This window comes from Chamaea fasciata, unplaced genomic scaffold (assembly GCF_029207755.1).
Source record: "Chamaea fasciata isolate MVZ Bird 193981 ecotype frontalis unplaced genomic scaffold, bChaFas1.0.hap1 SCAF_14, whole genome shotgun sequence".
NCBI classification, from domain to species: domain Eukaryota; kingdom Metazoa; phylum Chordata; class Aves; order Passeriformes; family Sylviidae; genus Chamaea; species Chamaea fasciata.
In genome coordinates this window covers 3,491,577-3,554,107 of record NW_027094099.1, presented here as the reverse complement: position 1 = coordinate 3,554,107, position 62,531 = coordinate 3,491,577, and the positions used below count along the sequence as shown (strand labels likewise).

Here is a 62,531-nt window from a genome sequence, read left to right as displayed (position 1 = left end):
TGTTTTATTTCAGTTTTACGCTCCTTTTTTTAAAGGTGAAACTGGGCAGTTCCAGCAAGGGCAGTGAGACTGGAGACTTTGGAAATGGATGGAGATCTTTGTGTCACCACACGATGGGGATTTGCTTGTAAAGTATGTGGGTGTTGAAAGGTCTGGTTTATAAAGGGGAAAAAAATCTGGCAGGGCTGATTGTTCCTGTCTCTGTTGTGGTTGGTTACAGCCAAACAGGGCAGGTTTTCTGGTAGCAATTCCAGTGCTTAATTATAGTTCAGTCACATCCGCAGTCCAGGGCACGGACTCCTTCACGGGCAGGAGCTGTTTCATGTAGCAAAGGCATGCTGGGCTGTGTCTGATGGCTGCTGGAATTCTGGTGGGTGATTTTCTTTTTGTATCAAAGCTAAATAAGCATAAGGAAGACCATGATGGGTGGGAAGTGAGCTGTGAGGGGTGATGTGCTGCGAGCTGGAGCTCTGTGAGACACAGACTGTTTTTGTGTATTTATGATGCTTTAATGCACAGTCGTTGATTGAACAGCAGTGAGCATCACGGTGGTTCATCCAGATCTGTTGCTGCTTATTGCTTTGCAGGGGTTCACAGGGCTCAGGTTTTGTCAGATGGTCAGTTCCCCACTGTCTTTAATAAGATTGGGTAATTTCATGGTGATTTTCATGCCCTTAAAATCAGAACAGATCAACGGTATTTTTTTCAAAGGAGCATCTTCAAGATGAAACGCGGTCCATGCATAAAGACCACTCTGCTGGAGAAATGCACAATGCAAACAAAGCGTGCAGCTCCCAGGACGGCCCAAAAGTTGGCCAGGAGAAGAAGAGGAAACAGAGAAAGAGAAAAGGAAGAGAGGAGGTTCTTGTGCCAGTGCAGGGGCAGTGTAAAGCAGCTGTTTGTATGACCCACACGGTGCCAGTGACTCTGTGGCTGAATCAGATGAGGAATGTCCTGGTTCCATCCTCCAGAAAGGTGCACTGGGGTGATGCCAGAAGGGCCCAGCCTGTGCCGTTCCCACAGTGTCAGCAGCTCAGGGTGGGAGTTGATGTGTGGTGTGTGACTGATCTGAGTGTCTCATCCCTGGGAGAAGAGAAACAGCACCCACACTGTGCTTTGAGCCAGTTGAACATCCTCCTGCCCCTTTTACCTCTCCCTAACCTCGTAACACTTCTGCCCCTTTGTCATCTTCACCCAGATTCTCACCTGTCAGGAGCCACAGGTCTCTGCTGGAGGAGATCCACCAGCCCGAGCATGTTGGATTCTTACGGAGCACAGGGGCTTTCCTGAGAAATCTGCCTTGGTGGCTCTATTTTGCCCTAATTGGGTGGCTTTGCTGTGGGTTCCTAGTCTGCCCAGCTGTGGGAGTCCCTCTTCACATTTGCTCATCCCTGCTTATCCCTCACTTTCTGTAAAAACCCACTAGCTCCATCACACACAGTCCTGCTTCCCCATGTAGCAGGACCTGCCTCTATGTTGGTGGCCTGCTGATTGAGCACACTGTCTGTTAAACCTACTCCAGCTCATGGGGAAGTTCATACACTTGTTCAGTTCTAGCTAGTCTTGTCAATGCCTGACCTAGCAGGGTTCCCTAAACCTCAGGGGAAATAAACATCTTCACAGAGAAGAACAGTCTAAGTAGGGATGGATTAGAAATTCACCCTTTGTGATTCAGAACCTCTGTGATCCAGGATGGAGCAGATGCTCTCAGTCTCTTGCTCCTTCTGCCCAGCTCCTCATCTTCTATTTGTGCTCCTGTTTAACAATTCCAAAAACCCTTCCTGCATCTCTCTTCACTGAACATCTTGGTATCACCTTTGTTTTCCAACCTCCCCTTTCCCTATAGAAACAGACCTGAAGGAAGAATAATATGGAGGAAATGAACTTCTCTGAGCCTTGATTCACTCAAACTGGGATGTCGGATTTCTGCTGTATAATTCTGGCTGGGACACTTCTGAGCTGGGCCTGGATTTGCCTGGAAGAAAACACGATTTTCTTGTCTAAGTCTTCTTGCAGAGCAGTTATTTGTATATGTCCAGCAGTGTGGAGTGAAAGGGAGACCTCAGGGAAAACCACAACTCATTTACAGCTTAAATGAAAATTGAAAATGAGTTGAAAACAAGATGTGCAAGACTTCAAATTTTATCTTTTATAAACAACAGTTATTGCCTATGGACGAATGGATGTAACAGAGGGATTTAATCTTTGTAAACAAGAGAAAAATGCATCAAAATAGACCCTCAGGCATGTGGCAGGACCTGGCTTGGGAAAAATGGTGAAGAAGAGGCTGAAACAACCTAACTGCTACTAAGAGTTTTATTGGCACCAGGAGCTCTATGAGGGAGACAGATAGGGGCATTTGAGGCCTTTGCTCTTTGTATTTGTTTTTTATTAGAGCCATCAGTTTAAGCACATATTTGCCTGCCCAGGTGGATATTTGCAGGGCCTGAGAAGCCTGAACTCCACAGCATGGAGTCTCCCTCGTCAGCCTGGCCACCTCTCTCGGGGCTGCAGAGTCAGTGCCAAAGGTACTAAAGCATGGAATCTCAGAATGATTTGGGCTGGAAAGGACCCTTAAAGCCCAGCCAGGCCCACTTCCTGCTGTGGGCAGGGACACCTTCCACTAGCCCAGGTTGCTCCAAGCCATGTCCAACCTGGCCTTGGACATTTCCTGGGACAGGACAGCCACAGCTGCCCTGGACAACCTGTGCCAGGGCCTAACCAACCTCACAGGGAAGAGTATCTTCCCAATACCCCATCTAACCCCGTGCTCTGGCAGTGGGAAGTTATTTCCCCTTGTCTTGTCACTCCAGGCCTTTGTCCCAAGTCCCTCTCCAGCTCTCCTGGAGCCCCTTCAGGCCCTGCCAGGGGCTCTGAGGTCTCCCTGGAGCCTTCTCCGCTCCAGGTGAGCACCCCCAGCTCTCCCAGCCTGGCTCCAGAGCAGAGGGGCTCCAGCCCTCAGAGCATCTCTGTGGCCATATCTGGACTTGTTCCAACTGGTCCATGTCTTTCTTGTGCTGAGGACTCCAGACCTGGATGAAAGGAGAGAATAAATAAAATGGACCTTGCTTTAAAGCCTTTGAACCAGGGTATTTTCAGGTTGGTCTGTTACATTTGTTAGCAAGGCTGTTTTGGCTGTGCAGTTTTTGCATCCATTTATTTTACTTAGTTGTGTTTTCCTTTCTTTACTGGGTGAAATCCTTCTTCATCTTCAGGTGCATTTAGAGGATTTCCTACTAGTGCCTGTTTCACAGGTCTTTTATTGCTCGTCTTATCCCTACTTGGACAGGAGTTTGGTAACGAACAGAACACCCCAAGAGTAGACTTGGAACTTGTTGAAGGAATTCAGAGGCTTATGGGCAAGGTGAACCCACAGGGATCATACACCTGTATTTCCCAAGGGTATTTGGCAAGGTCCCTCCCTCAGCAAGGGTTCCTGAAGGAAGGAGCAGCCCTGGAACAGGTGGTGAGATCCTTACAGGGGATATTGTTTGCTAAAAGGTAAAGAACAAAAGGGAGAGGGAAGAGACTGGGTAATAAAAAACATGAAATTTAAATGTACATAAATATAAATTGGTGCACAGAGAGAAAAACCAATTTTAACTCTATTTATAAAACAACGGGTTCCAAGTTAAGTGTTACTGTCTGAAACGTTGGGGTTGTTACAGATTGTGCTGTGAAAATGTCAGTTCTGTGGTCAGCAGCCATCCAGAGTAAACTGTGTGTGTCAATTGCTGGGGGAAAACGGAACAAAACAACCCCTGCTCCCTCCGACTGCGGGCATCTGGGGAAGCTGAAGATCCCTGGAACTTTGAGGTGTTTTGGGTGGGAAGGAACATTCCTGGAAGGTGTGGGTCTGTGCAAGGCTGCTGTCACACAGCCCCGGAGAGTAAATCTTACAGAGAGGGGAGGGGGAGCTCTGTGCAGACCCACCTCTGCCTCGAGGACATAACCATTGTCAGCCTGCCATTTTCCAAGGGGTCACCTCTAGGGCTGCCAACAGCCCCATCTCCTGCATAACCTGTGAAAGTCGGTGTGCTGACCTCTGCCAGCAAAACTGATTTATAAAGTAGAATTTCTACAGCTTTTTTTGATATGTAAGCTGGGAAGATTCCCTTGGAGGCTGGTAGCTGTTGGGAAGGTGAATATCTGCTGAGCTGGAACGAGCAAGTGGTGGAGAAGCACTGCAGTGTCATTTCCTACCTGGAATGCTGGAAGTCCCAGTGGGCTCCTGGCTGGGTGCCTTGCTCTGACCCACCAAAGTGGGACAAAGGGAGAGGCAGAAAACCCACCACAAACCCCACCAGGCTGGTGACCAGGTTCTGGAACTCAGGTCCTGGTGCAATCCCCAGGGAGGTCCTGGGTGCCAGTTATTTTCCCTAAAATTAGGAACAACTTCTTTGTGAACACTGGAAAATCCAGGAAAAATCTGGTCTCTCTGTTGGTGTCTGGGGCTGGTATTTACCAAGACTGCTGTGGAGGAAGGAATTGCTGTTCCTGGAGCCCTGCCTGGATCACAGCACTGGTGCTGCTGCTGCTCAGTGAGTGCTGAGCTCAGGTGCTTTCACCAGTTGTTTTCCAAGAAAGCCCCACTGGCTGTCCTGAACTGTGCTCCCAATTCCAGCCTCCAGCACATCTCTGAGTAGCTGTTCTGGTGCTCTTTCCAGACTTGAAATCAGGGTTATGGGTTCACATCTCCCACACACACATCATGAGGTCAAGCCTTAGTACTCAGCAATTAATCTGACATCCTCTCAGTTTTTGAGGTTTCACGGTGGCACTGCAAAAGGGCAGGAGCTCCCTGATTGCCTTTTCCCAGCCTTTCCCAAGCTTGCTTAGCAGTGCCACTGGGATGAAAAATACCTGTTCCTCTGCTCACACCTTGGCTGAGGTAACACCAGCTGAAAAAGAAGGAAGATCTGAGTGCATTTGGCTGTGCATTTAATTAGAGCACTGCAAAAGCCTTCATCCTGTTTGAAACCCTGCAGCTTCCCACTGCTCATCCCTTGTTCCCTGGGGCTGCCTGTGAGGAGCACCGAAGGAGTGGGACTTAACCCTGTCACGCTTCAGTTGGTGCCATAATTGCCCAGGGCTGTTTCATCTGCCCTCTGTAATTGGGATCACTTTATCCCTGGCTTCATCCTCCCTAATCCTACAGGTAACCCTTCAGCCTGCTGTTCCCCACAGTGGAGGATTGATGCTCAGCTTTTCAAAAAACACCGCTTCCCCAGGTTAAGGAGAGGCCAGACTAAGCTGTGCCAGTACCGGGCAGCACCAGGATCAGATCTTCCTTCACATCCAACACCTTCTCTGGACCTCACATGCTCCTCCTCCTCCTCCTCCTCCTCCTCCTCCTCCTCCTGCCTTTCCTACATCCCCACCCTTCTCCAGACATTCCATATTTCCATCACTTTGGCCATCATGAGTGAATTTGAAACTGTTTTGAAGAAAAGCCTTGGGAAGAAATTTGAAGAAATGTCCATCCATTTCGAGCTGTATTTTGTCAGTGCAATGGCAGTGCAGGCCACTGGGGGAGGGACGTGGGCTGAGAGAGGAAATAGAGAATGGATGGAGGTGTTTCTGTCTGTCCAGATGCAGCACTGGCATGTGGGCACTGAGAGGGGACACCAGAGCCCAAGCAGTGGTCGCAGCCACCAGCACTACTGGGACCAGGGGCCTCCGGTCTCCTCTCTGCTGACTCAGTGGGGGAGATGAGGCTGCCATGATGTGAATGTGAGAGTTGGGGCTGCGATGCTGCAAATGCTGCCTCTGGGGTGAGCACTGTATTTGTGCTCCCTGTGCCCCCTTAAAGGGTCACCTCCTCGAGTGGCAAGCCCAGCACTGCCTGCTCGGCCATTCTCCTGCCGAACACAGGGAAGGAGCATGGTGAGAGAGTGAAGTGAGGTCTCCTTTTTGAGCCCAGGACCTCCAGCACTACTGGACACAAGGCTGGCAGAGGTGTCACACCTGATGGGTGAGGGAGGAGAAGGCCCTGCCCATCCCCATGGCACTTCTCTGGAACAGGGAGCCCATGTTGATCTGGCCACCCAAGGGGACAATCACACAGTTTGGGAGGATGCCTGGTAACACTTTAGGATTTTTTTTTTTTTTTCTTCCTGTAAGCTTAGAGCTGAGTTTGCAGTTTGAATTCTGACCCCCTGCTGCTGAAGGGGAACATGTCACCTCCAGTCCTGAAGGGCACTGCTAATGAATTCCCTCTGCCATTTCCCAGCAGAACTGGGTCATCTCATCCCCACCAACCAGCACCTTCTCGCAAAGTTGTGGAACTGTAAATCCAGCAGAAGCTGTCAGGGCCTTTAGGACACTAATTAGCTTTCATGGGTCTCTCCTGGGACTTCCCTCTATGCACATGGACCCAGGAACCACTTGAGCTCAGCCCTGGGCCTGTGGTCTGTCATTGATCTGTGTTGTGGGAGCTCAGCAGTGCCTGAGTGACTGGCTTGACCTGGCCCCAGGCAGGCTCTCCTTCTCACTATGGACCTGCCAGGACCATGTCTGACCCTGGTTACCCCCACCAGACCTCACCCCAACCTACTATGGTTCAGAACCTGAGAGTATCCCTGTGTAGATATGGAACTTGGAGGAATCCCTGTTGGCTGCAGGCAAATGACAAGAAGAAACAGAGCACAACCTGTGTCTTGGAGCCCTCTGATCAAATGCTTCCAGTTTCACCTGGAATTCACTTCACTTCAACCCTGGGCACACAGTTTGTGTCCCAGGCTCCCACTATCTCCATCCCATTAATGGATAAGGAGGAACTCATGGGGAACATGATTATCCATGGAAGGTTTGGGTGTAGTAATCAGGAAATAGTGGTCTGCAGAATCTCAAAGGGAGTGGAAAAGGTGAGGAGCGATACACAGGCTCTCCTGCTCATGCTCTGCACTAAGTGGGATCCTCTGGGAGGCCGCTCTGGAAAGTGAAGGAGCTGGGCAGAGCTGGCCGGTCCTCGAGGCCAGGATCCTCGGATTATCCACCCCATTAATCAGGCGCTCAGGTACACGTATTGGGAGATGGGTTTGAGCTAAACTGGAAATGAAGCTCCTGGCTGAGCTCCAGTGCAAAAAGAGCATGGAGAAGGTGGAAGCATGGACAAGCCACGACGGAGAGATTTGGGAATGGGACTCAGCGGTGGGTCTGTCACGTCCCCCGCGCCGCCGGAGCGCTGGGATGACACACGGCGGGCGCAAGCGGAGGGCCGGAGCGTGTCAGCCCGGGGCGGGGCCGGGCCGGGCGGGCTGCGGCGAGGTCCCGCCCCCGCGGGTATAACCGGGAGGCGGCGGCGGCGGGCGCGGGTCCCGCGGCGGCGATGGCGCTGCCGTGCCTGCTGCTGCTGCTCTGCGGAGCCGCGCTGGGACCCGCCGTGCACCTCGACTTCGCCGAGCACCGCAGCCAGGCCGCCAAGATCAAGGTCAACCCCCGCGGCAACCTCTGGGCCACAGGTACCGGGCGGGAGGGGGGGACACAAGGACACGCGGGATGTGCGGGGCACGGCGACCTCCCGCACTGTCCTGTGGCTGCCTGTGCGGAGCCCCCTGCTCCCACGAGGGGAGGGGAATGCTGGCAGTGCCACGATGGGCAGGGGGAGGCCAGGGCAGGTGTGAAGTCACCTCCACCTGCATCCCTGGGCAGCTGGTCCAACAGCCCCAGCAGACTGACCAGTCCGGCATCCCTGGATATGAGGTTCAGCATCCCTGGGTGGCACCTCTGTAACCCCAGAGATCTTGTCAGGAGGAACAGAGAGGGAAGTTTCCCAAAAATCCCATGTGGAGTGAGGACCTGGGATTTCTGGGTTTCTCTTGACTCAGCTGGTTGAGGCATTAGGTCACTGGGTGCTCCTTGTTGTTTGGTGCCGGTGCAGGGTGGCCGGTGAGAGCTCAGCTGGAGCCCTGCGTCCCCCCAGACACACCGTGTGTGGTGTTGCAGGTCACTTCATGGGGAAGAAGAGTGTTACAGGCTCTCCACACCTGGAGACTCCGGAGGAGCCTGCTGTGCCAATGGTCTTCGGTCCCTCTCTACGAGCCTTGCTGGAGGACATGATGGAACTGCTGACCCGGGAGCTCCTGAAAATCCTCTTGCAAGAAAGGCTATTGGATGAGAACCAAGGGAAATATGACCTCACTGACCAGGTGAATATTGACTTAGGTGGAGGGAAATGCTCGGAGCAGAAAGATGGAGGAGCTGTGCTGGAGATGGGAGCACCTGCACAGCTGCTAGAGGTGCAGTCCTCTCTTTCCCCTCTTTTTAACCCTCCTTAAAGCACTTCTAAGGACCAATCATAAAGGGAGAGAGGAGAAGTGTCCTGAGGATTGTGTCTAGCTGGGCAGTGACAGATAGTCCCAGGGGCTTGGGAAAGGTGTGAAGATGAGCAAGTAACACTGTGATGGAGCTGTGACAGTGGTGGTCTCCAGGGGTTGTTAATAAGCATCTGAGTCTTCGTCAGCCAAATGCAGAAGAGGATGGTGTCCTCTTTTCCAAGCACAGGGAAATCCTTTCTCCCTCTTACTTCCACAGTGGGAGACCAAGAGGGATTCAATATGTGCAGGGAAAGGCATCTGGCAAGCAAAAAGCTGTGGCTCTGTGTCACTGTGGTTGGGATCCCTCAATGCTGAGGGCACAAAGCCTTGCAGAGGGTAGGTGTGCATTGGTCCTGCTGCTGCAGAGCAGGCTTTTGGGAGCAGAGAGAGGGCAGAAGCTCCACTGGTCCCACTGTGTATCAGCAGATCCTCAGCCTAACTGACTTTTACCTTGGAGCTCATTCAGCTCCTATTGGAAAACCTGCCCCTGGGAACAATGCACAGGCACAGATCCTCAGGCAGGATGTAGAGATCAAATTGCTCAGTCCAGGGATGGAATTTCTGCATCCATAGATGGAATTAATCTGTGTGGCTCTGCTTGTCTGTTGCCTCCTGCACAGTTCCCTGGTGTCTCACCATTTCAAGTCACTGCAGGAAGTATCTGGGAGTCTAAAAAGGATGAAATCCTCTTAAGTCAGTCCTGCCTGTGCTGTCCCACTGAGCCAGATGCCTGAGGAGCTATCCAGTAAGCACTGCATGCAGGTAAAGCTATTTCTGCTATGCAGGGTTAGGCAGGACTTGCTCCTCTCTGGCACAGGTGGAGCAGAGTTGCAGGACTGGTCAAGCCCCTTTTGGACTCACTTTCAGCAGATTAAGGTAAACTGATACATCCCAGAGAGCTGTTCCCATTGGGCAGAGGGCTTTCCACAGTGAAGACAGAGCTGGGCATGGCTGAAGGCACCAGCCCACCTTCCCTGTATAGTGTGCTGGGCTGGGTTACTGTAGTCTTTGCTTCTTGTATGCAGCTGGGAAGATGAGGGCTGTGGAGGTTCTGGACCCTTGTCCATCCCCTTCAAGGAACCTTTAAGCAGGAGGGCACTTGTTGGGAGGGTGGGAGAGCTGGTAGATGTGCTGCCTTGCCTTGCTTCTGAGCGTGTGGTGTGAATATGGTAAAGGTGCTCCCTGGGGCTCTCCGCTGTGTAGATCGCTGCTCACGATGCAGATGTGCCTGTGCACACGCTGCCCTGAGTGCTGGTGCTGTGCCACAGGTTCCAGGTGCGTGCCAGAACCCTACCAGCCCTGCCAGTGCTCATTCCCAGTGCTCAGGGGCGAGTGCTGGCCAGGTGTGACACTGGGAGCCAAAGCTCTGCTGCTTGAGGTGATTTATCTGTGGCCATGCAGGAGCTGGCCAGTGCCTGCCTCGGTGCCCAGTGCCTCTCTAGGGCAAGGTGGGATGCCATGCCCACGTGTGGCATCACAGCTGAGCTGCTTGATGTGCACCTGGCTCCTGCCCCTCACTTTCTCTTCCCAAAGCCTGAAGCCTCTCCTTGGCCAGTGACCTGGTCCTCTTGGTCACCTTGCTGGGTGCCGTTTCTGGTTTTGCTCCTTGGGCACCTCTGAGCACCTCACTTCTCCGAGTCCTGCCCTCCTGCTCCTTTCTCCCACCCATCCCCGGAGCACCCTCACATCTGTGCTGTTGTGGATATTACAGAACTGCTTCTCCCTAGTGCCTCTAAGTGCTGTCCACTTTATACTGTTCTGTGTGACCTTATTTTTTCTTGCTCTTGTGGTTGTCACAGTGCCAGTCCAAATTCCTGCCACCCTCTGACAGCTTTCCCTCTCAGCATGACTGTTGTTGGACACCAGGTGTCAGCACCCAGCCTGAGCTGATCTGTGCCATGTTCTCACTTTCCTCACAGGCTTTTTCATAGCTCTGCCCTGTGAAACTCTCAGCCCATGCCATGCTCAGGACCTGTCACTTCCATCTCGACTTTCCAGCCATGTGTGGCAGACAGGGCTTGGCTCTCAGCATGCTGGGGCTTCACAGTGCTGCCATGTTGCTCTGTGTGACAAAGATTGGGCTGGCAGATGAGGATCCTTCCCATCCTTTGTCATCTCCTTGGGTGTGTGGCATTGATTCCCCAGGATGCAGACACCATGTGCGTGGGATGGAACAGCTCCAGGGGTATGGGAAGAGCCCTTCTGCCTGAAGGCAGGTGCTGCCCTGCATAGCTCTGGGACCTGTGATCAGTGCCAATCCCACAAACCCCTCTGTGACTCTTCCATGCTGTGTTTGCTGTCTCTTTTTGCCTTCTCACATTCTCTGCTGAATGAGGCCCTCTCCTGAAGTTCATCCCAGTGCTGCTGCCTCACTGGGATGAAGTTTCCCTGTGACATTGGAGTCGTGGTTCAGCTGTTGGAGCACAGATGGGAGGCTTCTGGCTCTGTCCTTCTCATGTGCCATGCCAAGCCACCCCTGAAAGTGCTGTCATGCTCCAGCACGGGATGTTTGTCTGACCTGCCCCATGGTACCCAGCATAGGTGGTGATGGTGGTGGTTGTTTGCATGCCCCCGTGTCTCACTGTTGTGTCTTGTTTTGCAGGAGACAGGGCTTTTAACGAAGGTCCTGGAGAAGTACTTTTCAAACTGAAGAGGTGCAGCTGTGGAGGATGAGGTCTGCAAGGTCGGCTGTGCGTGGTGAAGAGAGGGGAGCATCGTCCTTGTGGGTTTCTATAGCTACATCACTTTTATTTATTCTCTCTGAAATATTGTTAATAGTGATGGTGTGTGTGAAAAGAGGAGCCTTCTGCTCCACCCTGCCCAATCCTGTATAGTTCCTCTATGTTTTGTGTTTTCTTGACGTCTGATGTGCCTGTGTGAATAAAACTGGCTCTTTGCACAGACTCTTCTGTGGGGGTAGGGAGGCAGACCCCCAGGGCTCATACAGGGGGAAAGGGGAGTGGGATCACCTTGGGGCAGGGTGATGGGAAGCTCCTGGCTCTCAGCAGCTCGGGGGGGTTGGATTCAGTCCCTGCAGCCTCTGCTCACTGAAGGACACCCTGACATGGTAAAACAGCACACTTGGGTGAGCTGATGACACCACTCACCACTGGAGCATCTTCGTGACCCTCTTTACTGGGAATATTACCAGCAAAGCAGCTGTGGGATTTCTGGCTTAGTCTGAGTCCTGGCCTTGTGGCACTTAGGGTTAACTGCAGGCTCATTGGCCTTGGCCATCAAACCCTCAGTCTGATTATGAGGCTGCTTCGTGATGCTGGCTTGGTGCACCCTCACCTCGTGCATGCAGTTAAACACTCACAGGGGCAGAGGTACAACCCCAGGGCCCTCTGTTGTGCAGGATGGCTGGAGAAGGGAGCTGGGACCTGGCTGAAAGGGGTGATGGAACAGTCCCATGAGAAGACTCTGGTTCTATATCCTCTGAAAATGCTGCTCACGGATGAACCCTATGGCTGCCAGGCACTTGTGGGGGTCATGGGATCGTAGGATGGGTTTGGTTGGAAGGCACACCTTGTGGCCGTATTCCAGGGGCAGAGACACCTTCTACTATCCCAACTTGCTCCGAGCCCTGTCCAGTCTGGCCTTGGACATTTCCTGGGATGGGGCAGCTACAGCTGCTCTGGGCACCCTGTGCCAGGGCCTCACCACCCTCTCAGGGACCAATTTCTTCCCAATATCCCATCTAAGCCTGCCCTCTGGCAGTGGAAAGCCATTTCCCTTTGTCCTGTCATTCCAGGCCCTTGTGCCAAGTCCTTTTCTAGCTCTCTTAGAGCCCCTTTAGGCACTGGAAAGGGCTCTGAGGTATGTCCTGAGCCTTCTCTCCTCCCAGCTGAGCAATTGCTGCTGTGTCAGCCTTGGAGCATCTCCATGGCCCTGGGGATTTCCCCAGGAAGAGCAAAACCTGGCAGCAGAGCCCAGAGTGATGCCATAAATGAAACCATAAACTTTCACACTCTGCTCCCCACAATTCTGGTGATAAATTTAACCTGATCCTTTGATCTCACAGGAGGAGAGCCCTTAGCCTGAGAACAGGAACCTCAGAGCCACGTCACACCACGCCAAGGGATGATCCAGCATCTGAAGATGCTGATAACTAGTAGAGGGATCAAAGCAATGGTAGGAGACCTTCCTAGCATGCTCCCTGTCCCTTCAAGGATAGTTCAGATCCTGTGTAGCCTCCTCTTCCTCACTGGAGCAGTTGCTTGGCTGCAGCCCCTGGGAAGAGCAGCACCTTGAGCCTCCCAGGTTCTACATCCTGCTGGTGAACAGCTCACCTGTAGCTATTGCCTTTGGGAGTCCTTCATGGTCTCCTACCCACCAGCTTTGCTTAAGAGGTTTTCCACTGTCCTGCAGAATTCCGTGCAGGAATTCTTCCTCTAGCATCAACTTTTTTGCCCAGACTCACTGCTGCATTCTGGGATGTGGGTGACCCCCAGCTCACCTTTTCATTAGCTGGAGTAAAGCCTTGACTTAAAACTAATTATTAGCAAGAAAAATAATGACACTGTGGATTGTGTTTGACACTGGAGGAAACCAGATGCCCCTCAGACAGCAGTGTGAGGGACTGACAGCCTAATGGGGTTCCTGACTTGGTGTGTCATAGGACCACCCTGTCAAGGTCATGGGAGGAGGAGCAGGTTCCTGGCCATGAGGCACCCAGGTGAGATCCTCATTCTCCCTCTGACCCAGCCAGAACCTGTCCAGCTGCCTCTCTGTCTGTCTGTCCCCAGCCCCCCAAATACTCTCCTTTGGGTTGAGATAAAGAAGGATGAGGTCACTTGTTAACTGCTGCCATGGGCAGAGCAAGCTCGCCTTGGGGAATATAAGTTAATTTATTGTCAATTAATTTAAATATTTGATTCAGGTTTTGGAAAAAAAAAAAAAGCGTTTTCACACCTGGGGAAGGCTCCTCCTCTCCCCTTTGCCAGGCTCACTTTCAGCACCTCTCCTCCTCCCTGTTGTCTCTGCAGGTGACACCCAGTCCCCCTGTGGAAGCAACAGCTGAAGGCGGGAGTGATAGACCTGCACTTTCATGGATGAGTCTTCCACAGGCAGTGCCTTCCATGGCAGTGGTCCATTCAAGGAGTGCATGTTCCACCATGGAGCATCTTCATCCTCCTCCTCTGAACTGCTGCACAGACTGGAGCAGTGTTGGGCCCCCAAGCCCTGAGTGCCCAGTACCTGCCTTGGACACCAGAGGATTACTCAGGCTGGAGAAAATCTCAGCAGATCTGTAGTCCAGCCATCTGTCCAAAGCGGCATGAGCTCTGAGCTCAGACTGCGTTACTCAGGGCTTGAACCTTTCATGTATGAAGGCTGGGTCCTCTGCTCAGCTGTTTCGATGTTTCTATTTCTCCCTCACAGGCAAACAACTCCTCAAGCCCCAAACGGCTATTCCTCCTTGAATTTAGATTACAAACTGAGTGAGTCAGGAAAGCTTTTGAGGATGCTCTTTTTTTTTTTTTTGGTAATTTGCTGGCTCTTTCTCTTCATCCATCTTTCTGACATTTACCTGCTGGCCCACAGCACGCATAGGCTCAGCACAGTGTCCCATCGCTCACCAGGTCATGTTCTTTGGAAAGTTCCAGGACCAAAGCTTTGTGCCCAAGCTTAGAAAATGAGTAGATTCTTCACTTTGGGTCTTTTCCCAGCTCTGATTTGTTCCTGTTGCTCCTCTGGTTTGAGGACAACCCTCCATGCTGCTGCTGGGGCTCAAGCCCTTGCTCACAGCAGAACTTGCTGTTCTGTGCCCTGCAAGCAGTGGTTCAAGGAGGCCCCTCAGGGTCACTGGGACAACTTCCCTGGGGTGTTCAGACTTGTGACACGTTTCTTCAGAAGCCCTGAGAGCTCATGGGCAGCTATGACCATTGCTGTTCCTGGGCTTCCCCCACAACCTGAGGCTGTGGCATGACCCCAGGGATGGGAAAAAGACACGAAGCGAGATAAATAGACACAAGTCACCTTCACTGTTGACATTTGTGTCTTTGGTTGTGGAACTGACTCGGAGTAGGAGCTGTCTCAGAGGGATTTCAGTGAAAGTCCACTGCTACCACTTGGTGTCATCGCTGTACCAGGCTTAGGGAAGTGTTCCCTGTCGTGCTCACTGACAGAGGACACCCTCCTGCTGTGTTCTTGCAAAGACACCAAGCGCCAGGTTGGGGTGCTCCCTTCTCTGAGGTGCTTGGAGACCTCTCTTCCACAGGAGACCAACAAGCCAGGCAGTGAAGAAGGGAGGGAAGGAAGCAGAAAGGGAAGCAGGCTGCCATCAGGAAGCAAAAGAGTCAAATTCCATTGCCATCCCCCATGCTCCTCCAGGGAAAGCTCCTCACATCCTGATATGAACATCCCTGACCTGACCAAGGTAAATCCAGCCAGGACAGAGGCTGGGATAACCTGGGGAAGTGGGCTTCCAGAGCTTGGCACTGTATCCAAATGATTTCCAGGGAGCAGGGCATCCTAGTGCAGTGGAGATGAGGTTAAATGCAGTGTACAATCTCAAAGCATACAGATATTTCAAGTGGCCAAAAAGGTCAACAGCAACTGGCTTGTAGCAAAACCAGTGTGGCCACAGCCCAGGGCAGTGCCTGCACTGGGCACTGCTGAAGCACCTCTAGCCCTGGTGGGAAGTTCTGGGCCTCTCACTCTTGGAGGGACATTGGGGGGCTGGAACATGTCCAGAGATGGGAATGGAGCTGGGGAAGCAGCTGGAGAACCAGGAGCAACTGAGGGAGTTGGGGAGGCTCAGCCTGGAGAACAGGAGGCTCAGGGGGGACCTTCTGGCTATGCACAACTCCCTGATAGGAGGGTGCAGCCAGGTGAGGATGGGCTCTGCTCCCAGGGAACAAGGGACAGGACGAGAGTAAATGGCCTCAGGCTGTATCAGAGGATGTTCAGGTTGGATGTCAGGAGGGATTTTTTCATGGAAAGGGTGGTCAGCTATTGAAAGAGGCTGCTCAGGAGAGGGAGTCCCCATCTCTGGAGGCATTCAAGGAATGACTCAATGTGGCATTCTGGTGCTCTGATCTGGTTGATGAAGTGGGGATTGGTCACATAGAGGGCTCAATGGTCTTGGAGGTCTTTTTCAACCTCAATGATCCTGTGATTCTGTAATAAGGTGGACAAAGGCGTTTTCCTTATGATATGACCCACCAGCTCACTTTTCCCTATCACTCACCAGCCTCTGGAAAAATCACAGTGGTAAAGACAACACCGAGAGGGTGATGGGACCTGCAAACATTGGGATATTAACATTTAACAAAGGCCAATTACTACTCAGTCAACATCAGGGGATCTCCCTGTTGGGCTGGCCCTGCCCAGTCTAAGCCTTCAGGTACAGTAGAATGGGATAATGATCCTGCAGTGCACATAAAGAATATGCTGAAGAAAACAATCTGGGTTATTCCTGCCCCAGGCAAAGGCAAATTCCACTTTACTCAAGGACCTGAGTGCACTTTGTGGGTGATGCTGGAGGATGGGAAAAGCCAATGTGTGCCCCAAGGCAATTTGATCTCGGGTGAGAACAGCCAATAAATTCAATTGTATGAAGTTAGTTGGTACATAATGCTGTGTATTATCACTTCTGTGGCACTTCTATACACTCCTCATCCCACCAGGCACCTCACAACACTGTCTGGATTTGGGGATCTGAACCTGACTCCCCTCTGATCATCACATTAACAAAGGATGAGCTCTGATGAAACTGAACAAGAGCAGTGGTGATGGAAAAAGAACTGGCTTTAACACGGAACAAACTTTTGCTGCCCTGAAAGCTGGAACCGAATGTCATGGTTGAAATGAACTCAATGGACTTTTACAGGCATAGTCCATACACACAGATGTGTGTGTATATCCATCAGAACACGGGAAAGGTGAGGGGGTCTTGGGAAATGTGGAACCTGGCATACCATCAGTGACATGACTAAGGGGTGGCTACTGCCCTAGTTTTACTGGCATAGAGTTAATTTTTTTTGTCAGTAGCTGGTCCAGTGTTGTGGTTTGGATTTGGGAGGAGAATAATGTTGACAACACAGGGATGTTTTGGCTGTTGCTGAGCTTACTCTGGGTCAAGGACTTTTCAATGTCCCATGTTCTGCTAGTGATGAGTTGCTCAGGAAGGTGGGGGAAGCACGGCCAGGACAGCTGAAGATATTCCATACTACAGAACATCATATTCAGTATATGAACTGGGAGGGATTGACCAGGAGCCTCTGATTGCCCTCAGGGGCAGCCTGGGCATTGGTCAGCAGATGGTGAGCATGAACTGTGTATCCCTTGTTTCTCTTGGGTGTTCTTTTAACATTTCTTCTTAAATTACATCTATTATCATTAGTAGTAGTAGTAGTAGTAAGTATCACTAGTATTATTAGTATTTTTCTATTTTTGTGATCTTTCAGTCACCAAACTTAACCCACAAAATCCTTTTTCTTTTTCTTGTGATGAAGACTTTCATTGCATCAGGCTCTTGGCTGAGGCCTCAAGAAGAGATTCAACTAAAGATGCGCAGAGAATGTGCAATGGTAGACAGCCAGAGGCCTGCCTGAGATCTGGTACTTCTGTGGGAGCCCCAGCAGTTCAGAATCCATTTCACACTGGAACAACAGTTCTCCAGTTTCAGTTGGAAATGAGAAAGGGCCAAACTCCCTGGACACCAGCCTGTTCTCACTGCTCTGGTCTTTAGAGGAAACCCTTCTCTTGGCCCTCTTTCTCAGCCAAGGGGAAATCCCAGCCTTCCGGGATATGAAATGACTCCAAGTGCTGCTGGTCCCAAGCCAAATCTTCCCACAAGGGATGTGTTCACCCTGGACCCAAGGAAATGCCTTGCTCTGGACTGTGCTTCAGCAACTACAGCATGGACATCATAGAACATGGAGCCTTGAAATCCTGAGTGTTCTCCTGCTGTGAGTAACCCAAGAAAAGAGGCACAAGTGCTTGACAGTATTGGCAGAATCACAGTTCCCTGCCTGCCCAGTCTGGGAGGGCTCAGGGCTGTGTCTGACCCAAAGTCTGTACGACCCTGCTCAGGAGATGTTCATACAGTGTGTGTGCACCAAGTGCTGCTCCTTGGAGCAAGAGACGGGGATCATCCCTGCTGCAGACCCACAAAATCTTCTTTTATGGGCTTTTTTATGGGATGAAAACAGCTCTAGAGCAGCAGGGACAAAACCAGCTGTGGGTTTGGATGAAAACCCTTCTGCCACAGGGCCCTCCCCACAGGACTCCCAAGATCATCAGGGTGCTGGAGTGCAGTGAGAGAAGGTCCAGCACAATCTCACTGCCATTTTCTTTTAATTTCTATTCATTTTAACCTCCATAAGGGGCTGAGAAAAAGCCAAGGACTCCAACAGGAATAAGGTGTTTATAAATATTTTGGTTCGTCAGGCTCAGAGAGCATAAAATACAGTGAGCAGGATACACCTGACATAGCACTGGGAAATTCCACCAGTTACAGCCCATAGTGCTCATGGCCCTGCTGTGCTGCAGAGGAAGAGGCCATAAGCCACCTCCAACATGTCCACCAGTCAACCTTTGGACTCCTTGTACAAGGTTGAGACTATGCCAGGAAATGTAGAGCTGCCGAATTGCCATGAATTTTATAAATTATATGTAGGTCAGTACCACCACAGTGAGGTGTTTTTCAACTGTGGAAAGACAAACCAAGCTGTAATTCGGGACAATCTCCTTCCTAAAGGAGTAGACAGAGGTGGATGCAGTAAGACCCCTTCCTACCCCAGGTAGGATATAGAAAGAGTGAACTTAGGACACTCCTTTCTTTCCATTTCCTGGACTCACTGTTCCCACAGCCTTGTTGACATCTCCCAACCTCTCACGTGCCAAGGAACACCTTTGCCTTCATCTGTACCTGTTCCAAGTGTTTTCAAGCCAAAACCAGGAAAAACTGGTCCAGGATGGTGGCACTGATAAGGGAGCCATCAGCCTCCAGCATGGACTCAAGAAGCAGCTCCAGCCTGGTCATGTTGCTGGTGTGAGAGGCAGCAACCTGCTCCAGAACCTGGATCCAAGTGCCATGGAAAGGGATAAGGGAGCTCCCTGCAGGGCAGGAGGACTTGTAGGAATACTTACCTGGGACTAGGAAAAAGGGGGAGTCTGTTTTTCTTGCCTGGGAACATTTGCAGGCCTGGACCTTAAAAGACCCTGTCCTTTAATGAAGGGCCAGCTTCCCAGCTCCCTGCTGTATGTCCTTTCCCTGGAAGGATGGGAGACACATAGCCTGAAAAGTTTTAGGGAATCAGCTCTTCTGGGAGATCTGTGAGACTATGGGGGGAGAAAAAGAGCCCTCAGCCTTGTGTAAATTCTGATGGGTGACTGCTGAAACCCCTCACTCACAGCAGGACTGTTACCAACTGCAAGACACCATCCCAGGGCGATGTTTGGTGGGACAGGACCACTGGGAGGGAAGAGCTCTGAACATCATCTTCTTGGGGTGATTTTATAATGATGCTTTATTCCCTAGCTGTCTGCTTTACACCCAGAAAATGGCTGCTGTAGCTTTAAGATGGACCAGGGTGTGGGGTGGGGAGCTTTGGGCTCCTGCATGATTTTGGTTCAATCTCTCCAGGGTGGACCAGGGATGCTGCATTGTTTGGGGTTTTTTGTTTGTTTGGTTGGTTTGTTTTTGTTTGTTTGTTTGTTTGTTTGTTTTGAGATTAGTTTTTAGCTAGCTTGAAGCCAGAAGTCTTTTCCCCCTTCCCTTCCCTTCCCTTCCCTTCCCTTCCCTTCCCTTCCCTTCCCTTCCCTTCCCTTCCCTTCCCTTCCCTTCCCTTCCCTTCCCTTCCCTTCCCTTCCCTTCCCTTCCCTTCCCTTCCCTTCCCTTCCCTTCCCTTCCCTTCCCTTCCCTTCCCTTCCCTTCCCTTCCCTTCCCTTCCCTTCCCTTCCCTTCCCTTCCCTTCCCTTCCCTTCCCTTCCCTTCCCTTCCCTTCCCTTCCCTTCCCTTCCCTTCCCTTCCCTTCCCTTCCCTTCCCTCACTTTCTCCTTAGAGGAAACACTCATTCCAGGACACTTCCTCCTGAAATTTGTCTCCAAAACCAAGACCATCATCCATTAAAGCTTTTGTGACACCCAGAGCTGGTAGAGAACATGCATAGAAGACCTGGCCAACCCCAAATCTGCCTTGGATATCTTCCCCCACAATGTTTACAGTCAGTTGATCTGAGATCTGGAAGCTCACACTCCTCAGGCGGTGCTGTGAAGGGATTCCAAGGCTGGCAGGGAGATATAAGACAGAGGAGTTTCCATGGAAAAATGTTTATTGCTTAAAATTTGCCTCTAATGCCAGGGATTACAAGAGAAAGCTCTCTAAGCTGCAACCAGGGATGAAAGTGCTAATTACCACACAGTGCATCATTAACAAGCCCCAGCAAAGCTGGGGCAACAGCTTTGAAAAGCCCCAGCAAAGTTCAACTTCCTGACGGTAAAGTTAAACTGTCAGGAAGGGCTGTTATCTGTCGGGACAAGGTTCCCCAAGCTGGGACAATAAAATCCCAAATAAAATGCATACCACAGATAATGCACTTCCCAAGACTCACACCAGGGCAGAAGAGCTCTGTTAGATGAGGGAGACACTCTGGGTTCAGTCTGGAGGGGCAGTTTGGGAGCTGGCAAATCCATTTGCTCTCTGATGGAGAGGAAACACCTGTAACAGATGCAAGATGGGAAGTGACATTCTTGCCTACCCACCTCCCAGGGTATCAGCTTAGACCCTGTCATGATCCCTCCCCATATCCCTGTTGCAGAGCTGGGATTAGGGCAGCCTAATCCCAGCCCCAAGAATGGGGTACTTGGGGCCTGTCAACAGCAGATGAGGGCTGGACCTGCAGCCCCTCATCCAAGCTGGATAACCTCAGGAAGGAGCAAGGGAAGGAATGGGACCAGCCCCAGCCCCTTCCTCACTCAGACACGGGTTTTAGTGGCCAGGATGTCAAACACGGAGTCTCTGGGTGGGAGGGAGGTTTTCGGGAGGGCAATGGGACAGCTGGGTTTCTGTCCCCTGTATCTCTGAGAACACACGGAAACCTGTAACACTGGCAGGAGCTGAAAGAAGTTGTTTGGGACTAGAACTAGAGATGATCAAGGACCCAAAGCAAGATTCTCTTCCTGTCATGTGCCACTGAAGGTCTAGACCATGTCCAGAGACTTGTTCCTGTCCTGCATGATGGCTCTTGGAAGGGGCAGAGGGCTGAACACTCAACACAGTTTCTAGATGAGGATTTCCTCGACGTGTGGCTGAAACCCCTCCTGTTTCAGTTCCCACTGGGGGTGATGTGTGGCTCCTGCTGAGCTCTGCCTCCATCTCCTGGCAGTCCTTTCACTTAACCCTGAGCTGTCTCTATCATAAGATATGAAACCCACTGGTCAGTGCAGTGGGTAGCAGCACCTTCTTCTCTCAAAATGCATAACTTCCAAATAGCTGGAAAAATAGACATAGATCCTTCTTGCAAATACATCTGGAGCCAAACCAAGGCCACAGCAACCTCTCTGCTCATCAAGATGGAACTGATCAGAGGGGTCCTTCCTTCCTTCCTTCCTTCCTTCCTTCCTTCCTTCCTTCCTTCCTTCCTTCCTTCCTTCCTTCCTTCCTTCCTTCCTTCCTTCCTTCCTTCCTTCCTTCCTTCCTTCCTTCCTTCCTTCCTTCCTTCCTTCCTTCCTTCCTTCCTTCCTTCCTTCCTTCCTTCCTTCCTTCCTTCCTTCCTTCCTTCCTTCCTTCCTTCCTTCCTTCCTTCCTTCCTTCCTTCCATCATTCCCTTCAAGCTGCTCCATCATGGGCCATTCAGCTGCGGCAAAAATTCCTGGGCAAGGATCCACAGGATGGAATTCATCACAACAGAGTGCCAGCTCAACCCCAGCTGCAGCATTGCCCCTGTCAGGGAAGAAGACAGAGGGGGTGATGGGGGCAGCTATGGGGCAGAGTCACTCCTGGATACAAGCACCACATCTATCTTTCTGGCTCCAATGGCTCAGGCAAAAATCTTCCTTGTCCATCCCCAAAATCACCTCCCTGCCCAGGCATGTCCCCACTCTTTCCTCACTGCACTTCCCAGAACCGAGAGAAGTAGCTGATCCAGCACTCAGCATCCGCTTGCACAAGAGCTTATGGCTGCTCCTCCCCTTGCCCCCACCTCCCTCCAGTGACCTGGATCAAACGACTCATCTCTAATCAGAGGATCCATCTCTCCGGAGGGAATGAAGCAAAGAAGCTGCCCAAGGAAGAGGGCTGCCCCAACAACGGCAGAGTGCTGACAGTGGGAGAAGGAACTCCCTGGAAATTGTGTAGTGTTCCCTGGGAACTGTGTGATGTAATACACAGCTTTACTACCTCCTGAAATGCTCAGAAAATTTGAAATTTAAAAAAGGAGGAAAAAACGTTGTAATAATCACCTCTTCCTATATGCAGAGTACTGGGTGAGGGGTAAATCAAGCAGTTTTCTCACACTTCCCAGGATATGATCTCATCAGCACTCCAGGGAAGGGGAGCATCCCACTGCCACAATCATGCCCCATTTCCATCACTGCTGAGGACAGGTGAGAGAACCAGAGCATTACTGGGAGCTCCCCTGATGTCCTTGCACACAAACCTTGTGTCGCTGGTCACCTTCTTTCGAGAAGGGGAACTCCATCACCCTTGTTTTCATTTTTGGGGACAGGGTATCTCCCCAAAGGACATGTTTGTGATGCTTGTCTGGACAGCCCCAAACCCACCGTGCCTCAATGCCCTCCAAAGGCAAACTCCACACATGGGTTTTTCCAAGCCAGTGCAGGGCTCATCCCTCTGCTGCCTCTCCGAGCTCCAGGGAGTGCAACGAGGGATGGTTTAGACCCTCATCCCACACACCACTTCACATGGTTGCATCTTCCCCATCCTGATCATTTTCATCCTGCCACTACCAGCCACCTCCTCAGTTATCCTCTCTGGAGGGAGAGGTGGTTCCACTTTTCCAACAGGTCCAAAGCCCCACATGTCCATGTGATCACCCCTAAGGATTTGCTCCATTTGCTGTGAAGTCCACATCTCCCTCTGCTTTGCAGAGACTGTCAGAGCTGGAGCTGTCCCCACCAGACAGCTCCACAGCACAGCTCTGCACACACATTCCACACCCACATCACACTTGCCACCCTTTAATTTTTTTAAACAACTCCTGGGGAGGGATTCAGAGTTCATACTGGGTCAGACCAGTTGGGGATTTGAGGGGAAATGGCAAAGTCTTTGCCCAAAAAATTCCTTTATTTCCTGTTGGGCATGAATGAAAACTTGCTTTTACCTCCCTCTGCCAAGGGAGTAGGTACCCAGCCAACCCATTCACTGGGATGCAAGAAAGAAATATCCAGGGGATGGCCGTGCCAGTTTCAGTGGCAAGACCCCAAACGTGGGTCAGGAGAGTGTTTCTGCCACGCTGGCCCTTCCCACTATCAATACAACCTTCTTCCACCAACTGAAATGCCAAAGTACAGGAGCAAACCCCGAAAGTTTGAATTTCCATGATCTCCATTCCATGGCCAGGTTACAGACCTGAGCATCTTCTGCAGAATGGGGCTGGGAGCACCTCTAGACACCTTGCCCAGTGACCAACATCTCAATCAGGACCTTCTCAGGGAAAGTCCCCCGGGGATGGGGTCAGGAGCAGGATCATCAAGGAGACTGTGCACCACAGCCCGAGCTCGATGGTCTCAGCTGGGAACCTGCACCAGGCAGCGCAGATGAGGGCTTTGAAGACATCTGGTCCCACCAGGATCCGGAGGAGCCTGGCAGCTCCAGGATCTTCATGCCATATGGAACTGGACTTTTTACTGTCCTGCAAGAAAAGTCAAGGAGATGAAGGCAAACCCTTCCCGGGACTGTGCCAGCCCATAGCTCCCTTGGGTGTCCTGGGACTTCGCAGGAGTGCCGGAGCGGCTGGGTTAGGCTGGGTGATCCAACCACCTTTGGAGGCGGGCACTCTAAAAAGCACTGGGAGAAACACAGCTGTGACTCCGTGCCGGGCTGGCTCCTCGCCCGCAGCCTTGGCAGGGGGTGCGAGCAGGCGGGCAGACAGCATCCCGGCGCTTCCCGGCGCTTCCCGGCGCTTCCCGGCGCTTCCCGGCGCTTCCCGGAGCATCCCGGTGCGCTTTGCAGCTCCCAGGCCGGGATCGGCTGCAGTGGAGGTAGGCTCGGGCTGGGGAAGGGGACGTGGGTGTTTCTGCTGCTGCTGCAAGGATAGCCCCCATTCCCGGAGGATGCTGAGCAGCCCTTTTCCAGCAGGAAGGCGAGTTGGTGAAGTGCTGTGGTAAGAACAGCACTTGGTCTCCCAAGCAGCGTCCCACCGTTCTCCCCAGCTGGCTCCGGAGTGGTTGGCACACCGCTGCCAGGGACAGGCAGTTTCTGTCCCCTCCGGGTTATTCCATTCCCTTGGACGATGAGGAGTTAACTCCACAGGCGGGCGCTCAGCCCAATGGGGCTCAGCCCGTGTTTGTGCCGTGATTCACCCAGAGCCCCGAGCACAGCCGGGAGCACAGTGGGGGCCAGGCTGTGGGATAAAGAGATGAACGAGGGAGGGTGGGGGCACAGGGAAGATTTCGGGAATGGAGAACAGAGGAGGGGAATGAGCGGCCCAGTGGTGTTTGCATGTCCTTCTGTCCGTCTTTGGGGACAACCTGAGTATTGCAGCAGATGCCCTGGTGGCTCCAAACCAGCTTTGCTGTGGGCTGTACACTGTGAAGATGAAGGTGGGAGATACCTAAGTGCATGCTCAGTGTGGGACTGCAGTGTCCAGGGGCACTGGGATGCACACACAGCCGTTCCAGGGACAAGCAGAGTGCTGTCAGGGAGGCAGGGGAGAGTTCTGTGGAGAAGGCTGGTTGGAGGGGATGTGTGGAGACGGTTTTCTCAGCACCGTCTCTCTGGGTGCCAATTTTGAGTCCTTCCAGGCAGCAAGATGACACTGTGGAATGGCTCCTACCCCTTCTACCCTGGAGCCAATGCCTGCTTCCCCTTTGACACCACCCGGGCTGTCATTGTCACCGTATTCCTCTCCATGCTGGTCACATCCCTCATCATCCTGCCAGGGATCCGAGGCAGGGGGGTAAGTGGAGGGGCAGTTCAGAGCTCTGGTCCTGCCCATGCATCCCACATTCCTCCTCCTTCCCAGCCTCCATAACAGACTTGGCTAGCAAACCTGCCTGCAGGTTCGTGGCCAGAGCTCTGGGATCTCTAGAGAGCCATGGGGCTGAACTCCAGCCCATCCCAGCATAAACACTCATCCCAGAGACACCAAACTCTACCACCCCAGATTTCTGAGGAGGCTAGATCTGATCTTGGCTGGGTTTCTCTGTGAACAAGCCTAAATGATTTCACCACAGTAGAATAGCAGGGTGAGGCTCAAAGATCTTACCCCACCTTCCCAGAAACCTCAATGAAAGAAGGGGGTGTGTACCAGGCATGTCCCAGCACTGCTCGCCAGGCTCTGTGTGCCCAACAGACCCTGCTGAGAGCCACGTCAGGTGCTTGTTGTGTGTCTGGTTTTGCAGCAGGGCTGCTTCAGGGGCTTCTGTCCCCCAGGGGACACTCTACACATGCCTGGTCACTCCCTATTTCTACAGCTGTGGCCAGCTGTCAACACATCCAAACACATGAGGTTTGGATAAGTGTGGAAATTGCAGCTGAAGACTGTTAGAGGGAATGTCTCCACTCTCCTTCCCAAGAAAAGGGATGTCACAGCTTTCTCCAGTGGGCTCTTCAGATCTTTTCCTTCTGTCTGGATCTCCCTGCCTCCCTGCCCTCACCACAGCAGGGATGCCCTGGCCACAGGTGTACCCCATACCACCCACCCACAAAGCACATGAGGTGACTCCCCAGGGGAGGGACAGCTCTATTTCTCACCATTTGATGTTTCTAAATGATGTGCTTGGTGCTGAGGTCCCCGTGACAAAATCTGACACCTGTCCCTCCGCTCTGCTCACCCCTCACAGCGACTCTTCTGGTTCCTGAGGTTGGTGTTGGGACTCTTCATCGGAGCAATGATCCTTAGTGAGTACTGGGGTCCTGGGGGAAGTTCATGGATGCTGCAGAAATGGAGGGGAAAGGTGGGAGAGGATAAATAGATCAGTCAAGGACCAAGTCCTGCCCTAGGATTGGCTCATGGGGAAGATGGACACAGTCTTGTGTCTGGGAGGTGGTTCCAGCAATTGGTGGAAGGCACCCATCTGCCTCCAGTCTTAAGACTGGTGATCATATCCAGGGCAGTCAGCAAAAGCCCACCACCAACTTCCAGGAAATTCAGGCAAATTGTCAGGGGCTTAGATGAGAAGCAGTGTCCAGACAGTGCCTCACTGCCACCAGGGTTGGGGAGAACCCAAGTGGGGCTTTCAGGGTCATGAGTCAGGGTTGATAGTGAGGAAGACATACAGGACTTCTGCCCCTTGGGGCTGACAGCACAGCCCTTACCTTGGGATGATGTAGGTGATGCTCGGACCATGGTGCCTGTCCTGACAGGTGCTTCCAGCATCAGACACCTTGCTGCCAGGCTGCAACTAACCCCTGAACTCTTCACAGCTGTACAGTTCACCAGAGACTGGGAGACTGGCTGGGTGCAGGCAAACACCTCCTACAAGTCCTTCAGCCGTGTCCAGGTGAACGCGGACATCGGGCTGCACATCGGCCTGGCAGGGGTGAACATCACGCTCAGGGGTGAGTCTGACGTCCCCACCTGGAGCTCTGGAGTGGCCATGGCCCCAGGAGGGACACAGCTGCTCTTGGTCCAGGGCCCTTGGTCAGTCTGGAGGCTCCTGGGACCCTGCTGTGCCCATGCTCCTGGCTGGCAGTGCCCAGGTGCTGGCACAGCAGGGCCTCAGCTTGTGTCCCGCAGGAAACCCAGTGAACCAGATCAACGAGACCATCAACTACAACGAGCACTTTCCCTGGAACTTTGGGGCGGATTATGACCGCAGCTACAGCGAAGGGCTGGAGAAGGGGCTGCCCAGCCCCATCCTCTACGTGGCAGAGAAGTTCAGCAGGCAGAGCCCCTGTGCTGTGCACAGGCAGTACCGCATAGCCGGCCACTACGTGTCCCTCACCCTGTGGTGAGTGGGGAGCTGGGGAGAACCAGGGACAGTAGAGGGGGCTTTATGGAGCCACCCTTGTCACTGAAAGCTTTGCCTCTCTGCAGAATCGGGGGCTCTCATGCTTCCTGGCCTGTCACAGATTCATAGAATCGTGGAACCATGGAGTGATTTGGGTTGGATGGGATCTTATAACTAATGTTGTTCTAACCCCCTGCCATGGGCAGGGACTCCTTCCACCATCCCAGATTGCTCTAAGTGCTGTCCAACCAAGCCTGGAACACTTCCAGGGAAGGGGCAGCCACAGCTTCCCTGGGAAACCTGTGCCAGAGCCTCCTCACCCTCACAGGGAACAATTCCTTCCTAATATCCCATTTAACTCTGCCCTCTGGCAGTGGGAAGTTATTCTTCCTTGTCCTGTTCCTCCAGGCCTTTGTCCCAAGTCCCTTTCCAACTCTCTTGGAGTCCTTCCAAGCCTTGGTTGGGGCTCTGAGGTCTCCCCAGAGCCTTCTCTCCTCTCTGAACACCCTCAACTCTCCCAGCCTGGCTCCAGAGCAGAGGAGCTCCAACCCTTGGACCATCTTTTGTCCATGTCCCCAGACTCCTCCTGTGTGTCCTCTGCCTTGATGCACAAAACTGCAGTCTGAGAAAAATTCATTCAAGGAAAAACAGACACAACTGTAGGGCTCATGGTTTGAGATCTCTCCCAAGGACCAAGATAAAGAGTCCTGGTTAAGACCAGCTGTGAAGGGTCTGCTTTTGCACGTCCAAGTGGGCACAGACCTGCCCAAGGGGAGCAAGAGGGACCATCAAGAGGGTGCTCAGAGCTCATCTCTTGGTATGAAACTTACACATATACAATGTATGTATTGTGGTTGTGGAGTCTCAGAGGTGGTGTGAAAGGCACTGGAGGGAAGAGAGAGTCTTGCAATTCCCCCATGAATGTAGGTTCCAGGTCCCTGTACCCATCTCCTTTTTATTTTCAGGAAAAATAATTATCCCCACCCAAACACTCCTGTATTTCAAGGCAGAAATGTTCATGAAAACTTTTTTTTTTCTTGGCATCAGAAAAATTAGTTAGGCTCACCTCCCCAGGGAGCTAAATCCAAGCCCCAAGCACAGGGTAGGGCTGGCAGCTGGGTGCACTCCAGGTGCTGAATCAGGTGTGGGCATGGCTAATGGTGCAGTTCTCCAAACAAAGGTGTCCCTTGATGCCATTGTCCCTCTGAGCACGTGGGAACTGCCCGCGGGTGACCAGCTGTGGAAAAATCACAAGAATCAAAAGAAAAGTTACCTTGGTGGGACTGTCACAATCTGATTATTAGAGAGATCCTCTGCCCAAACCAAGGTGCAAATGAGACCATATGCTGAAGTCAGTAGTATGGATTTTGTGTCACAGTAAATATGAGGTTGACAAAGATAGGTAGAAATGGAAAAGGAAAGGGGGAGGAGAGAGAGTAAGAGAGAGACAGATTAAGTAAGAAGATATGACCACCATGGAACCAGACAGTGTCCCACTGACCCTCCTCTTCTGGTCTCAGTGGTGGGGGTCCCACGAAACTCAGAGTTCAGTGCCAGTTCAGGTTTTGGTGGGAATGCCCAGGCACCTTCCCTGCAGAGGGAGATTTTACACCTTGCAGCACTGTGGATCTGGTGTATTTCTCTGGTGGAAGGGCTCAGAGTCTCAGGGTGCTTTGGGGGTCTTTGATGGTTTATGACCCTTTCTAAGGCATGACACTGCCTCTCATGCCAGTGTTGAACCAGTTCTGCCCCCTCAGAAGGTATGATATCCCTCAGGCCGAGGTGTGAACAGAAGCAGTATCCCATGTAAACAGAACCTTCCAGGGAAGGGAGGGGGAGTTTTTCAACTGAACCAGTTATGTAAGAGAGGACATTAGCAGGACAAAAAAAAATCACCCTGCCTCTCCAGGGTCTGCTTCTTATGAGCCTTCTCCCTCATCTGGCTCAAACCCCTGAGCTTCTGGGATGGATTCTCTGTCTTACACACATCAGAGGGCTTGCCACCACACACCCCAAACCCCTCCTTCTCCCCTCGTAGGGAGGAACCGGTCCCAGCAAAGCACCTGTTGCCTCTGCAAATGGCCAAATGTTTGAGCTATTAAAACATTAATATTTCAGTCTCTCACAGGAACGTCCAGAGATTTCTACTCCAGTCCCACACCCAGAGCAGGGCTGATGCCAAAGCTCCACCCAGGTGCTTGGGGGCTTCAGGAAATTCAATACTGAACATTCCCAGGTGTGGAGATCCCTCTTCACTGCTGTGAAATCTGTCCAACAGCTGCACCACTCAAGTAATTCCACAGTTGTTTGGGTTGTAAGGGACTCATTAGATCAGGCTGTCCAGCTATCTTCTGAAGCAGGGCCAGCTAGACCATGTTGCCCAGGGATTCATCCCTCCATTGGGATATGGAGAGGACACTCTGAGTAGATACTCCAAGGCTGATGTTGTCTCCTCAGTTTTGTCGTCCTTTTGCAGGCTGGCCTTTTGCACATGGCTCATTTCCATCCTGCTCTTCTCCATGTCTGTCCTGCTCTATGGTGGCCACATGCTTCTGCTCACAGCCACTCTGATCTTCTTCTCACTGATCTTCTTCTCCACTGCAAGAAACACCCTGAAGTGCCCCATCCAGTTTGGTTCAGTGTCCTTGAGAACAGACTATGGTGAATCCTTTTGGCTGACATTAGCAGCAGGTGAGTGCTCAGCTTTCTTCTGGGGCTTTTCTTCTCCATCCCTACGGAGATGATGCTCCAACAGTGCCTCATCCCTTCCTTCCCCATGGCTGGTCACAGAAAATGATAATTTTAGATTAGAAGATTTTCAATTGAAATTATCAAGGTTGGGGAGAAAAAGAGACGAGCAGTCAAGAGATTTGAATGTCTGAAGTTACCTGCTGGATAGAGACTCCCTCTGCCTTTCAGGACCTGTTCCACTTCCGGGCAGCAATTGTTTCCTTTTATCAGACCAAAATTTTCCATGTTACAACATCCACCTCCAAGGAGACCAGCCCTTTTCCAATGGCAGATGGTTACTAATTCCCCCTGGATAGTCCTTTTTTTCAGGCTAAACAAGCCCAGGTCCTCCAGCCTTTCCCTGTGCACAGTGAGCTCCAGCCCCAACTCTCTGCCCCAGTTCATTGACCTCTGTTTTGTCCCGGGGAGCCCAAAGTGATGTTAGAATGGAGATGGGGAACGAGAAATCAACACCTTTGCCTGACCTGCTGGGTGATGCCACATGTCCCTGGTGTGCAGCTGGATGGAGCTGGGACCAGCAGGACTCCTGCAGTGGTGTCACTGTGTCTCTCTGTGCACTGCAGGGTTGCTGTGCCTGCTCCTGGGGCTGGGCATTGTCATTCTCAACTCTGTGCAGCCAGAGAAGCTGAAGCTCATCTTTAGCCTGGACAAGAGCAGCAAAGAGGAGATGTGGGACAAGTCCTGCCTGCCATCTGAGCCCAGCTGCTCTGCACAGGATGAGCTCATGGTCCCCCTGGGCGAGCTCTGCCACGTGACAGCCACCAAGCTCTGAGGCAGGGCAGGAGATGCTGCTCCTGAATCCACCAAATCCATCAGGAGCCCAGGTGGGAAGAGACATGACAAGAACCAAGTGATGAGCACATCCAGATGTGGAAAAGAGTCTCAAATACAACAGTTTACTTTTTTATTATTATTATTTTATTTTTCTTTTTTTTGCCCCTGTGTTACTGCCCTCCCCCTCAGTCCATCCCAACAAACCCTGAGTCCTTCCCAGGATACAGAGATTAAATCAGAACAAACTGGGGAAAACGCAAGTAACTACAGACTCATAGATATGAACCAAAGGAGAAGTAGAGCCCACAACAGCCCCCTCATCCCCAAGACTCTCAGAAAGTCCCCTTGCCCTTGGATGCTCTCCCCATCAGCAGCCAGGAAATGCAGATGGAGCTGTGCTCCCCAGGGTGCCCTGTACCCAACACCCCATCTTAGTTTGAGGTGAAGAGCAGGAAGGCAAAGAGGAACACAATTTAGTAGGATGCTAGAGGCACCAGACTGGGAGGGAGGGAAGGAGAGGAGGAGGTGGGAAAGGAGGTGCAACAGTGCCTTGGAGATCAGCTCTAACCAATTAGGGAGAGGTGAGCAGCACCTCCACTCTGGGTTCCTCCTGCTCAGCTGTGGAAATGCTCATGTCAGGGGCAAGAGCCATTGAAATTCTGCACACCCAAGGCAGCCACTCACTCCTGGCAGCTGGCAGCCAGCAGGACCCTTGCCCACAATGGCAGGGAGGGTGCACGCTTCAGCTTTGCACCCTTTACCTCTCTGAGGGTTTAATAACCATTTCTTTCTGTTTTGTGTTCCCTTATTTCCCCCTCTATCTCAATAAAATAAGCTTGACTTAGCCTTTCACTTGCGTGTTGATAGAGGCATCCCTCTGAGGGCTGTTGCTGTGACATGGGAGGATGCTTTAGGGCAGGAATCATGCCCTAAAGCAGGAGATGGGGCTGGAGAGACCCAGATACGATGGCCAAAAGGCTGGGAAACCTCCCAGCCTCCTGTGTCTTCAGGTCATGGGACCTGTCCCATACCGGCCCCAATAACTTGTATTTTGCTGCACTATCTTCCCAACAATGCCTTCGAAACTCATGTGTCTGGAGGCAAGAAATTCTCAAGGAAGGCTCCTCCTCTTCCTAAGGGAGTTTTGCTGGTTTAATCTTGCACGTTCAGCCCCAGCACTCAGCTAGTTTAAGTCCTTCTGAGACTCTCCTACATTCTTGCAGCTCCTCATTGGAAAGGTTTCCTAGTGGGTGACCTTGAATTGTGCCAACAGGACATTTGCCCCCATGGGAAGGATGCTGCTGCTAGGGGCTTGCCAGAAGTGACCTTCAGATGTGCCCCATGGCCCCTTCTTAAGAAACCACCTCCCTAAATGTCCACAGTGTTTCAAAGGAGAGGGGTTTTAATAAAGTTTTATTGAAAATAATTCCTATGGCAGAACAAACCACATTAGCGACACACAAGTATCAGCTGACAGAAGTAAGTAACTTGTCAGCAAGGACCTCAAAAAGAAAAGTCAAAATATTGAAATTATGTGCAATTAATTGGAAGGGAGGTGCCCAGGTTTCCAGCATTCAGATATAGAATCCCAGAATAGTTTGGGTTGGAAGGGACCTTAAGGCTCATCTTGTTCCACCCCCCACCATGGGCAGGGACACCTTCAGTATTCCAGGTTACTGCAAGTCTCATCCAACCTAACCTGGAACACTTATAGGGATGGAGCAGGCACAGCTGCTCTGCAAAACTTGTGCCAGGGTCTCACTACTCTCACAGGGACAAATTCCTTCCCAATAACCCACCCAACCCTGCCTCTGGGAAACCATTCCCCCTTGTCCTGGCACTCCAGCCCCTTGTCCCCAGTCCCTCTCCAGCTGTCCCGGAGCCCCTTTAGTCCCTGGCAGGGGCTCCGAGGTCTCTCTGGATCCTTCTCCTCTCCAGGTGAGCACCCCCAGCTCTCCCAGCCTGGCTCCAGAGCAGAGAGGCTCCAGCCCTCAGAGCATCTCCACGACCTCCTCTGGATTCACTCCAACAGCTCCACATCCCTCTACAGAGGCAGCTCTGCAGGCAGGATCTCACCTGTGTGAGGCAGAGGGACAGAATCTCCTCCCTCCTCTGCTTCCCAGCCAGTCTAAGTGTGCTCCAGCTGGACAGGGATAACTTCATTCTTCACTCTCCTTCCTTTCCTATGGCATCTTTTTGGCCCACACTAGGTTACAAGTTTTGTCTAATAAAGTTCAAATTTGAAGGTAAAAGTAGCACATCACCACATCCCCCACAGCAAACTCCATGGTAAATTTACTCAGTCTTTGTTTCTGGAGCAGGTTTTGGTTTTTGGTTTTTTTTATTCCAGCTCCTGCAGCATCCAGCCTGCAGAAGCTGGATCCATGCCTGGCTTTCCTGAATACACTTAAACTACAAAATGTCATGTTGGGAAAAAAACGAGCAGGTTTAATCCCAGGCTTTTGGAGCAGCAGGTGCTCCCAGGGAGAAATGTCACCCATGAGGTGTTTCTCAGTTTCAGCAGGAGCACACCGTTGGAGAACCCTGGCACTGCACTGTGGCAGGGCATGGAGCAGGAAGGGCATTCCTCCTGGGACAGGGATGCCCAGCTGAGTGTGCAGCTCAAGTCTCTGGAGCTGTGAGCTGCTCTGATGGCAGCACAGCCTGCCCTTTCCAGAGGGCACTGTCAGGGAGACACAGTCTGTGAAGGGACTTGCAGCAAGGACCTATCCCAAGGTGGACTTCAAAGGCAGTTGAATGGGGAAATGCGTCTCTGGGACCATCAAGAAGAATTTGTTCTTCCCTTTTGGGTCCATTTTCAGGGAAAGAGTGAGGACTTTCCTCTAGATGCTGTCGATTTCAGAGGGCTGAGAAGGAGATGGGCCCTTGTTCACAAAATGAGGGTTGATGAACACCTCAGGCATTTCCTGGTACTCCTCTGCTTTGTCCTCACGGAGATCAAAGAAAGTCTTCAGCAGGTCCAAATTGAGGTGGTGCATTGCCACAATGGTGATCCCAACCACAAAACAGAGCAGGCCTGGAAACAAACATGCTCTCGGATTGGGTTCTCCAGCAGCGTTCCCACCCCACAGCCCTCCTTGGATTGTCCCCTGCCAGAGGACAATGCCTTTGCTTATGGGAGGTAGCCTTCTATTGTATGAGCTGTTCTAAGCATCCTTAAAACCCAGGCACAGGTCTGAAAACCCAGGCAAGTGACCCCAATGTCTTTGCACCTCAGGAACTATAAATGCCTCTAATTGCCCTTGGGATGAGGATGGTGTTTCCTCTTTTCCTATCCCTCTCCACATCTCTGCCAGTATCTGCTTTGCCAAGTCACAGGTTGAGGCTCTGGGGAGCTGCACTTCCCACCTGGGAGGGAAGCACTGGGACTCTTGTACATCCAGAGGGACACAGTGATGTGACCTGGGGCACCCTGATGCTCTTACCAATTGCTAGCATGAGCCAGAAAGATCCCCCATAGGCCACGTGCAGGGTCCTGGTCCCAATCTGGATCAGGCACATCGGGGAGTTCCTCACGGTGGAAAATGAGAGCAGGGAGAAGATCATGAAGGCCCCAGTGACCAGGAGCATGTATCCTCCATAAATGAGGACAGGCATGGAGAAGAGAATGTTGGAGATGATCCATGTGCAAAAGGCTACCCTGGAGACAAGAGAAGACAAACAGATGAGTGGTGTGAATGCCATAGATTAGGATGCCCTGTGTGAGGATTTCCATGTGGATGGAGGAATCTGGGCTCCAAGTACACTGCACGAGGTGGAGAACTCTGTGGGCAGGCAGGAATGATCCCCAATCCCCACGCAGTGCAAGGCTGGCACTGCTACATCCGCAAGGCAGAAACACAGATTTCCTCTTCCCATTGCTCAGCCCACAGACACTACCAGCATCAAGGAGGCTGTGGCAGCCCACTCAGGGTATCTGGACCATCCCAGTTACCTGCCCTTCCACACATGAGGTACCACAGACCCTGAGAGTAGCACCCAGGACTGAGATAAATGCAGGAGCAGGCAAAGGTCATTTGCAGTAGCTCTGCACTTGCTGAGGAGCTGGGCTACAGAGGAAAGCCTCATCTATGGCCCAGGAGCTCTTGTTCCATGGCACCACCAGGCTTCTTCCCTAGTTTCTGTGCCCCTGCTGTCAAACACCAAGCAGGGAGAACAGCACTGCAATGGTTCTTGATGGCCAACATGTGGTGGAAGGGACCATCTCCTGTCAGATGGGGACCAGCTCTCCCCAAGTCGGTTCTCTGACCTTGCCAAAGACTCAACATCAACTCCATAACAGCAGCAGCATCTTTTCCTCACGTCATCCCAAACTTAGTTACAAAATACACTCAACAGGTAGGGTTGGGAGAGTTCTTCATGTGTCCATGGGCCTCTCTGAGCCACCAAGGACAGCAGCTTCAACTCTGTCCACGGGGATGGACTTCTGCCATCATCACCACATCACAGCAAGGACCTGCACCGTGTTCCTCTCTCCTATGCCCAGTCCTGTGGATTTGTCCAGCAGGGAGAACCAGGACTTCCTCTCTGCTTATCCTAAAGTGCCTACAGAGCCTGGCAGGGACCCCTGCATGCACACAGCTTCCCTCCTGGCAGGATGCAATCCCACCCATCCCAAAGGCCATGGGGAAAGGCAGCCAAGCTCTTCACATCCCTGCATCTCTTGTGCTTGCAGGAGGACAGGAGTGCTTACCAGAGCATGGCTGAGGCGTAGTGGCCGGCTATGCGGTACTGCCTGTGCACAGCACAGGGGCTCTGCCTGCTGAACTTCTCTGCCACGTAGAGGATGGGGCTGGGCAGCCCCTTCTCCAGCCCTTCGCTGTAGCTGCGGTCATAATCCGCCCCAAAGTTCCAGGGAAAGTGCTCGTTGTAGTTGATGGTCTCGTTGATCTGGTTCACTGGGTTTCCTGCGGGACACAAGCTGAGGCCCTGCTGTGCCAGCACCTGGGCACTGCCAGCCAGGAGCATGGGCACAGGAGGGTCCCAGGAGCCTCCAGACTGACCAAGGGCCCTGGACCAAGAGCAGCTGTGTCCCTCCTGGGGCCATGGCCACTCCAGAGCTCCAGGTGGGGACGTCAGACTCACCCCTGAGCGTGATGTTCACCCCTGCCAGGCCGATGTGCAGCCCGATGTCCGCATTCACCTGGACATGGCTGAAGGACTTGTAGGAGGTGTTTGCCTGCACCCAGCCAGTCTCCCAGTCTCCTGTGAACTGAACAACTTCCAGGAAAAATAAAACTGGGGTTAAAGCAAGTCCGGTTTCAGGCTTTGCTGTGCTCAAGGGGAGAATAACAGGTGAGTGGCAGCATTCCCACCATGGCACTGGATGGGAGTGTTAGGAGGGCAGGAATGCTGACTCAGCCACCAGGACGTGCCCCAACCAGCTCCCACACCCTGCAGAGCTCAGGTCCTCCCCTTGCTAAGCATCTACTCCCTGGATCCGGGAGCAGCAGAGCTCAGCTCCCCAGGGATGAACATCATGATCTGATTTCTCCTTGGACATCCTCTCCAGAACTTCCCTACAAGCTCCTGACCATGGCAAGCACCACACCACCCAGGGACAGGGTTCAGAGATGAGCCTGTTTGTCAGCCACAGGAACAAGGGTGAGTCTCATTTCACACTTCCAGCTCCCTAAACGGCACTCTCAGTGAATAGGAGTTGAAAGAAGGCGTTGGGGAGGGGTGGGAAGTGTCATCACAGCTTGGACAGTCATTCCAGCTGGGAAAAAAAGGAAAATTTGAAGCTTTTCTGATGCATGTTTTTTGGAACAAGGTATCCTTTTCTGAAGCACTTCCACTTTGCAGTGGGCTTCATTTTCCAAGAGGGAAAGCAAAGCCGATGATTTGATGTCAGGCTGAAAAAAACCCTCCTGAGAAAATGTTCAGTTGCTGAGTCAACTTGTGAGAGCACTGATGCAGTGGGAGCTCCACAGGAATGTTTTTTGGCTGCAGGGGTGAGTGTGCCCTGCTGCTGCCAGATAGAAACTCTGACGCTGGCTTCAGAACAATTTGTTCTTCCCGTGTGCCCAAGCAGAGCCTGACTGCAGCCTTGTCACAGAGTGGTGCTGGATGGCTCTGCAGGCCTGAACTGGATAAGGCTGTGGAATCAGCCCTAGCCTTCACCCCTCTGCCACCCCCAGCCTGGCATCAGGTTCTCAGGTGGCTCTGGTGGCATCTCCCAGAACCTGGACATCCCCAGGGTGGCAACCGCATGCTGGGATGGTCCATGTGTCCCACAGCTGGTCCCAGCCCGGCTACCTGCTTCTAGTGCCTGGTCAAATCAGAGCTGAATCTTTTAGGTTATCATTATCCCTCCTCTTCATCATCCCCCTCCAAGCAATCCTGTAATCCATCTTGTCCTTCACAGCAGGAGGAATGCTTTGATTTAGGGTCAGGGCTGGTTTCTCTTGCCACCTGGCATCTTCTATCTCTTCAGTACATCTTTTCAACCCATCCTGTTGCCCTGCGTGAGCTGGAAATCCCACTGCCTGGTTTCCACCATCAGTTATTACAGGAGATTTCCTGGTTTTTACTAAATTACATCCTCTCCTGCGTCTCCTCTGACCTTGCTCCTTGGGAGGTGTTTACCCCACTACTGCAATCTCTGCCCTGCCTGTGTTTTATTCCAACCTGCTCCCTCCACATCACTGCAAGGCTCCTCACAATCTCCAAACCTGCCTGGCTGCAGCCCCAGAAGGGCTCACACAGTGGGGGAAAATAATGGAAAATTGGCAAGGAGGACTGTAAACACAAAAGAAAACCCCACAGATCACAGTAACCACTGTCTAGCCTTGTGTGTTGGAGAAATGAAACATCTGTATTAAGACAGCTCAGGAGCACCTATCAAACAAGCTTGAGATCCAGCCTCATTACAGGAGCAATCAAAGAACATCAGCGAACTGCACCTGCACAAATCCCTGAAACACAGGTGAAAACAGCAGGTTTGGTGATCCTTTGGCAAGGATGGAGCTCCATGGTGCCAGTCCCCTTCTTGTCTCTACCCAGTGCTGCATTGGGGATTCCCTGGAGGGCGAGGTAACTAAAATAAATCTGCTCTTTGCATTTCATCCTTGCCTTTGTGGTTGTTCCTGCATCCTGCCTGTGCGGGGTCATACACACAGTTGGAGGAACATGGGACTGTGCAGCCTGATGGAGCTGGGGCTGTTTGAGTCACAGCCAGCAGAACTCCCAGAAGTAACCACAGGCACCTCCAAGTGGGAACTTGGAATACCAGGGAAGTGAAAGCCATTTTGGGAAGCTCCACAGCTCAGTGTTTGTGACCCCCAGCTCACATCCCCCAGACACAGACCCCGCCCCAGGGTTTAATCCTGCCCCAGACCCATCCCCAAGCACAGCACTTACCGACAATCACCACTCCCACGAAGAGGCTGAGGAGAACACGGAGAGTCCAGTACAGCCTCTGCAGGGAGACAGGGACAGGGACATCAGGCAAGGAGGAACAGCCCTGGCTCTCCTCCTGCCTCACCCTAAACCACCCAGGAGGGTCCCAGCATCCAGGGCACAGGGAGCAGTTTCCCATCCCCAGAGTCACGCACTGCTCGTCCACGGATGCCTGGGATGATGAGCAGGAAGCTGCAAGCCAGCGTCAGGAAGACCACGATGATGATGATGGTGCTGATGTCAAACACAGCAGCCTTCCTCTGCTGCGGGTAGAAGGGGTAGATGCCATCAAAAAGAGTCATCCTGCACCTCCAGGAGCCTGTGGGAGAGAGGTGGTCACAGCGGGGACCCTGCAGGGCCCTGGCTGGACGACTCCAGCCTGTGGCAGCTCAGTTCTGGAATAACCAGCTGAGGGAGGTTCATCCAAAAGGTCCCCAGAGGGACAAGGAAATGTGATGCTGCGAGCAAGCGGGCGGGTAGAACACTTCCCACAGAGAACACGTCACTCAAAAGCCCTGAGTGGAGGAGAGGAGGTGCCTGTGGCAGGGCTCCAGCAGCCTGACGGACAGTGGCAGCCCAAGGAACCACAAGCCCCTGTCCTGCTGTAGTGTGAGGAGCAGTCCCAGAGCAGGAACCTGTTGAGCAGCTCTTGCACAGACAGGGCCAGGTCTTTCCCTCCAGCAGGTGCAGCCAGGGCTTTCTGCTTTGGAGTGAACTCTTAGGGGAAATCCCCAAGCCTGCAAAAGCATTTTCCTCCAGAATCACAAGGAGCCACTGAAAACATGGATTTCACAATAGCAAAATTATTCCCAGCCAAGGGCCAGCAGTGCCAAGAGGAACCACAAAGCCCACTACTCCCATTCCTGTCCATTTCCTCCAAGGAGCTTTTCCCCAGGAGCTGCTGGTCTGGTGAAGGAGGAAGAGGAAGGATTGGTCCTGCACTTGGTCTGGAGGGGCCAGAAGCAGGATGAGGGGCCAAAGAACACTCAAAAGTCTGAGCACATCTCAAGGCTAAAGGAAGCTAAATAACATAAAATGAAAAGGTGTGTCATTCCCATAGATGACTTTGAACTTCCTCTGGCACTCCAGTTCCAGCAATTACACACCTTCTCCCTGTGCTTGGGTTAGATCTTTTTTACCAAAACTGATAATATGCTTAGTCCTCTTGTTTTGCTTATTTAATAGCCTCTCTGCATGTAACTGCCCCCGGAAGTTTGCTAAAGTCAGGGACTGTCAGAGCTGATCTGACTCGTGTCCAAACAGCATTTTATTCTGCTCCTGTATGGAAGAGGTGATTTTATTCTCATTTTCCAAAACCAGTTTTAATCGTATTTTTAGGTAAGATCCAACCCAGAGCAATTCAGCCACAAAAAACTGGTCCCAAATCTCTAGAGGTGAGTAGGGATCACAATAATTATCATAAAACGGTTTGCTTGGACAGCTGAATTTCTTTTCAATACATAAAGCAATATTTGATTTGAGAATAACTTTCTGTCTCGTAACCCAGATAATAACGGCAAAGGGTGGAATGGAGACTGGGATTTTACAATGGCTCTGGACCTGAATCTAGCTTGACTGCTACAGACTAACAAAGCTATCGTGTGCTCTTACAAATCTTCTTTGGGGCTATTTTGCTGTAACAGCTTTGGGTTATTTCCTTGGAAAACCAAACCCAGAGAAAGGCAGCCTTCCAGTGCTATGATTACCTGGCAAGCAGGAGCTGTAGCTGATTCCCGATGCTACTGAAGTCCAGCTAAGGTGCCAACAAAACAGTCAGAGCTGCTGCAAGAAAAGAAAGAAATGAGTAATTTAACCTAGAACAGATTAAATCATAATGGCTCGAATCCCACTTGTTTCCCGGTATCTTTACCCAAATTTCCTATGAGATACAATGAAGCAGGAAAGATTTCCAAGTCTGAATTCATCAAAACCCAACTCTTCACAGTTAAAAAAATTAAAAACCAGAACATAACATGGAGAATGCTGTCTTGTTAAATCTAAATTTAACTTTCAAGCAACACCAATGGACGTTTGCATTTCCATATGCTGGGACTTGTTTTACAGAAAATTTCCAGGGAAACAACTCTTTTGTTGTCTGTCCATCTTTCTCCCTTGATTGCCTTTCAGGCATTTTTTGCAGCTTTCAAGCAGAAAAGCGATGCCTACAGCTCATGGCAGGAGAAACAGAATTTGTTGCACCTTGGAAAGCATCCTCCACACTGAAGCATTGCTGTGACCCAAGAGTCCCTGTAGTTCCCTCTGTCACAGTGTATGGAGGAGGTAAAAACTGGAAACATCTTCAAGACAGGATCAGCAGTTCAGCAAAAATAGACAATTTAATCTTATATTTAAAATATTCTGGACTCAGAAGAGAGAAAAACAAAGGAGGCAGAAAGTTTGCCCAAACCCCTGAAGTTTCTCATTACAGAATCTCTATTTTCCTGCTTCAGAATGATTCAAGATAAAAGGATTTTTTGGAAGTGCTCAGCCAAAAACTCCCAGTGGCAGAGCCAGCAGCAATCCTAGCTGGGTTGCTCAGGGCTGCAGGTTGGTATTTTCCACAGGGGAAAAAAAAAAACCCCAAAAAAATCCTGTCCCCTGGAAACTGAATCATCAGAACTGCAACTCGCAGGTGATGAAAGAGGGGCAAGGGGGCAACCTCGCTGCACTTTCCTGACGCTGTGACAGGGTGGAATAGTCTAAACCGAGGGCTAACTGCAGATGGGAAGCATCCTCCCCTCGCAGATCCTGCGAGCCGGGACCCCCGGGGCCCGCTCGCAGAGAGAGAGGCCGGGGTGGGCCGGGACACCCCCTCCCACCACCTACCTCCTCTTCCTGCTGCTGCTGCTGCTGCAGGCGGCAGCTCGGGCGCTCTTATAGGCGGCGGCGGGCGCGGGCCGTATGTAACCCGCGCCGCGCCCGCCCCGCCGCACTCCCGCTGCGCCGAGCGCAGGTGAGGCCACCCGCGGGTCACACCTGGGGGGACAGCGGGCACGGGGCACCGGGGACACGCGTGCCGCTGCCTAAGAGGGGGATCGGGACACGCGTGTAGCCGTCTGCGGGGGGGCTCGAGGGAATCGAGGGCACTCGAATCCCTGCTTGCGCGGAGGAAAGGGAGATAGAGCGACCGGGGACACGCGTGTCCTCGCTTGTGGGGGGCCGGGCGGGAACAGAAGGATCCCCCTGATCCTTCTCACACTCACATTCCCCGTTGTGGGTGTCTCTGAGGGCCATGCGTGTCCGCACTTGGAAGGATGTCCGAGGGAACGAGGCCACGCGCGTTCCTGCCTGCATGGGTGGGGTGGGCCCGCGGGATCGGGACCGCGCGTGTTCCCACTGGCGGGGAAGCTGCGGGAGCGGGAGCGCTCTTGACGGCCGTGTCCCCGCGCGGGGACGCGGCAGCCGAGGCCGTGTACGCTGTGACCTGCGGGGGTTCTGTTGTCAATCTGGAGGAGACAGGGGCTGCTGCCACTCCTCCTTTTCCTGCTGTGGGGATGCGTTGGGATGGGGCCGTGCCCGGGGGATGGAAGGGTTCGGACCATGTCTCCATGTCACCCACCGCGTGTCCTGAGGGCTGGGGAGCTCTTTGGTGATGAGCTGGGGCCGTGCGTATCCTCACCTGCAGGGTGCGGTGGAGCCAGGCACATCCCTGCCGGGGAGGGAGAAGCCATGGGCAGAGCGTGTCCTGCGTGGGGACAGGACACGGCAGCCCCGGGCAGGGACCCCTCACGTTCCTGCAGGGGATAGAGTCCCTGCTGTGCTCTGGGGCGCGGGGGCATCCGGCCCCAGGGGGAAGCTGGAGACACCACTCATCCCTGTGTGCAGAATGTCCATGGAGTGTGCACGTGTCTAGGATACTCTGGGATCCAAGGCTGGGGACATGTAGCCCATTCTGAAATCCCAGGACTGACTGGTGTGTGGGGGAAGGTGGCAGCCCCCAAGTGTGTCCCACCAGCACTGGCAAGAGATAGAGATTACCTATGACTCCCGAGGACCATAGAGATCAGGCTCCAGGCTTCTGGAATGCCTTGGATCTGCTGTCCTCTGGGTAACCACACTTAGGTTCTGCCATGGGGCTGTTGCTCTCTCAGGACGTTGGTGTGTTCCACAATCCCAGCTGACCTGTGGCTTCAGGAAGAGCCCAAGGGACACTTGGAGGCTGAAGCCCTAGCTTTAGGGGAGCCAAACCTGCTGGGATCAGGTGGAACAAGAGATCATTGCTCTGTGGGAAGCTCTGTGTGTACCCTATCTGGCATATAATTTTTGGAGGGGTGTGAAACTCCAGGCTTTGACAGGGCACAGGGATGCTCTCTGATGGGAGAAAGACAAGGCTGACAAGCCTAATTTCAGAGGAAAGGAATGAGTTTCCAAAGGTGGCACAGGGAACCTGTGGAAAAGCAGAGTCTGGAGGGTTCATCATTACAATGTTCCTGGAAAGCTTGACAAGGCTGTAGCAATAATCCACTTGCCAAGCTTTCCCTCAGCAAGCTGCACCATGGGCTTCCAAAGATCAGTCTGCAAGATTACCACTGTTACTGTACCGCATTGGCCATGATCCAGACAGGAAAACCTCCAGAGTCTTGGATTGATAAGGCAATAAGTGGATTTTAATTTCTGGGGCATAAGGAGATAAAGGGTTCATGAGAGCTGGCATCTTATCTCATGGCTTGGGACATGAGTAATTCCCATACCTGAGGAAAAGGGAGGTGTGCTACGTGACAGAAGGAATTTCAAAACACTTGTTCTGCTGGAACTCTATGAGAAGATCCAGGGGGAAAGGGGAGACCACCTGTGCTGTGGTGATGTGCTTTGAGCCTTGGCTTTGCTCCGTGTCTCCTGAGCCCGAGTGCTTCTGTGGCACCTTCAGACCTCACTCTGGATGGGGATTGCAACTGTACATCTTGAGTCAGGAGGAGATAAATCCAGCTGTGTCTCTGAGTCTCTTGCTGTATCTTGCTTTCTACAGCACAGGAGGTTGTGTGGACCTCTCCCCACAAGTCAGCAGCTGCTGCTGATGCTCAGGGAAGGGACTGCTTCAACAGGGAGAGCTTACAGGCAGGAGAATCCCAGTCCCATGTGGTGATGATAACAGCACTCTGCCACTCCTGCCAGAGATCACAGGCATCTCCATGTGTCATCATTAGCCAAACTTTCATATTCTTTGTACAGAACGGGGCTCACAGAGCCTCTAGTTCCCACCAGCTGCACAATGTAAATCTCACATCCACCAGACCACGCTCAGCACTGGGCTGTGGGGTGGTAAGGATGTAGGATGGAAGAGCTGTTGTGATGGTCAAGGAGTGTGGAAATGTCACTTCTTGAGACACAACTTATTTTCTAATGCAAAAGACCAAAAGGACAGGAATCTCTGGCAGAAGGACTGACCACAGGTTACATGCTCTGCTCACAGTCTGGCGGTGAGTGTTTAAATTGATGAATGTAATTAATGTGAGTGCAAATGATAATATTTAAGTCTCAGACCACTTTGTTTTCTAAGCAGACAGTGCAACATGAACTCATGTTTTGCAGTTTGTACCACTGGATGTATATATTTATATATATAGCCATCAGGTTATCTCAGAGAGGATCAAGTTGTCTTGTCTGCAGTACTCACACACTTTGGGATGTCTGACTGTATGCTAAGGCTTTTCCATCATGTCCACAGCTGAGTTTGCTTGCATGGGTCAATGCAGGAAAAATTTCCGGCTGAAATGTGCCTGTTTCTGTAATGAAGGGCTTTCTGTAACAGAGCAGACACAACAAGATGATGAGCTGTGAGTCTGTAACTGGGATACCCCAAGGCAGGGCCACGGGTCCTGCTCCAGCAGAAAGGTGTTCTCAGGTCACCTGACACATCCTGACAGAACTTTGCCAAGGTGATGGGGTCTCACAGGACTCCTGTCAGCTTCCCAGAGCCCGAATCAGGAGACACTGCTGATGGATGATGGCAGCAGTGAGGTTTCACCCGGGAGCAGAAACCACAAAAAGGAGCTGAGGTTTTGGTCTTTCCATGTTTCCAGCCTCCAGGAACAGCTCCCCTCCAGCTCCCTCTCTCTCTCCTCTCCATTTGCAGGTCACTGCTTCCAAAGACCCAGTGGCTGATGCAACCTGCAGCAATGATGTTGAGTTTGGTTGTGGTTCTGGTTGGAGCATGGACCTTGGGGAGTAAGTGTGATTTTGGGGAAGGGAACCCAAGAGGAATCCTGGGTGGTTGATGCCCCTCAGGGGAATTTCCTCTGACCCACAGGACATCATATCAGAGCAACCTGATCTAGTTGAGAGTGTCTCTGCCCATGGCAGGGTGAATGGAACCAGGTGATGTTTATGGTCCATTCCAACACAAATTCTATGATTCTACGATGCAGTTTGTGAGGAAATGAGAAAAAATTGGAGCAAAGTGCAGGTCGAGAGACTGCCCTGTGGCAGCTGAGATGAGTACGCAGCTTGTAAGCTGGAGCTGGAATTCTTTGCTAGTATTAGCAAAGTAAAAAGTGAAAGTAATAAAAATTAACACAAAGGAAATAAGGCTGATGTTGATGCAAAAGCACCAAGTCTTTCCTTGACTCACATGGACATTGTAGGAGCCAGAAGTAAGGAGAGGTTTCTGTTCAGTGAGAGAGAAGGAGAAAAGGAATGTCTTTTGGGATTAGAATGGTGGTGGCCACAAATTGATCTGGGGACATCAACATCACAAGCATGAATTTCTAATTTTAGCTATTGTCCCTCGAAAGGAGTGCAAAACTTGTCTAAAAGACTGCATTTTTGGGAAGCTTCAGAAAGAATATGGGAAAAGATCACACGATAATTCTCTAGTGGTGATGCTTTTTTCATGCTTTTTTCGTGCTGCTCATGAAGTGGGTCTTTTCCAGGAGCCCAGGAGAGCATCTCCTGGGAGGTCCAGCGCTATGATGGGTGGTACAACAACCTGCTGCACCACAGCCATGGCTCTGTGGGTGAGTGCCTCTGGATAGGTATGGTGGGATGTGGTGAGGTGAGCTGTCCCTCGGTCATCTGGCTTGCTTTGTGCCTGAGACAGAAACCTTTCTGACCTGAGCCTGAGCCAGGCAGGTCAGCAGACAATGCCACCTCCTATGGCCCTCACTGGTCCCGAGATGCACCTGAGAGCCCTGTTAGAGCACTATGGAGGGGTCAGATGGCCCGTGTCTGGGTATTGCCACATTTTGCTGTGGCCCAGGCACAATCTGCAGGTCATGCTGGTGTTGGATCAGTCCCAGAGCAAAGCTGTGCCTTTGTGAGGTGACTCAGAATATCCAAGGTAGGGAGGACCCAGCTGTTGTCAGCGGGTGTTTCTGTGATAGTCAGGGATCACAGAGCTGCAAAAAACCATCTTTAGCCAAAATCAACGTGTAGTTCAACCACGATTCAACACAAGACAGAGGAGTTCATGGTCCAGGCATGCCAAACCTATTGATTCTCTGCCCTGCAGAGAGCTGGTACCATGTCCTGGCTGGTACTGGGAGAGGCATTCGGGATTTCCCTCTGCCATTGGTGACCTATTTCCTCGTGTCTGCAGCCAGCCCATAGGTTCAACTCTAGATGTCCCTGAGGCAGGCACCAAGACAGATCAGGCAGGATCTTATCTAAAACTTCGAAGATTCTGAATCCTCATTTCTGGCAGCCCAGGTCGGTGACTGCTCTGGTGACACACTGGCACAAGGTGCAGTTGCAGTTGCACAGCTTCCTCTGAGTCCAAAGGGCTCTTCTGTATTACATGTGTGCCACCAGCCCTTTGGTAACATCAAAGCCTGACAGGAAAAACCAGCCCTGGCAGACCAGGTCTTCCTCTTCTAGAGCAGACAGATGAGATCTTAAATTTGGAAACCGACATATGGAAACTAAGCCACAAAGGCAGGAATTCAGGATTTCCCTCCGTTTTGGGGAGCTCCAGTAAAAGGAGCCCACCACACTGCTGACAAGCCTTTCAAAATCAGTGAGAAATTACCTCCTGCCTCTGGACTTTTCAGTTTTGGGACCAGCAGTATGTGCAAAATCAGGGTGTTTCTCTCTCATCTTCACACTTGTCTCACTGCCTCTCCGACTGTTCCCTCTCTTGTTCCCTATGGTGCTGGCAAACACCACACTTTTGTAGGATTGCACAGTCAATATGGGACAGCTCAACATCGCTCCGTTTACCCACTGGAGCACCACCCCAGGCCTCCAGGGGGCAACAGGGATGCACACGGACAAGAGGAGGACAACGGGAAGAGAGGAAGTTGGGGGGGTGAAGGATCCCTCCTGGTTTTAAGAGTACTGATACCAGTGTTGGAAGAAGTTTTGGGTGGTGACACCAAAATTTGCATGTTCTTGACCACTCTTAAGAACCTATGCTGTCCTCTCACTGTCTTCTGGGACTTGAACACACATCCATGTATCCTGCTATGGTTGTGAACCCATTCCATGTTTTTCGGTGCTGCAGGAGCCAGGCTGCTGCGTCTTCTGCCAGCCAACTATGCAGACGGTGTCTACCAGGCACTGCAGGAGCCCCACGTGCCCAACGCTCGCCAGCTGAGCAATGCCATAGCTCGAGGACCCTCGGGGCTGCCCTCCCACAGGAACACAACTGTGCTGGCTGTCTTCTTTGGTAAGACCTGGGGCCCTACACCCACTGGAAAAATGGTGGTTTCTGTGGAAAAACGTTGGTTTCTCATACACCAAGGCCATGCATTGGAGTGCTCCTCACTCAGCCCCCCACAGCAGACCCACATGTGGATATCAGACCCACAAAGCTTTGGGTACGACTTTGCCAGCAAGGAGAGTTTGTGTGGATTTTTGGTGACCTTTGCCAGTTGACCCAAGCGCTGATATTTGTCAGTTGGGAACTTCCTCCTTTCTCTTAGCAGTGGAGGTGCCCCATGGCAAACACACCAGGCAGATCTAATAAGAGCCGTGCTGGGCAGAACTGCTGCAAGTTGGAGCAGTTTTTTCTGTCTCCCAAGAGCTCAGTGGGGTCTTAGGTCTCCAGGCCTGGAGATACCTGTCTCTGGGAAATCACAGAATCCCAGAATGTTTGGGTTGGAAGGGACCTCAGTGGTCATTTTGTTCCACTAGGCCAGGCGTGTTCAAGCCCTGTTCAACCTGGCCTGGGTCACCCTTGCTGCACATGGTGGTCCCCTCAGCCTACCTACAGCTGCCCTCCCTGGTGTCCTGCTCCAGGTGCTGGCAGCAGTCCTGGCAGCTTGCTGATCATGCTTCGGTGTCTGTCAGGTTTCCATGTGCTCTTGGACATCCTGGAGACAGAGAAACCCGGCTGCCCTGCTGAGTTCCTCAACATCCACATCCCATCTGGAGACCCAGTGTTTGACCCTGCTGGCACTGGAGGTGTGGTCCTGCCCTTCCAGCGCGTCCGCTGGGCAGCAGAGACGGGACAGAGCCCCAACAACCCTCGGGAACAGGTAGGTGTGGTTTCCTCTGCTCTTTGCCTTTCATCTAAATCCTTCTTCACCCACCATCGGGATATGTAGCAGCCAAGATAATTTGCAAAAATAAAATGAGAGCACTGCTATGTCCCTAAAAATATACATCCCTCAAGTGTTTGAATCGATGAAATGAACCCAAAGTCAACTTCCAGGTTTCACATTGAGTCAAAATAGGGATTGCCCAAGGTCAAAGAATCCTGGACAAAGAAAAGGTAATTAGGTCAGTTAAATACGGCACCTTGTTCTAGGCACCAAGTCCGACCTTTAATAATGTATCACAAAGCTGAGCTGGCACTGCCACAGAGTTGCAGTGCTTCCCTGAATTTCAGTCATTTTGGAAAATAAATCCAGATTTCCCCCCAATTTCTCTGGATTTTGCTGTTCTGCTTGTGTTCCCCAGATTTCTTTCATGCTGGAGATCTTCCCAGCCAAAATCACCAAAGTGAAATACCCCCCTGAATCTTTCATGTGACAAACCCTGAAGAGATCAGTTTAGCAAGTCATGTTTTTATCAACATTTAAAAACTTAAAAAATTGGAAACTCCAGCATGTTTTCAGAATAAAAAGTATGTTTCCATGCAGACATTTGGCAAGGGGGGTACTCAACATGCTGCCAGGAACAGAGGGATTTCCTGCTGCGAGATGAGAGGGGACAGCTCTGGAGCTCCCAGTTTCCCCAGAGATGGGTTTAGGCCCCTTCCAGCCTACATAGGAAGTCACAGATGTCTCCTTCTGGGCACAGGCAAAATAACTGGGGAAAAAACAATCCCAAATGTACTTTTGAAAACCCTATACCTGATCTTTTTCTCTAGCTGGCACTAATTCCTGAAGTTTGCACAGGGAATAACTGTGTATTTATTTGCTTCCTGAGAGCCCTTGTTAAAATAGGGTTAAAACAGACTGCGTTGCAAGAACAAAAGAGACTGACTCGGGCTTTCCAGACCTCCTTTTTTACACCTTTCCAGTGAAATCCTGGCACCTGTTAATGCCTCTTCCCTATGCCTGCCCTAGACCAACGAGATGACAGGCTGGCTGGATGGTAGCTCCATCTACGGCCCCTCACACTCCTGGAGCGATGCCCTGAGGAGTTTCCTGGGGGGACAGCTGGCATCAGGGCCCAACAGGAGCCTCCCGAGGCAGACGGATGGGAGGGTTCCCATGTGGAAGGCACTGGATCCATCCACGGGACAGGGCGGTCCCCAAGGGATCTACGGTAATGGTTGCATTCCAATAGCTTTTCATCCCTGACTGGGAGCAGGGGGAGCAGGAGGTCCCTGGAGCTGAGCTCAGAGTGGACCCCAGGAAAGGGGAAAGAGCAGAAGATGCAGGGGGGCAGGACATATGGGTCAGGATGCTGTGGGAGAGCAGACAGTTTCCCAGGGGGGAGGAAGAGTTGAGCCCCAGCAAAGACATCCCAGCAAGGACACACCAGAAACTCCAGAGGCCACATGCCCAGGCAGCAGTGGCAGAGACCAGCTCTGATCCCAGGTGAACTCCTCTGGGGAAAAGGGCTGCTGCTGATACGAACCCACTCAGCTTGCTTTGAGTTCCTCACCTGCCCAACATTTGGTCCGTGCTGGGGGCCCGGTACTGCTTATCACTTGCCCAGGTTGCTGGTCTGCCTAGGGAGGAAGGAAGGGCGAGGGGACAAGGGGACACTGGGCTGGATCCACAGGGCTGGGTGTGCTCCTCCAGCCATGGGCAAAGCTAGACCCAGTGGTGACATTCCTCCACTGATGGTGATGGTGGCTCTTGCAGATCTGGGGAGTGCCTGGGGGAATGAGAACCCCTTCCTGCAGGCTGAGAGCATCGCCTGGTTTCGGTACCACAATCACCTGGCCACAGCATTGGCCCAGAAGCATCCTACCTGGTCTGATGAGGATCTCTTCCAGCACACTCGCAAGAGGGTCATCGCCACTTTCCAGGTGAGGGAGGGGACCACCCCAGCTCTGCTGGGACCCCCCAACATCTTGCATGGTTCTGGCCCTGACCCAGCTTACCTGTTCCCTAGAGCATTGTTCTGTATGAGTGGCTGCCGACCCTGCTGGGCACACAGGTCCCGGAGTACCAAGGTGAGGCAATGGAGTGTTGGAAACAGGGGTAGCGGGACCAGGGGAGCTGGTGGGTGGGGAGGGAGAGGGAGTTTGGCCTCTTTTCCCTCCAGCATGGCTACTGCCCCACAGGTTACCAGCAGCACCTGGACCCCAGCCTCTCTCCAGAGTTTGTGGCAGCTGCAGGGCAATTCCTGGCCACCATGGTGCCTCCAGGTGTTTACAAGAGGTAGGAGCAGCCTGGAGGGACTATGGGACTGCCTGTGGGGAGGGGGATGCCCAAGCTGGGTTGGTGACTGGGAATGATCTATGTTGGGATGGTCTCTGTCCCTTCCCCATGTCCTGGCCTCAGCTGACATAGCCAAGCCCTGACAGCTCCAGGCAGCCACGGGGCTGTGGGTCCAGTCCTTCTCTGTCGTTCCAGAGACACCAAGTGCCGGTTCCAAAACGTGTCTGTCTCTAGTGGTTCATTCCCAGCAGTGCGGCTCTGCAACAGCTACTGGAGCAGAGAGGTACGGGGGAGGGAGCAAAGGGGTCCTGAGGATGTGGCAGGCTGGACAGGGGGGCTTCATCCCTCGCTCTGTGTTATGGAGCACTCCATAAGGGAAATTGGGGTCTGTAAGGGAAATTGGGTGCAGAGCATGACAGGCAGACAAGGGGTGAGAGATCCTCCCCATCCTTCATCCTTCAGCCTTCAACTGTGTCAGGCTCAGACCTCAAGGCTCACTTGATGTGGAGAAAAATGAGACTGGAAGAGGTCCCTGATCCCCTTCTGCCATGAGTCTGCACCCCTGGGGGCACCAGTTCAGTGTTGTGGGGCTACTTTCTGTCTTCCCTCATGCAAGAGGAATCACTTGCTCTTCCCATGCCTCTCAGAGCCCCGGGCTGCAGCAGACAGAAGATGTGGACAACCTCCTGCTGGGGATGAGCTCACAGATAGCAGAGCGGGAGGACAACATTATGGTGGAAGATCTCCAAGGTCTGTACTGCAGCTGTGCCTTGGCAGGGAACCCCCACACCTGAGGCTGTGCTGGAGGCAGGTCCCACTGCCTCTTCCATCAGCACCCAACCGCATGCTTCAGCTTCAGCCTTTTTATGGAGGTGCAGAGAGCTACAGGACACATTAAGCATGTCCCCCCACAGATTACTGGTATGGGCCCCTGAAGTACTCCCGCACTGACTACGTGGCCAGCTGGGTTCAGCGTGGGCGAGACTTTGGCCTGCCAACCTATAACCAAGTCCGGCAGCGTTTTGGGTTGAAACCTCTCCAAAACTGGTCAAACCTTGCCCCACACCTGCAGCCACAGGTAAAAGGAACTGGTCTGGAAAAGGAATGTATGTGGGCCAAGGGATGATGGGACATTCCAGGCAGGAACTGAATTCTGCAGCATCATAGAAAGAGGGACATCAGTGCATGTCATGGCCTGGCTGATTTTCATGCCTACAGGGGGATAACTGGGCAATTTTCATTCTTGCATTGGGGTAACTGTGTAATTATGTGGCATGAATAAGCCATCCTGCCCCAGTGCTACACTCCCATGCCAATGGGCACTCTGCTTCTCCTAGAGCTGAGATGCTCTGGGAGTGATGCTCAGTTGCTTAAGTTCAAGCCATGAGCTCGAGGCTGTGTGAGGCTCAGCATCCTCCCAGCCCACAGATGCGTGCGACGCCTGGGAAATGCACATTTCTTACACTTCCTAAGGCTTGCCAACACTTTCCGATGCCCTGGCAGAATTCCCTGTGCTCACAGATATGTGGTGGGGGTTTCTCACCAGGTCCTGCAGAAGGTTGCTGCCCTGTATGCCAACAACGTGGCTGAGCTGGAGATGCTCCCTGGAGGCATGCTGGAGGCTGATGGCTCCCTCTTCTCTACCATCATCCTGGAACAGTTTGTGCGCCTGCGTGATGGCGACAGGTTTTGGTTCGAAAACACCAAGAATGGGTAATGGCCTTGTCCCTGTCTGGCAGCTGCTCTGCAAACCCCAGTAACACATGAAAACTGGGACTGGAGGAAAAAGCATCCTCCAGTTTCCTCAGTTCCCTCCTGTTGCTGGCCAGTGACACCTGGGGCAACTGCTTGTCTCCGTGTCCTTTTCCTCAGACTCTTCACAGAGGAGGAAATTAGAGAGATCCGTAACACCACCTTTCACAGCGTCCTGACTTCTGTCACCTATGCCAAATCCACAGACCTCCAGCCCCACGTGTTCATTTGGAGAGAGGGTGAGTGCAGTGTGGAATGGGAGGGCACAGGGAAGGAATGGCTCCAGCAAGGCTGCAAGGAAAACAGAGGCATCCTGGTGACACCGCTGGTGACTGAATGACACAGGGAACACATCATGTTTGGAGTTTCTCAAGCCTCACACCTGCTATGACCCTAGGCCAGCAAAATGGGCACAAAATGCAAGGGTTGCTTGTGAGCAGGACATTGATGCATTGTGGCAGATGTTGAAAGAGGCCTAAAATGCAGGCATGATCCCAAGGGGAAAATGCATATTACTGTTTGGCAAAATGCCTCTTCCTCTTGGAATCTTGCCATACTCTTCCCATTTACTGTAGGCATTTCATTTGGGTAACATTCCAGACCTTGCAAGGTGTTTCTGTTCCCTTGGTGTGCGTTCCTTGTAATCACACCAGGAGGTCCCCCTGGATTTGCAGCATCCAAATGAGCAGAGGCTCTGAGCCCCAGTTTGCTGTGGCCCAGGGGTGCCTCTTGGTCAGCCCATCCCAACAGGAAAGGTGATGGTGCTGAACCTCCAGAGCACTTGAGTTCTGTTTTGTGCTTGGTTTGCTCTGGCAGGCAGAGGTTGAACCCAAACCCATGGACTGTCTCCAAGATCTGGAGTTTAAATCAAGCACTCCAATTTGCAGTACTGGGTCACTCAGCCATGAGCCCCATCAATGTCTTAATGAAGAAGTTCCTGGGGGTGATGCAGGTGAGCTGGGTACAAGATCAATGACACTCACAGCCTGTTTCCCCCTTGCAGGGGACCCATGCCCCCAGCCCCAGCAGCTGACAGCTCAACACCTGGCAAACTGCACGCCCATGATGGTGCTGGACTACTTTGCAGGCAGTGGCACAGGCTTCGGGATCATCATCGTTGTCCTCTGCTGTCTGCCCCTGGGTTTGTCACTCTGTTTCTTCTTCTTGTCACTCTTCTCCTCTTCCACCTCTCCACCAGAGAAAGGGGCTGAGTGCCCACAGACAAAGCACCTCCCAGCAGGAGCTGCTGAGTCCTGGTCACTGCTGAGGTGCTTGAGCTGGCAGGGTCCTTGGGCAGTTAGGAGGGAGTCGAAAGGGGAAAGGAGCTTTGTGATCTCTCATGCCTCCTTCTTCCATGTGTCCCCAGTGACTCTGTTTGTTGCCTGGGTTGTGGCCGCGTTCCGCAAGAGAGATTTCAAGAAGCTGCAGAGGAAGCAGGGCACCAGCGTGCGGAGGGAAGTGTCCGGCGAGGCCATACACGGTAAGGTGGCACTACCAACCCTGCCATGGCACCTGGTGGTGTTGCTGCAGTCAGGGCACACACACTGAGGCAGGGCTGAGCCTGGGGCTTATACCCAGATGGGATGTAAGGAGGAACTGTTTCCCCAGGAGCATAGTCAAGCAGTGGAACAGAGAGCCCAGACAACTTGGTAGCCCATCCTGTCCAAGACCTGACCAGATAAAGCATTGAGCAGACTGACCTGTGGCTGGTCCTACTTTGGGCAGGAGGCTGGGCAAGATAGCCTTTCAACCTGAGTCATCCTATGCCCCTCTAATCCCAATCCTCCCCAGATCACACCTTGCCTGAAGGAAACCTGTGTAGAGCAATTGCACCAATAGCTCCAGGGCAGGGACAGTATGTCCTTGCTCTACACACTGGAAAAATCCTGCCTCCCTGCTCCACAGTCTGTACTCCTCCTGTGTTCATGTGCTTGAGCTCTGCAATTAGGAGATCATCGTCATTCCTCTAAGATATGGCTGGTCATGAAATCACTCCCAAACTATCTCTTGGTGAAGGAGGCTCTGAGACGAGCAGGAACCTTTCCAGCTGAGTCCTGTGCTCTCTCCCACCAGCCATGGAGTGGCATGGGCCCAAGACAGACAACTCTCCTGTCTACATTCAGCTCCAAGCTGACAAGGTGCTCAAAGTGCTGGATAGCAGAGGGTCTGTGCTCCGGAGCATCAACCTGAAAGCCCACCAAAGAGTGGAGGTGATCCTCTCCAACAACAAAGGGAATAAAACTCTGCTCCTGAAGAGCCCCAAGGAGTACGACCTGGTAAGTACAATGGTGCCTGGGTTATGACACCTTCCCCTGGACCCTCCACAGTCCTCTGCACCACTCAGCTGGGGACACAGGGAGCAGTGTAAGTCCTTGAAGGGAGTTTGGGGCCTCCTGAGAACCACCAGGTCCAGCAAATACCATGGAGCTGAGCCTCTAAAGATTACAGCCAGTCGGTGTGTCATTTGCAGGTGCTGCTCTTCAGTGAGGAGGCTGAGAGGAGCATTTTTATCAAGAAGCTAGGAGACTACTTGAAGGAGAGCAGATTTGACCTGCATCTGTCTGAGATGAAGGAGCAGAGCCTGATGAAACGAGCAGTCACCCAAGAGCAGAGAAAACAAATTCTGGAGACTTTCTTCAGGCACCTGTTTGCTCAGGTGTGTAGAGGTGTAGCAAGCCCTGATGCGTGGGGGAAGGTATTTCTGTATTGATTAATCAATGAACATTGGGGTTGGTGCTCTCTGTAAGAGCTGGGAAGCCACACACAAGGAAGCTGCCAACACTTCTACGATCAGGGGATATTTTCCTTTGTAGAAGACAAAGGGAGATCTGCTGCAGTGATGCAAGTGTCTAAAGTAACAAAGAGACTATTGGGTAATATAACAGGTCTCCAGAGTGGTTAGTCACATGAAGTGTGAAATGTCACATTGTGTAGGAGAGACGCGGGACTTTCTACATGGTATCTGCCATGAGTTTTGTGCCAGAGAGCCACCAGTCTTCATGCAATAGGTCAGAAAGAAAACAACAGCCTTCTGCTCTGCCACCACTCACTGCATTTCTTTTGTGGGACACAACCCGCAGGTGCTGGAAATTGACAGATCCGATGCCGGGGAGCTCAGCTTTGAATCTTCACAAAAGGCAAAGGAGTCTCTTATGTGTGAGCTGAGCAGAGCTGAGTTTGCTGAAGCCCTGGGGCTAAAAGAGCACTCCATGTTTGTGGATTCCATGTTCTCCCTCGCTGACAAAGATGGCAATGGCTACATCTCCTTTCGGGAGTTCCTGGACATCTTGGTGGTCTTCATGAAAGGTGGGAGCTGGAGCTGGTTAATGCCTCCATCTGTTGCCCTTGGACCCATTTCTAGGCTCTGTCAGAGTGGAGGACAAGATTCACCCAGCAGACACTGCTACAGATTAAAACTTCCTTCACCCAGGACAGCTTCAGCTTGGGTTATGGGGCATGACAGCATAATTGTGTCTTCTGGAAGATGGTTCACGAGGGGAGCTGTCTTCCATCACCACAGACATGTCTGCCCTTTCTCCTGAAGGGACAGTGCATCCCATACTTGAGAGATCATAGCAGCTGTGTCAGATATCTGATTCTCCCTAAATGACCATGGAATGGTGGATTCATAGGTGGAGGTGTTGAGTGACAGATTCAATCAAAACAACTCCCAGAAATCATTGCTCTGCAAAAGCACACTTAGACTTTGAAAAATAATGCACAAGAAAGAATGTGTGTCTACCCAGTATTTCACCTTGCACTTGAGAAAGTCAAGTGGAAGGGTGAGGCTTCACTGCTGCAGGGTCCAGACACTCAAAGACAACATATGAAAGCATCTTTGTTGATGAAAATAGGATCTTGTTCTTACTTTGCCTCTTCCCCTCCCCACCAGGGTCCCCAGAGGAGAAGTCCAAGGTGATGTTCAGGATGTATGACATTGATGAGAATGGGTTCCTCTCCAAGGAGGAGTTTCTGAGGATGGTCAGGTACTCTTCCTCCTCTCTCCTAATGTTTTCACAATGTTCATAGACATGTCTTCAGAAGCAGCTCCCAGTTTCTGTGCTTCAGGCCCTATGAAGACCATGGACTCAACACTAGCAACCAAGAGCCCATTTCTCCCATGAAACTGGTCTGGCACTCTGCCTTGTGTTATTTGAGGGACTCAGCCAGTGTTCTCATCTTGCCTCCTTGCTCCAGGTCCTTCATTGAGATCTCCAACAACTGCCTGTCAAGAGAACAGGCTGAGCAGGTGACCGAGTCCATGTTCCAGGCCTCAGGATTTCAGGACAGGGATGAGCTGACATGGGAGAATTTCCATTACATGCTGCGGGACCACGACAATGAGCTTCGGCTCACCCAGCTCTGCGTCAAAGGTCAGTGGGCACGAGCAGTGGGATGCCCCAGGTCCTGCAAGGCTGGAGGCAATGGGCAGCACCCAACATGGAACTCCCAAATCCTGGCCCATCAATCTCCCCTCCTCAACTTCAGTAATGGGGCATCAGCTGTTGCTTCATGTGTGACATTTTGGGTCAGTTCAGAGTTTTTCCCTACCCACAGGAGATTCCTAAACTTTGTCTTGAGCCTTCTGAATGGCTGTTTGTCCTTTTTTCTCCTCAAAGGTGTCCCTGAGGTGTTCAAGCAAAATCTGCACAACTGTGTCTCCTTCATAAAAAAGAAAGAGCCAAAAGGGTAAGCTCCCTTCCTTAGTGCCACTGTTGCTATTCCTTCTCTTGCTGCCCTGGCTCACATCTGTCCTTCATCCCAAGCTTTCCAACAAATGCTCCTACCAGATGTTGGAACTCCCAGCACTAGGGAAGGGGTAGAAAGTGCATGCTGGGTGCTCTCAGGCAAAGCCAGAAGGGAGGAATTGCCTCCTGCAGAGCCCTGTTGCATCCTCTGTGTGGAAATCGGAGTCCTGCATTGCTTTTCAGACAGAGAGGTTATCTTGGAGTGAATCCAGACCATGTGCAATTGAAGTTAATGCAGGCAGGCTTGTGGGAAAGAGCTGGACACAGTCCCAGCTGAGCCTGAGGTGGGAAGTGGAGAAACGGGGAAAATTTTGGCAAGCACTTCTGGCAAATAGAGCTTCTGACTAGACATAGCTCTGTTTCCACAGAACCACCTCAGAGGAGAAGAACGACCATAATCTGGACACTGTGAGTCACTACATGGAGCGAAAAGGCCAAGAACTGAGGAAGAGACCAGGAAGAAAGTGAGTCCCCTCGCTGGCTGTGCCTCTGGGGCTCAGGCTCATCCTGTTTGCTGTTTTTCACATCTCCTTGTCAGACTGCCAATCGAATGGCACTGCTCCAAGGAGGCACTCATTGGCCAAGGAGCTACAGAAACAGTCCCATCTTGGCAGGACAGTGCTGTAGCTGGGTCTGGGTGATGTGTCTCTACAAAAAACCCAAAACAAATAAAAGTGGCCAACTCCAGAGGTTGGCATAGTGGTTTTTAGAGAGAGGTCTTGTCTGACAGTTCCTGCCTGTGCTCCTCTGCTTCTTGGGCTGCTGCTGGTTCACCTGGGTTGCCTATAAGAGCTGCAGGAGACAATTTGGTCCTCCCTGCTCTGGCAGCAGCAAGTATTTCTTCAAGGAAGCCATTCAGCTGTTGTTATTGATGGCCAGAATATCTCAGTTTGCCTTAATTGCACCAATTAAAGAATTTCCCCTTCTGTGGATATTTTTAACAGTTGAATATTACTGTGAAATTTTCTTTTGGTTCTCATCTACATTTTCCTTTGTGAGTCACTGCCTCTGCATTTGTTACCAGCTTTTGAAGGCATTGTAGAGCAGGCCGACCTGAAATCACCCTCTGACAGTGTGCTCTGCAGGTCACCCCTGTCACTGATGTGCAGGGATACTTTGAGGGGATACCCAGACCTGGGCCCTGATCATTGCTTGCTAGGGAAACCTCACGGTGACACCAGCACTCCTGTATTTGCCAGGGTGAATCAGTACCAGCTGCATCTGTACACGGAAGCACAGCGGAAGAAGTACGAGAGGAACAGGGTTCAGCAGAAGATCCAGGAGTTCAAGCGCTTCATTGAGAATTACCGGCGCCACATCATCTGTGTTGTCCTCTTCTCTGCCATCACCGCCGGCGTCTTTGCCGAGAGAGCCTACTGTGAGTGCCCACCCAGCCCTGCTGCGGGGGCCTGGGCTTCCTGCCTCAAAGCTGGTGCTTGCCTGGGGCATCATGGGGACTCGCCCAGCACAACTCTGGGCAACAGTGTCAGTCCTTCTCTGGACTGAGGGTCCCCAAAGGATCACTGAGGTTGAAAGGGATCTCTGGAAGGGTCTGGTCCAACGCCCTGCTCAGAGAAAACCCTTTTCCAAAGCTGAAAGTTAATTAATTAACTTAATTTCAGCTCTGTTAAATATGAGATATTGACTACTCTAATTCAACAGCTTTATTCAAAGCTGAATCTGGCTGCTGAAGGCCTTGTCTAGAGAAGGTGTGAAGAGTTCCAAGGATGGTGATTCCACCACCTTGCTGGGCCTGTGCTGTATTTTGACCATCCTCCCTATGAAGAATTTCAAGAATTCAAACCTGAATTTTCTATAGTGAAACTCAAGCTCTTGCCTCACATCCTTCCACAGTGCATCCCTGAGAAAGACTTGCTCTGTTGCGCCCATGAAATGGCTGCAGACAGGCAGCTCCTCGACCCCTCTCCTCCAGCCTGAACATGCCCATATCCCTCAGCCTTTCCCATACATAGACATAGCTCTGTGATGTCCTCCAGCTCCCACCCGTCCTGATGGTCTCCACTGGACTTGTTCCAGTTTATGGACACCTCTTATATTGGATTCCCCAAATGAGGCCACAGTCCCAAGATGCAGATTCCCAGGTGGACATTCTCCTCCCTGGATCTCCAAGGACACCCTGTCATCCAACAGTTCTGGGTCATAGTGCCCCTTTCCCTACACAAACCCATCCATGGTGTCCTGTTTTTGGTGGAGCCACACAGGTGACTGTCCCCTTGTTGCAAGAAGAGTCATGGCCCTCGGGGCTGGGCACGTGACACCCCCTCTGCTCTCTCTCTCCAGACTACGCCTTTGCATCCCCCAGCACTGGAATTGCACAGACCACCTTTGTGGGGATCATCATCTCCCGGGGATCAGCTGCCTCCATCTCCTTCATATACTCCTACATCCTGCTTACCATGTGTCGCAACCTCATCACCGTCCTGCGGGAGACCTTCCTCAACCACTACATCCCCTTCGATGCCGCCGTCGACTTCCACCGCTGGATTGCCATGGCAGCCCTGATTTTCTCAGGTAGGTGGGCTGTTGGGGGATTGCCACCCACAACCAGAGGACCAGCCCATCACGCCATGGCAGGACCAGGCAGAAGCTTAAAGACCTTGCAGAGACACAGATGCCTTGCACTACGGAAGAGGAGGAATCTCCGGGTCCCTGGGGACATCAGCAGAGTCTGACACATCTCCATCCACATCAAGTGATGCTTCTTTCTCCGTGTTTCTGTCTCTTACAGTGCTCCACACTGCAGGTCATATAGTGAACGTCTACATCTTCTCAGTCACACCTCTCAGTGTGCTGTCCTGCCTCTTCCCCAGTGTCTTCACAAATGATGGGTAGGTGGAATTTGAAGCAGAGTCCAGACAGGGTGTCCAGGGCATGGACAGAAATGAAAATGGAAATTATTAGTTCTTTCTAGTCACTCCATGATGCAGTGTCTTGTCCTTCTCCAGGTCACAACTCCCACAGAAGTATTACTGGTGGTTCTTCCAGACTATTCCAGGTGACTACACCGAGCAGACAGACCTGCACAGCTGTGCCCAGGATGGGCAGTCCTCTGCCCAGTCCAGTTAGAGCTCCTATGGGGGTGCCCTGTTCTCCCCCACAGGGCCTCCCAACTCTTCCTCTCACAGGCATGACAGGAGTGCTGCTGCTTGTGGTCCTTGCTGTGATGTACGTGTTTGCCACCCACCACTTCCGGCACGTCAGCTTTAAGGGTTTTTGGATCACTCACCACCTCTACGTGCTGCTCTACATCCTGGTAAAGGATTTGGGCTGAAAGGGAGGGATGGTGCCAATGCACTGCAAGCCAGTAAGTCAAGTCAGTGCAGCTGATGAGATGGAATAGCTTGGGGTACTCCCAAGGGAGGTGGTAGCCCCAGTCCTGGCTCCCCACTGATGTTGAGCTGCTGCCAAATCATTCCTGGGGTGATGACTCACCTTGCTAAAGGGTTCTGCTCCCTGCCCAGGTCATCATCCATGGCAGCTACGCACTGATCCAGCAGCCCCGTTTCTACATCTACTTCATCATCCCAGCTCTCATCTACAGCGCGGACAAGCTGTACAGCCTGAGCAGGAAGAAGGTGGAGATCAGTGTGGTGAAAGCTGAGCTCCTGCCCTCAGGTACCACAACATCCCTGGCCACACAGCACCAGCCCAGCCCAGGTGCCCCGCAAGAACATCAGGGGCTGCAGTGATGCAGGAACATCAGCTCCTCAACATCTCCAGCTTAACGGAGCCCACTTCCCCATCTCCCCACAGGTGTCACCCACCTGCAGTTCCAGCGGCCACAGGACTTTGACTACAAGTCTGGGCAGTGGGTGCGCATTGCCTGCGTGGCCCTGGGCACCACCGAGTACCACCCCTTCACACTGACTTCGGCTCCGCACGACGACACGCTGAGCCTGCACATCCGTGCCGTTGGGCCCTGGACCACCCGTCTGCGGGAGCTCTACTCTCCCAAGAACCTGGCCCTCCTCGGCACACTGCCCAAGGTGAGCCCTTTCCATGGGGACATCTGAGCCCGAGAGCATCTCAGCAATGGGTTGTTCCAAGCCTGAGGCACTTCTCCAGCCCTGAGGGCTTCCAAGACCTGGGCAAGTAGAGACTTCTGCTAACAGCTGACTCCCTTCCAGCTGTACCTGGATGGGCCCTTCGGGGAGGGCCACCAGGAGTGGAACAAGTTTGCGGTGTCAGTATTGGTAGGAGGAGGCATCGGGGTGACACCTTTCGCATCCATTCTCAAGGACCTGGTTTTCAAGTCATCCATAAACTCCAAGCTGCTGTGTAAGAAGGTAAGAGTATCTGAAAGACAAGCCCCCTTGAGAGGTAGGACTTGATGATCTCAGGAGTCTTTTCCAACCTAATTGATTCTGTGATTCTGAGATGCCTCCTGCTGCTGCTGGCCTCTTTGGGGGTAAAATCCTCTGTGGAGTCCATGGACATTCGTAAGGATGCTGGCCCCACTCTGGGCCTCATTCCAATGTGCCACAGATCTACTTCATCTGGGTGACGCGCACGCAGCGGCAGTTTGAGTGGCTGACGGACATCATCCGGGAGGTGGAGGAATCAGACAAGAATAACTTGGTCTCTGTGCACATCTACATCACACAGCTGGCTGAGAAGTTCGATCTGCGCACCACCATGCTGGTGAGCCTGGACATCCAGTGGGGAAGATGCCAGGCCATGCCATGCCAGGCTGTCCGGGGCTATGCTGGGCTGTGCTGGGCCATCTGACACGCACCAATCTCTCTTTCAGTACATCTGTGAGCGGCACTTCCAGAAGGTGCTGAACAAGAGCCTGTTCACGGGGCTGCGCTCCATCACCCACTTTGGGCGCCCTCCCTTCATACCCTTTTTCAACTCGCTGCAGGAGGTGCACCCTGAGGTCAGTGTCTGGCTGGGGACAGGAGGAGGTGCACCCACTGACCATTGTGGAGGACTGGTCCCAGCCTCTCCCCAGGGTCCTGGAGACCTCAATGGCATCTGCACCAAGAACAGAGTGGAAGGGGAATGAATCCTGCTTTCCCTCTGGGGCCAGGCTGAGCTGCAAGAGTCAGCAACGCCCCATACCAGCCAAACACCCCCTGCTACTGCAGGACCCCAGCTGCAACCACTGAGCTGGGAGGCTCCCATCCTTCCTCCATGGCCCTGTCACTCCATGGGAGTGACAAACTCCCCAAAAGCCTTTGGAGGCTGACAAAGACTGCTCAGCCAGCATCCATGTTTAAAGCTATCAGAGAGCAAGGGATCAAGAGGGGCTGGACTGTGGGGAGAACTGGTGCTGCAGTCTGAACCCTTTGGCTCCCTCCTTCCCCAGGTGCAGAAGATCGGGGTGTTCAGCTGTGGCCCGCCCGGGATGACAAAGAGTGTGGAACAGGCTTGCCGGCAGATGAACAAGAAGGACCAGACCTACTTTGCACATCACTATGAGAATTTCTGACCCTACCCACACTGTTCCACCCTCTGGCTGCAGATGCATTTTTTCACCCCCGCATCTAGCAGCCATGGTCCTGGGCTCCCACCCAACCACCCTCCCCAGGTGAAAGCCATCCACAGCTGAGAGCAGGGATACTGAGACCTGCAGAGCAGAGAGCGGTGTAGTAAAGCCTTGCCATCCCAGCACTACCCTACATGGCCCCAGTGTGAACCCCTGAGCCCAGAGCATCCTGTTACCATCCACACATCCCTGCAGCCCCACACCCAGCTGGTGTGTCCCAATCAAAAAAAACCCACTCTTTGAGTTAATCTCTGCCACCTTAATTGCACAAGACAGAGCTTGTGCTGTGCTGTGGGACTCAGGGAATGTCTCTGACCAGCTTTGGGGAACAGCTTGGTGCCTGCACAACCTGAATTCACAGCACTTTTTTCCAAGACCCATGATGAACAGATGGGGTGAGGAGCAGGTGAGCTCCCCGCTATCCCTGTTCTTGAAACAGCTTTCCGCACATACTCATCAGTGCCTGCTTGTTAACTCTCTGGGCTTTCCCTGGATTTGCATAGGGTCTTAGCTGTTATTTGCATTGGCTTCTTCCAGCAGTGTCACAGTCCTTTGATCAGGATGTGCTTGTTTAAGTAATGCCTGGCTTTGCATCACTGCTGCTTTGGCAGGCTGTGGTTGAGCTCAAATAAAGCTGATTGAAGTCTTAGAACACTTTCTTGCCTCCTGTAGCTGGGTCTTGGTCACCTGGAGACTCGTAATACTTGTGGCATACTGCTGGCCTTGCTCCTGGCACAGAGCATTAACTCCAGCCCACTGGAAAATGGGCTAATTTGGAGAGAGTTTCCCCTGCACTAGTGACATACATGGAGTCGGGGGTGGGAGATTACAGGCACAGCCCCACTGATTAGGTCCACCAGACCCATCCCCCCCAGCAATCCCCCCGCAGTGTCAATGCCCCCAGCAAGACCTGATGAGGGAGCAGATCAGACAAGGCGCCCAACCAGGCTGAGCTGTGCGAATAACTCCAGCCCTCAGGATGCTAAACAGCCCCCTAAGACTACAGAGAGCAAGTTTCCATTTCCCAGTAAGAACAACCTTGCAATGGCCACTGCTCTTCCAGCCATGCCAGTGGGGATCCCCACACAACAAGAGTTGGGATGGCCAGTGAATCTCCAGCCATGCAAACAAGGTTCCTCCCAGCATGGGAGTGTGTTGAGCACATATTTTGACCACTTCTTCTGGCTATAGAAAGTTCCCCTGGGTTATGTCTCATCCCTGTAAAATTCAGGATGGACTTAGGGCCTTCCATATCTGCCAGGATTAACTTAGCCACATCTGGAATAAACATGAAATTTCATCTGCAAGTGGCTGGGTCATTTGAGGTTTCACAGTCCTGCCAACACTGAGCTCAACCTGCACCCTGGCAAGACCTCGGTCTGCACAGTCCAACTCACCACCACACACTTCAAGGGACACATCTGGAAGGTCTCAGGCAGCCAGAATTTATTGA

At 52.2% G+C, this 62,531-nt stretch overlaps 5 protein-coding genes across 7 annotated transcripts in view; 3 read left to right on the top strand and 2 right to left on the bottom strand.

The window, feature by feature from the left end:
• The first annotated feature begins 7,298 nt into the window (after positions 1-7,298).
• On the top strand, positions 7,299-11,222 carry NMB (neuromedin B). 3 transcript variants are annotated; one of them, XM_066196404.1, is made up of 4 exons: positions 7,299-7,463; positions 7,948-8,150; positions 8,939-9,063; positions 10,921-11,222. In XM_066196404.1, the coding sequence occupies exons 1-3, from the start codon at positions 7,331-7,333 to the stop codon at positions 9,050-9,052; spliced, it is 450 nt and encodes a 149-aa protein (XP_066052501.1). In that variant the 5' UTR covers positions 7,299-7,330; the 3' UTR covers positions 9,053-9,063; positions 10,921-11,222. The 3 variants fall into 3 exon arrangements, with proteins under 3 accessions (XP_066052501.1, XP_066052500.1, XP_066052502.1); XM_066196403.1 differs by having other exon boundaries at positions 8,939-9,080; XM_066196405.1 differs by lacking the exon at positions 8,939-9,063.
• A 13,037-nt stretch (positions 11,223-24,259) lies between these two features.
• On the top strand, positions 24,260-30,746 carry DUOXA1 (dual oxidase maturation factor 1). The gene is made up of 6 exons (XM_066196240.1): positions 24,260-24,406; positions 25,293-25,350; positions 25,876-26,010; positions 26,189-26,402; positions 28,879-29,093; positions 29,717-30,746. The coding sequence occupies exons 1-6, from the start codon at positions 24,260-24,262 to the stop codon at positions 29,923-29,925; spliced, it is 978 nt and encodes a 325-aa protein (XP_066052337.1). The 3' UTR covers positions 29,926-30,746.
• A 1,766-nt stretch (positions 30,747-32,512) lies between these two features.
• Positions 32,513-39,133, bottom strand: DUOXA2 (dual oxidase maturation factor 2). The gene is made up of 7 exons (XM_066196332.1): positions 39,056-39,133; positions 37,505-37,668; positions 37,311-37,368; positions 35,034-35,168; positions 34,642-34,855; positions 33,374-33,588; positions 32,513-32,964 (listed from the first exon to the last, which is right to left on the bottom strand). The coding sequence occupies exons 2-7, from the start codon at positions 37,649-37,651 to the stop codon at positions 32,771-32,773; spliced, it is 963 nt and encodes a 320-aa protein (XP_066052429.1). The 5' UTR covers positions 37,652-37,668; positions 39,056-39,133; the 3' UTR covers positions 32,513-32,770.
• A 4,160-nt stretch (positions 39,134-43,293) lies between these two features.
• On the top strand, positions 43,294-61,716 carry DUOX2 (dual oxidase 2). The gene is given in 35 exon segments (XM_066196123.1): positions 43,294-43,332; positions 43,335-43,397; positions 43,400-43,514; positions 44,219-44,302; positions 45,787-45,951; positions 46,575-46,762; positions 47,798-47,999; positions 48,545-48,711; positions 48,798-48,858; positions 48,970-49,066; positions 49,262-49,349; positions 49,714-49,816; positions 49,981-50,144; positions 50,613-50,779; positions 50,939-51,057; positions 51,822-51,959; positions 52,185-52,298; positions 52,892-53,094; positions 53,289-53,474; positions 53,899-54,124; positions 54,711-54,804; positions 55,016-55,191; positions 55,438-55,507; positions 55,935-56,030; positions 56,766-56,944; positions 57,868-58,098; positions 58,316-58,415; positions 58,533-58,582; positions 58,713-58,840; positions 59,049-59,202; positions 59,341-59,573; positions 59,715-59,873; positions 60,073-60,228; positions 60,338-60,466; positions 60,899-61,716. Coding segments are annotated over 35 exon segments (4,767 nt in total). The 3' UTR covers positions 61,022-61,716.
• Positions 61,717-62,502: 786 nt separating this feature from the next.
• The window catches only part of SORD (sorbitol dehydrogenase), a 10,204-nt gene continuing 10,175 nt past the window's right edge, over positions 62,503-62,531 (bottom strand). Inside the window, exon 4 of the mRNA XM_066196608.1 lies at positions 62,503-62,531. This exon is cut by the window's right edge and continues 1,071 nt beyond it. The gene's annotated coding sequence lies outside the window, so the exon portion shown is untranslated.

Bases quoted from the DNA above. Each gene is read 5' to 3' on its own strand.
- NMB (XM_066196404.1), top strand. From the start codon at position 7,331: ATGGCGCTGCCGTGCCTGCTGCTGCTGCTCTGCGGAGCCGCGCTGGGA. The intron at 7,464-7,947 runs GTACCGGGCGGG...GTGGTGTTGCAG, and splicing joins CGGCAACCTCTGGGCCACAG to GTCACTTCATGGGGAAGAAG. The intron at 8,151-8,938 runs GTGAATATTGAC...CCTCCTGCACAG, and splicing joins AATATGACCTCACTGACCAG to TTCCCTGGTGTCTCACCATT.
- DUOXA1 (XM_066196240.1), top strand. From the start codon at position 24,260: ATGACACTGTGGAATGGCTCCTACCCCTTCTACCCTGGAGCCAATGCC. The intron at 24,407-25,292 runs GTAAGTGGAGGG...CACCCCTCACAG, and splicing joins CAGGGATCCGAGGCAGGGGG to CGACTCTTCTGGTTCCTGAG. The intron at 25,351-25,875 runs GTGAGTACTGGG...AACTCTTCACAG, and splicing joins CATCGGAGCAATGATCCTTA to CTGTACAGTTCACCAGAGAC.
- DUOXA2 (XM_066196332.1), bottom strand. From the start codon at position 37,651: ATGACTCTTTTTGATGGCATCTACCCCTTCTACCCGCAGCAGAGGAAG. The intron at 37,369-37,504 runs GTGCGTGACTCT...GTCTCCCTGCAG, and splicing joins CAGGCATCCGTGGACGAGCA to AGGCTGTACTGGACTCTCCG. The intron at 32,965-33,373 runs GTAAGAGCATCA...GTTTGTTTCCAG, and splicing joins CTGGCTCATGCTAGCAATTG to GCCTGCTCTGTTTTGTGGTT.